The 72,089-nt window shown below is 31.6% G+C and overlaps 1 long non-coding RNA gene across 1 annotated transcript; it reads left to right on the top strand.

The window, feature by feature from the left end:
- Positions 1 to 16,300: 16,300 nt before the first annotated feature.
- LOC118683459 (uncharacterized) lies at positions 16,301 to 40,461 on the top strand. Its single transcript, XR_011396529.1, has 4 exons — positions 16,301 to 16,692; positions 25,598 to 26,159; positions 38,952 to 39,069; positions 40,399 to 40,461. It is a non-coding gene; the product is annotated as an uncharacterized lncRNA (long non-coding RNA).
- Positions 40,462 to 72,089: the final 31,628 nt, after the last annotated feature.

Below are 72,089 nucleotides of genomic sequence, written 5' to 3'. Positions count from 1 at the left end.
CACGGACCAATGATTCCACCAGCCCATAAAGCGCACCAAACAGTCAGGTTTTCTGGATGTAACGGTATTTCGACATACACTTGAGGATTAGCTTTACTCCAGATGCGTCAGTTTTATTTGTTGACGTAGCCATTCAACCAGAACCAGTCGGCGATAAAATGAACGTAGTGCGCGATACGTATTCCGCACAGAACCATTATTTTCGAAGTAAAATTGCACTATTTGCAAGCGTTGTTCAGGCGTGAGTCTCTTCATGATGAATTGCCAAACCAAACTGAGAAAAAATCATTTGACAGGTGGTAAATCGGTCGCCATCTTGAACAGTAATGCCAACTTAAAGTTCTATACCTCGAAAAAACACCCTTTATATATACAAGCTGTTCAAATATATATTCGTGTTAGTTTATACAAGTTGGTTGAAAAGTTGGCTGGTCTCACCAAGAAATAGCGCGAGAAACGCAATTTTTTCAAATTGGTACATCTGTCGTGAGAACACATGCAAAATTACAAGTCATTCTGTCAAATAATTATTTGTTTATAAGCTATTTGAAGTTGATGTGTCAGAGTACTTTTTTTTTAATATGAAAAAAATTTAAAATCGCGCATTGATTAGATTCATTGTTTTGAAAGTTTAAAAACAAAAGGAATTTATGAACAATTGTTAGAAGTGTATAAGGAGTCCTCATCTGGTGAATTTAAACGTGGTCGTACTAAGCTTGAAGACGATCCTCGCGAAGAACGACCCAAAAACAGCAAACACACCAGAAATCATTGAGCAAGTTCATAGTATTGCTTGTGAAGATCCAATTTTGACTAAGTGTGAAATTGCTACCATACACGTTAACAATTCAACAAAAACTGGATCGAAAACAAAATTTCTACATAAATTGGAACATTTTAATTAGAATAAAAACGATTTCTTGCGTCGTTTAATAACTATGGAAGACACTTGGATCTACTATCATGATCTTAAATTGAAACAAGAACGTTTACAGTGGACTGAAGTTTAGCTCCAGAACAAGTGAAGTCACAACTATCAGCAAAGAAGGTTATGGCATCAGTTTTTTAGAATGCAATAGAAATTTTGTTGATTGACTATCTGTAGAAAGGTAAAACAATCAACTCTGAATAATATTTCAGCTCTTTGGATCAGCTGGATAAAAGAATTCGAGAGAAAAGACCTAATTTGCAGCACAAAAAAAGGATTTCAAATCAAGACAATGCACCTGCTCACAAAACTCAACGAATTTAAGGACGTATTGCTTGAGTATACATCACTAGGTTTGGCTCCCAGCTTTAAGAGACCTGAAACAATTCCTTCGTGGAAAGCGTCTTTCGTTGAATGAAGAAGCTATTACAGCCGTAGACGGGTATTTGGCAGAGCTTCCGGTTAATCCTTATAGGGATGGCATAAAATTATCGGAGGATCAAACATTATTTTTTCATTTCGAGCGCAGAAACTTTTCAACCAACTTGTATGATTTTTGTAGAATTTATATTCTAAAATTTGTAATGAAGAGGCATTTGTGTCATTAATATAACGTTCTGAGTAGTAATTACACTAAATTTGGACTACTTTAGAGTAACAAAGTACGTTGATATCACGATATTAAAGCAATAGTTATAGGTATTGGGAAAACTTAATATATTGAATAAGCGCTTATTTGTTGCTTATATTAATTCAGCTTGTTCTCTCGCCCTAACCTCGTACCGATCTACAAGCAGGAAATTGAAAATTGTAGGCACAGCGTGAGTTTAAGTGAGTTGCAATATATCACGCAACTCATGCCTATAAAATCGTCTATAATTTGCTTTGGTCAATAGCGACTGTGTGTAAATAAATTGAATTGTTTCAAAGACCTTGGCTTGTTAAATTGCACAGCAGGATATCGAAATATTGAAAACAAGTAGGACACTGGAAATTATTTTGTATTATATATGTATGTGTTTTTATTATCGCACTGAAATGTTTGAAGCCATAAATCAAAATCAGCAACTTTAAACTTAGGAAAATTTCATTATACGAAAATGAAAATTTAATAAAATTGAGAAATCAAAAACAGAGCTTCTCTCATTAAAGTATGCCATAATTTCTAATTACGCTGCCACTTTACCGGACAAGCTGGTTATACCTGAAAACAATTCGATAATAGTTTTTCCCAGTGCTTTTCAAAAATTAAAATATAAAAAAAAATTACGAATATTTAAGCAGAAATATTTTGTTTACTTTTAGAGATTTAAGATTTATTTTATGTTAACTGCGACTCAAAGTAAAGTTCTTATGTCATACTATGTTCCATGATTTCTATATAAGCAGTATACGTGGAATTCATCCATGGTTCCGGCAGCTCTTATCTAGAATTTTCTGAGCTTATGTAGGTAGTTGAACAAACAAAGTCAATAACAGCAATTGTCCTAAGTAAGTATACAAATGCGTTTAGTCAAAGTTGATACAGCAAACTTTGAAAGTACACAAACTAAGTTTTAACGGCTATAGTATGGGTAAACATTTGTAAACAAATGTTCTATGTCATGTGCAAGCCAATTAACATATACATACATTTATACACATATGAGTGAGTTGTTGGCATTCCGGCAGCGAATGCAAAATGAGGACAATGTGAGATGCTAACACATTATAATATAATATTTAAGCAAAATATTATCATAAGTTATGCGTGCATATAAAAATATACATGTATGAGTGCACTTGTGTGGCTTAAAAAAAGTGTCGAAATAAGCATAGTTAAACTTTTAAAATTATTCAGTTATAATTTTTTAATCTAAATTATCTAAACTCATTCTTTGTAGCTGGTATTATCAACATGCTGGGCCTAGATGACACGATATGACTTAGGGTAGGGCACAATAGACCATAGGTCGCGGTGCATACCTCAAAACTAATATAATCTTGTATCTGGTCTAACTGCTGGCTACAAAACTTACTCTGAACCTGAAAGTGATTTAAAATAAACTAATTCCGAAAATGTATTAAAAACTTTTATCGCCCGCACTGCGTATACGTAACGAAAAATAAGTGTAATTTGTGTTCAATTTGTTCAATTAAACAATAGTGCAACACATAAGTAACAATGTATTTGCATTTACAGAACAACATGCACACGAACTTTCCATATTGAAATAAATATATGCTTTAAATATTTAAAACTGTCATTACGTAACAGAAATTTCAAGAAGATTATTAATGAGCATACTTGAAATTGTTTTATCAAAACTTTACGAAAGCACTTAGCGATATAATGTATATATAGACAAGATTCCAAGCTATTAGCTAAATAATCGCTAAATATAGAACGCAGAAAGTAATACTAAAGATTTCGAGACTGCTTTGATTAATTATGAGAATATAAAATTATTCGGAAATATCAAAGTTGGTTATGTAATAGAAAAAAATAAAACTTTTGATTGCCATTTACATTAGACTTACAATGAAGTTGATAACGGTTATAGCAAAAGCGAGAAAGTTTACAGTATGGTGGAAAAAATTAAAACAGCGCAGTATCAAACGGGTTTATCGATTTTGTTTAGAGGATGTATAAAGAAGAATTCGACTCTGCGATGAAAACTACAGCGAAGTATTAATAATTTGGTTAAATACAAAATTTCGCAGTGGTCAAGCTCAAAATAAGACTTTCAGGTTCAACGGGTTAGAAAATTGAATAACAAAATTGGGTAAATTAAAATGTAATATTTTTTGAGTTTTTTTCAACATGCATTCATAAAGTCTTGATATTGGCCTTTGCAACATTTCTTAATTAATTGTGATTGGTTGCAAAAGTTGTAGTTTAAGAAATATTTAAGGTAAAGCACAAACCAAAGGTCACGGGAGCTCATAGGGGTCAACGAAAGTATTTTTGACTAACGACCCTAAATAAACTTAATATCTTTCAGGCATTATATATTAACAAACATACATATACATATGTGGAATAAGCTATTGTTGAAAATAAGTAAGTCTATTATCCGTATTAAGATCCTGCTGGAGTTTGAATGCCAAAAGGGTCAACCAGCGGAGAAAAAATGTTGTTGTTACATTGCGGCCTGTTCACATCAGCGTCATGGCATATTAATCACCAGTACAAAGTAAGTTTCTCACCCTTATAAATGCTTTTCATATTTTTAATAACATACTCGTATGTGTATAAAAGTGGTATAAGTATGTATATATACACATACCATCTTTTCATATTTGTAGAGCTTCACTACTAAATTTCTAGCAAGCGACGCATTTGGCGACCACCCAAAATGTTTTAATTTGATTAATTACTAACACGTCCATGTATAATATGTAAATGTCAGGTGAAGGTTTCACAAACTAAGCACGCTTATGTGTATACATTTTTAAAATTATTCTTGTGGCTTAGTACAGAGAAGCGAGTATAAAATTTTAAATTAATTTAACCAAATTTATTTGAACCGAGGTCACATCATCACCACATAAAAATGGGTAAAGGGGGTGGCATACATAATGAATTTCTCGTTAATTGGTAAAAAATATATGGCTTTATGCGAAACATTTATTATATTTATACATATGTATTTGTGGCTTGGAATATGGTTTAGCTAATTATTTTTTCTTCCTGGAAAATATATCACTACAGAGACCAGAATTTACTTGAATTTTGAAAAACTGTTATGTTTGCTATGTTATTTTTCGTTTTCGATGAGTTTCGCTCAACTACATTTTTTTTTTTCAAAAATCAGCTACCCTGCTCTAATATGGGAAACTGAAATTAACTTCTAGTTGTATAAGTTTGCGTTTTATTATAATTATGCTTTTAATTTCAGCTAATTGTAATTAAAAAGCTGTAATATTCATATAAGGGTCAAACTATGAAATAATTTTTAAAATTATTATTATTTGTTTTTTGTTTGGCACTTATGTTTTAATTTTTTCTTTTTCATTTCTTTTATTTATTGTGAACTGCCGACCATAGCGTCGTTTACAGCTTTCATGTTTTTTTTCTTACTTCAACTATCTAGCAGTTCCATTTATCGTTGAATGCTTGCACTTAGGTTATCGATAAAGTGAATGAAACGTCCAAGGCCATATTCGAAATTTGACACGACTTTAAATGTTCAGAGCACCATTCGAAGCATATCAAATGATGGACGGATGCTTGGAAAAATGGCATGTGACTCAATTATGTTTGAGTAAATTTGCCACTGGACAGATAATATTTCTTGACAAAAAGCGTTGCCATGGTTAACTACCATATATTTTACAATATTGTGAGGCTGAATAATGCTATCTAAATGAGTGAGAACTTTAAAAAAACAGTTAAAAAATGTCTATTATAAAAAAAAATTGCTTTTATAAACAACAAAAAAGTTAGTGAGTGTGCATCCTAGATATCTTGAGCTACCGAAATCAAACATAAAAATCGACGGAAAACATTTTTCCATCAGTAATAATAATAGACGAGTGGACAGACTGTCCTGTTAATTGCAGGTGAGTACACTTGGCAAATACTGGCGTTATAATTTTTTTTTTGGCAAACTCACAGGTATCAACATAATTTCAATATGGAAAAGCTTAAAGTAACTGTCCTGTTTCTAAACATATAAAAATAATAAAAATATGTGCATAGTTAAAGTGCGACCATATTTTAATTAATTAATTTTATTGATAAAAAACTAAAAACATTAAATGCACAAGAACTATTAAAATAAAATTAATCATATATTGTAAATTATTAAACAAAAATGTTAAAATGAAGTTTAAATTAAACTGTTTAAAAGTCAGAAAACTCCAACGTCAGCAAACTAAAAAACCAAAAAAATGATGCAAAGCTTTGTGTTATTATGAATTATTATTTTATTACATGGAGAGTGGGCGTTGCAATTAAAACTAATTGTATTAAATAAAGCAAAAAATTATATAAAAAATTAAATACTTTGATACACTAACAAAAAAAATTAATTAAAATTAAATGTAATTTTGGCCAAATACACTTCCTAATGTATTAAAAAAAAAATCACTTTTTTTCGAATTATATGCTATAACTCGCACTTTCGTAGAAAGGAATGCGCTCACAAAGTGTCGAAACGTCGAACCACAAGTATGTAACTAATTTCTAATTTAGTTCACCAATGCGGAATGTGTCGCTAACAGCCGAAGCTATGAATTAGATAAAAGGGAAAATAATGTGGCAAATTTTGCAGTTATGTGAATTGCCTGTGGTTGCATGCCACAAGTATTTTAATGTACACATTTTTTTTATATCACAACTGTGCAATATATGGATATAATATATATGCAACGCTTATATATTTTGTATCAAATATTTGAAATTCCGGTCACAATTTATAATGTATAGAATATGTGTGCGAGAGCAGCTTTTTTAACAATATGAAAGAATTCATGGCAGAAAAGCATTTATAATTTTGTTCTCATTGTATATGCATTTATATTTATTTATTTATATTTAGAGAGTGAAAAATAAAAAAATGTATATTTAGGCATTGAAGTGACTTAAAAAGAAAATAATAATAAATCGAATAAAATTGTCAGCCAGCAAATTTTAGTGACCGTGGCTGAAATAGGAAAGCAAAAATGTAAATTTTTGTATAGCCGAATTGAGCAAATATGCATGCAAATCTTGTTATTGTTAAAATTACTATTTACCATAGATATATCTAAGTTAAGCATTTATAATATTTTTTCATGACTCTGACGTAGGAGCTAAAAATTTAATAAAACTTTTAATAAAATGCAGTCAAAAGAAAACATTCTTGATCATTTGTGTAATATTCTATAACATACTTGATCAAGAAGTGCTATTATTAGAGTTAATTGAAAAGTTATGGTATTATGTATTAATTAAAAGTCGCATATAATAATGGTAACGAAAGCCAAATACAACTTTTCTGTGAAGTTGGCAGAAGAAGGAACCCTTTTAAGAAAAAATATCAATAATGTGAAAAGAACAGAATGTATACCAAACACAGAAAATGAGTTTGATGCGAAGAAAACGCATTTATTACTGCGAAATAGTTATGCTAAAGTTCTGTATTTAAAATTAAAGGGTGAAATTAATGAAAACGGAAGAGTAAAATTATTGTTCGAACAAAAAAAAAAATATATTTTTTTTATACTTTAAATTGTACTTAACATTAAGATATTTTTATTTTAAAATTCTTAAGGGGTTTGTGGTAGCCGCATCAAAACAAACCCAATTTTCACAAAATATTAGCAAACTGAAATCTTTGAATCAAAGCTTTTAGTTAAGCTGAAAGTTATTAACATGAATTGAATTTAAACTATTGTATTTATTCATATAAAAACATCTTTATTAACTAACTGTGATAAACTTTGACGAGAATGCATTGTATGCAAATTGTACAAGTAGTTGTAGACAAATATAGAATTAAACTTTCACTTCAATTGAAAACAATTGCATTATTTATACAGTCAAAATGAAACAATTCTTGCTGGAAACTCAACATGTGCTTTATTTTCCAATTTTCAAAACAATATTCTATTTGTATTTTCTAAAATCAAATCAACTTCGAATAACATAAATTCAATCAAAACAAACATATAAAAAGAATAATTCCAAGCAATAAAACACATTATTCGGTATTTACACACACATTTTTGAACACTTAGCATATAACTAAAAACAATAAAGAATTAAGGGGTTACATGGGTTTCACGGCTCAAAAAATTTTTATTGTCTTATTTAATTCTATAATGTCTCTAGAATATTGTCCTAAATTCTAGTTTTGGCGATACAGCTTTGAAAATTTGGGCGCTCGGGATCACCTATATAGTCACTTAAAACTTTAAACGGGTTTTTCTCGAAACTTTTCAAAGTTGGTTGTCAAGATTTCTCGCGAACTACTTAACTGATCTTAATGAAATTTTACACAGGTCTTCTAGATATTCTTTACAAGATCTTGAATTCAATTACAGTTATCTGCTTTCAATTAGAGTTATTTGAAATAAAAAACGTCGAAAAATGTTCACCAAAATTTGTGTTTTTTTTTTAAGTTTGCTAAAAATACAATTTTTTCGCCGTCCAATACCTAGTTAATGGTCTCAGTTAAAGCACGTATTTTTTTCTTTTTACTTTTGAAGATCTAGTCAGAAATTCTGCGTCAACGCTGAAACACCTATTTTCCGAGGGACTGCCGGAAATGAGGTCGTAATGACCGAGTTTTGAATATTTTCGTCTGAAAATTTCGCAAAATCTTTGCCAAATATTTATCTTCGAAATAATAAAAATTTGGAATAAATTATTTTATTTTTTATATGAAAAACAAAAAAAGTTATTGAAAATAGGACGTGTTTTGCTCGACGAAACCCATGTAACCCCTTAAATCACTGGAATGCTCCGGTATCTATGCATTGTCCAATATATTATATTAATCTTTTTAAAGTGATAAAAATATTGCAAATACTTTTCTTCTGCAAAGCAAATTATATTCAAACATTTTAGGGGCAATAAACAAGAAAAAATATGGTAAACAAGCGGCTTGAGTACATAGTAATGTTAGTCAGAGTAGTTCATGAAACATGAGCGTTTGACTTTAATGCTAAATTTATATGGCTTAATAATTAATTAATATATTGTATTATTATTTTATGAACTATTGTAGTCGTCGTTAGGCAGCTCACATGCAGACAAGAATTCTATACAAGTACATGAAATTGGAAATCATGAAATTGATGAAATTGAAGTCTATGTGTCTTATGAATTTTGTCTAATGATTCTTCAATTCTAATTTAAAAACAAAAGCGCTGTTTAAGCGATTTAAATCGTGCATAAATTATTTTACTCTCCCTATATGGGTAAATAACAAGGTATGTTTTGATCTTTTGCAATATATTTGTATATTTCCTCAAAGCAAACAAATCTACATCTTTGAAATGGTGATATACTAATTTAAATTTCCAGCGGTACAAAACGGTCTTGATAAAGACATCAACATTTTAATAGCAATTTAAATTTAATATAATTTAGTGTGCCGACGAATGTTGCGTATACGCCCCGTGGCATATAGAATTGTAATTTAATATCTTGCTTTAGTATATGATTTTCGCATTATACTGTTTCAGTTTGATACATGATAAATGTAAGTACATAATTGCCTTCAGTTAGTAATGGCTTGTGTACTCGTAACTCATGGAGCTTAAATTTTTGTAATTTGGCTTAATTGAGTTTGAGATTTTCGCCTCCAGCTGACATTTAATAAAGTTTTCATTTTGATAATTAAACAACATTGGACATATTAATTATTCAGAATCTAGGTAGACGTAGGGTTGAGCAAGCATGCATTGTTGTTAATAGTGGTTTGTATTGTTACAACAATAAGATTTGTGGCAGACACTAAACAAAACTTTCGTGGGAGCCTATATTTACGCCTACACGTTTATTTCGTTATAGTTAGCAGGTTTGCATTCTTTGATTGCAAATAATACCAAACATGTGTTAAAATTTTTTACATTATTTGCTATTCCTCGAAAGCGTAAATGTTGCCGTGCTATTAGCTGTAGAAACATATGAGTTAAACACTTGCAAGAACAAGGAAAATCAAGAAAGAAACAATCCAATTTACTTTCTTCTCATTTCGCACATTTCCTAACGAGTTTCTAACTATTTTAATTTTTCCGCCAATATGCAATATCATGCAGTTTCAGTAATCATCGCTTCACTTTATAATTAGTCTAAGAAAAAAAGATTCAATGTGTAATCTGATAAAGGTTTGCGTCAATAGAGGTTGTATAAGGGGATTAAATGGAGAAAAAGTGTAGCAATAGCGAATCTGAAACATTGACTACCCTACAGTTTATAGCTACATAAGTACTTGCACATGTGACAATCACGTAGCTACTTGGTAATTTGAAGTGAAATTGTAATACGATTTTAATTGGAAAACATTAAGGACACATAAGTTTAAAATGCGATACAAAGGGGAACGCTTTTGCACAGCTGGTAAAGGCTGTTACTCATGAATGTTAATATAAATTAAAAGGAACTTGATACTTTATACAATTATATAGTATTGCATATCAAATTAACAATGTTATTGGAAATTCAGGACGTAAAATTACAGGTCTTGATACAGGCATCTTAAATTTTATAATAATTCAAATAGAAGCATACTTGCGTTGATAAGAGGCTTGCATAAAATATATGAGTAAAAAATATCTAACCAACTGGAAAATTTTGAAAATAAATTAATAAACAATTTTGAAGTCATATTGGACCAATTATGGAACTAACGATTACCCAAAAGAAAAACTTACAAAAATGGTAGTTTTCTCTTAATTTTTTTGTTATAATATTATTTCATACATTCACTGCTCTCTTAATGCAGAACCTTGTCGTCTTTTAAAGTGGCTTCCTTTTCAACTACGATTAATTTATCCAAGAGTTCTTAATTTATGTAATTTTCATTCTTTCAGCCTCAGTCCAAAAGTCCAATGTATACTATATTTTTAAAATAGGTGTTTTTAATTTAGTCGAGTTTAGTCAAATAAATAGTGCATTCTTTGTATGTTTTTCATTTCAGGCCCATTACGGATGCAATGCAACACATTAGAAAGCTAGTGAAACAGCTGTTGCCACTATTTCATACTGTGTGGTCGACTTTACAATTTTAAATATCCGACTTTATAAACATTTTGACATATAAGAATAACTTAAAAAGAAATATATTTTCAAATCTAATATAATAGCCGATCAATCTATGATATGTACAGCTAGAAAATTATTTCTGATTTTCACACTTAATATTGTATTCAGCTTTAGCTCTATATTCAATTCATTCGCACTTACCTTTGCTTAGTGTATTTCGTAAGTCAATAAAAGTTGCTTTCATTTTTGCTTTGCAAGCAAAACTTTTGCCTACGTGTTTGAAATTTCTATCGTAAATATTAGAAAATTGCCTAATCACACCAAACAATAATAAAGCAATCAATCGTAACACACAATAATTGTGCAATCAAATAATAACTTACACACATTGCTGACTGATATTTATCAATAATATAAAGAAGTTAACTCAATCACTTAAATACGCAATCACTCATATAACATATTAATCTGAAAAATAAGTGGTAGCTGGCGCAGCTGACTAAGCTCCTTTCTGCATAAATAGATCGTTAAGAGTAAAGATATTGTTATAAAAAAGTTGCATTTCACACACGCTTAACAAAATTATTGCACAACTCTTTATTATTTGCATTATTTTTATAGAAGTCAGTTGGAAATAAATTGGAGGTAAAAGATGTTGCGAGAGCATAAAAAATCATTAAATATGCAAAAATAATCACAAAGTTTCTCTAACAAACTGCACGCTTTTTTTCAGCATTTACTCGAAAGATTTATCATTTTCTCGTTAAGAAGCTGCTAGTGATCTAATCCAATATAAAGTGAGTCTAAGAAATTAGCATAATGGTAACATAACGTTATTGGATTGCTATAATACTAATTATTTGTGCCTAAGCAATTCAGCATATATTTTTGACTCTTTACTTGCGTAGCCGCTGCAACAAAACAACCACAATTATTTTAATGTACAAATTACTATATATTTATGAAGTAGATAGATACATACACGCTTAATTTGCACTTATCGATTTGCATATTACATAGAACATGTATAATACTGCAAGAAATGATAGGTAACATGAAATGTTGAGTTAGAAAGACCAAATTGAAAACAACTACAAAAAAGCTGGGCTTATGAATGTGTTGATCAAAAAAAAAAAAAAAAAATTTGGTATACTTGAGAACTTATTTTCAAGCAATTTTATAAATATAAAAATATGTATATATGGAGTAAAGTCAGCCGGACGTTTTAAAATCGTCAATATCAGTTATATGGAAGCGAAGGCAAGTTCTCACCCGATTTGATCGATTTGAGGCACACAGAAACGATGTTATTAAAAAAATACACTTTCTCAATTTAATTAAATAACTACCACGTTGTGCGATATATGTGTTATAAAATCAACTGAAAGTTGGAAAATATTTATATTAGGTATACCTATGGAGGCTAAAATAAGTATTGATCCGATTCAAACCATGTTTGACATTAGAGTATATTGTTATCAAAGAAACAGTGTCCCCTAATTCCTGAAATATATCTTTTAGACTGCCCGATATATTATTGTACTAAAAGTCAGCCATACGCACTGGAATCCACATATTCGGTATGTAGGGGCTTGAACAGTTATGATTCGATTTTGATGATTTTTAAACCTGTGATGGCATACACTATTGTTGCAAAGTTTTGTATAAATATATTCATTAGTGTTTGATTTCTGTAGTGGAAAGAGAAAGAATCTGGTGAAATTTAAAATTGTGTTATATGCGAAGTGGCTGTGGTTGTGTTCGACTTCACTCACTTTCTCATAGCAATATGTGAATGTCATAGTAATGCAACTGACCGAGTTTCCCCTGGCTTAAGGGGTTCATGCTGAGCGAATTTGGTTATTGTAGCTTAAGTGGCTTAGGAGATATGTACATGAAACTTATTAGAGGGCGGGGCCACGCCACATTCAAATCGTAGGTGTCCCTCCTTAATGTGATCCGTTGTACCAATACCAAGTTCTCTTTCTTCATTTACGGCTTAGTTATGGCACTTTATACGTTTTCGATAAATGACGTTTTGTGCAGACGAACACGTCCTCACTTTTTTTTTTTACAACGAAACACGTGTACCAAGTTCTTTATCCTAAATTTTACTCAAGTTATCGCTTGCACAGATGGACGGACAGGCAGTCACTCGGATTTCACCTTGCCCCATTATCCTGATCATTTATATATGTAAATATAACCCTATATCTAACTCGATTATTTTTAGGTGACACAAACAACCGTCGGGAGTACAAAACTACTATACTCTGTAGCAATATGTTGCAAGTGTATAAAAATATAAATAGGTAAGTAGCTTACAACAAAATTATATCAGCTTTCTATACAAAATTCGTATTATGATAATAAAAAAAGTATATTTTTTAAAATGTATTATAATCTTAAAATAAAACGCAAAACTATAATAATTTTTTGAAGTAAGAGCCGTGTGCAGAGATCCTCAAACTATTATTAGAATATACATATGCGACTATACAAGTTTAAAAGCAAGGTTCTGCTTTTGTGCTTTTAATTGTAAGTAATTAAAAAATTGCTTTCACTTTGCTTTCTGGAAACCTGCTTTAGCTAAGGCCTTGTTACTAATTATGGTTAATTAGCAACCCACATGCAAGGAAATTTAATAAAAGAAAAGAAGACAAATAAAAAAGTAGCGCAGAAATGTATTACCAAAAACTCAAAGAGTGAGTGTTTATCTGCGAAAAGTCAAAAGGGCAGTCAACAGTTATTAATCTGGCACAGTTTTTAATTGTGTGCTTTTAAATTTTCCTTATATTTTCATAGTGCTTTAAGTCTGCTTGTTTTGCACTTGCCTTTGCCCACCATTAACGTAATTTGCACACAAGTCTCCTACTGGTATCAGAGTTAGCGCCAGAAAATGCTAGCAATTTCCGCTTTAACACATTTTTTTATATTTTTTGTAAAAAATTGTGTCTGTAGACTTTCTGTTCAAGTTTAAAAATGCGAAAAATGTCCAGCTATATTTGTCTTGTGCAATCGTAAGTAGTGGAGAGCTTAATTTGATATGAAAAGTTGCTCAGGAACTTTAAGTTGAAAGTCATTTATGTCCAACACATTATTCAACTGGGGAAATGGACTCGCATAGATAGAAGCAACATGTAGTTGAATAACGCTCCGCTGGCTTGGCCATGGCTCATATATATGTATGTATATGTATTTCCATATATTTAAAGCATGCACACACATATATTTGTAAGTACTTATATATATCAAATATTATAACATTGTAAAAGCAGACTGTAGAGAAAACTTGCGTACATGTAGCTCAAGTTTTCAACAATACATTGGTTAACAGTGCTTTACTTCTTATTAAGTCGGGCGAATTTCTTTGAAACTATAGCGAGGATAATTTTCAAATAAAATAAATTTTGGATTTTCAGCAATCAAAAAAATCTTTAAAAACCCTGCTGCAATACAAATTTTATTCACCAGAATGACGTGTGAAAGATTTGTGATCGATATGTACTGATTAATCTGCATGGCTCACGCAATGAACAATGCGAATTGTGCGATGGAATTATAGGTCATAGCAATTTGCATCATTCTTACTTACTTCACATTCAATTAGGCCACATTTACATAATTTCGCTACTCTGTGCACTACTAGCTTTCCAATGCCACTGCACTAACAGATAAGTAAATAGAATAACAAAGGGGTCAATGTGAACTAGGTTGCAAGTTCATTTTTTTATTGCAACAGCAAGTTATTGTTATTTGATAACGGAATAATGTTACACAAGCAAACAAATACAAATGTATGATGATATGTGCATGTAAAAATATGAGAAGTAAAATTGTATCTATTCTTGTTTGTAAACCGAGTTTAATGAATAGTTATCACCAATCTACTCCTATATACCGATTATACGTTGATTACGTATACGCATTGTCGGAATGAACAAGAAATATGGAAAATACTTATTAATAATGCCTTTTCGTATATCAGGTGTTGTGGTACAAATTTCCTCTAATTCAAAAAATTTACGCAAAATTAAGTGTTGTTAGAGAAGAATTAGTTTACAAAAATTCTCCATTCAGCTTAGTATGATGACATTATGTAGTTGGTTTAAAATACAAAACCACGGATTATATTGTACTGAGTTTATTACTGTATCTTGACCAGAAGCTTCAAAAACAACTCCGACAAAGAAAAAATATTTTCTTAAAATTAATGTTTAAAATAACTATTCCTAAAAAAACCACAATTTCACTCATTAAGTGTCCCTGGCTACATGCTTCATCTGCAAAAACTTTTAAGCGCCGGTGATGAATAAAAAGTTCTGAACAACCAAATTTTGGATGAGAGTGTGTGACAAATTTGAGGGAAAATTAATAATGGCTTTTTAATTAATATTTAATATCTATGTAGTCATATTTTAGTTCTAGCTTTAGATTAATACATATACTATATACATAATATATATATATATAAATAATGTATGTATATATATATATACTTTCACACCATGTATAAGAGAAAATATTTTGAGCAAAGTAGTATATATGTTTTTCGAACTTTAAAGGAAAGTATAAACGCAAAGTTTCTGACTATACCATGCAAGCACCCTGTAGAATATCAGCAGTTGACTAACAGCTGATTCAAATAAGCTTTAAGTAGTGAAAAAAAAAAAAATTCACAACAGTGTGTATCTCATTCATTAAAAATTCTGAAAGTGTTGGGAAATGCGCATGCGCTCTTCAGTAAGGAGACTCAAGACTATATATAATATTATACATATATACGAACCTAACCCACTAGCTACAAAAAAAAAAAAAACGAAAATTATCAACAGGTGGTTGTTACACAGTGAGGTTTTTTGATGTTATCTAATGATGCCAGCAACATGTTTATAAACAATGTCTACCCGTTTATCTACTACATAAACTAGAACTAACATTTACCTTCTTTTTCGAAAAACATTTATTATGGGAAAGGAATATAATTTATTTGAGCATATTTATGAAGTGCATTTAAGCAAAAAAAAAAAAATTGTAGTTTTTCTGTATAATATGACATCAAATTCATATCAAACGGCACATGGTTTAAAGATTTTATATAATTTCTGAACAGCTCCATAGCATACAAAAAGATACTATTATCTAGAGCCAACACTTTGATAGATCTATGAGAATATTAAATGAATTAAACATTGTCTCAAACCAATATTACTTTTAAAATCAGTTTTTATTCACAACAGATAATAATATATACAATAAATAAGCAAATAACGAAATATATATTTAATTAATATTTCACCATTTGCGAATGAAGTCAATAAATAAGAAATTAATTACTGTAGAATAAATGAATTTAAAGAAACTCTTGTATCCTCACACTCAAACCGAGCCATTCTTTATTTTTTCCAGATTGAGTTATCTAAGTGAGATATTTTATAAAAAAAAAACTCGAAATAGAAATTAAAATTAGAAATAAAACAAACTGTACTCATCGCTCTCATTATACAACCAAAGTTCAGTATACTCTCTTTTAGACTCGTAAGACATGTAGACTTTCTCTTCGTAGTTGCCACTGAGGCGCTCTATGTCCTAAAGGACATCATGTGCGTCCCAAAAACACTCTTTAGCAATCGTAGTCGTCAGCTTAACTGTTTTTCACTGCATTATTTAGTTTCTTTCCGTTTGTCTCAATAAACGTATGCGCAAGGGCTAGTTAACGGTAAAATTTATATCACAAGAATTAAAAACTCAGCTATCCGACACGTTTTCAGGCGCGTGTTGCCTAACAATGTGAATAAAACGTTAAATTAAAAATTGTATATATTGAATTTTGTAAGCATAAAAGAAGATTGAGAAATTGTTGGAGTATATGTGCATGTGGATATATATTATGTGTAATTTTAATTTATTAATGATATTTTCAAAACAAAAACAAATATTCAACACAGTGCAAAAAAAAAGGTCAACTAGAAATAATCGAGTTTTATTTATTACAAATATAAATGTATGTGTCAGTTCAACACTAGTTTAGCAGCTGCAAATTGCTATGAACATTTATCGGCAGTAAATGCATTACTATCTTGAGGTAATAGCAGTTATCATAATAATAAAACTGATTTACGCTTTAAAAGCAGAGTAATAATATAATATGTGAATATATTGTGACTAATTTGAGAAACTCAGTTCAAAAGCAAATAAACATGCATTTTTCAATAAATAAATTTTGTCAAAAATTAATAGATGAATTAAAATATTTACTAAATATTTTTTTTTGATGAATATATAAAAATTTTAAATATTTATTAGAATTTTGAATATGTTTATATTTTCCTTAGACTAAACAAACTTTTTCCTATTGCTACTTTTTGGTATTGGTGCTCTTGGCTGCCTTCTCGCTGGCAGTTGGTCTTGTGTAATCAATTCACCCAAAATGCGGCGAGGATGCAAAACTTTTTGTTTAGAGATAAGCTAAACTTTTTACAACATTTTAACTATAGTGTGCTTGAATCTACATGTGTATATATGTATATAAGCCACCTAAAACCAATTATTATTTGCGAACTGGTCAGCATGGTATTAAGAAACAAGAATTTTAAGATGAGTCGTAGTTAAAAGAAATATGTTGCAAAATGGATTTTTATACGTATAGATGACCTAATATTGTCATGTAAGAAAATATAGCAAAATGTGTGCTCAAAATATTTTGTTTCACGTTATTTAGTTCATATATTATTTTGGGCTACCAGATTGACTAAATGCCATATACTTTTTGAGAAAAATTAGTCAATTTTCAAAGCAAAAATATATTTTGTATATGAAATGTTGTCACCAAATTCGACATATAACGCACATTTTACTTACTTAAATGCAATGTTCACCGCTATATAATCGTATATTTCTTTTTATATGAAAAGTAGTATGTCTTCTCATTGCGAATGCGAATTCCTTCCCATAGCACTCATAGATCTAAGTTTAAATTAAAAAGAAAAAACAAATCTGATAAAAAAGCACATTAAATTAAAAGATCAGCCTCAACGGCCCGTAAGACACTTTGCAACTTCTTACGAATTGTTTTCGTCGTTAAGCGAAAGTGAACTGATTATGGTGAGTAAAGAAGCTGCTTTCAGAAGAAGATCGTAAAAACAAAGAAATAGCTTATAAAACTAACGTTATATTAAAAGAAAAATAATAATTTTTTTGAAGCTTTTGGCATTATTTATTGTCGGTGGTAATTTTTGTGTGAAAGTTTACGAAACTGTTGAAAATTGTAAAATTAAATATTTATTTCTTTATATTCAAAAGTTGAGGCCTTGAACAGGTCGAAAATCAATTTTCCTGATGGAGCTCAGAGTCTAATAAATTTCATACATTTTTCATTTATAAAAGATAAAATTATCTAAGGTTCATTTTTTAATGTGTTTCATACAATATTAGACGCCATTTAATTATTTTGAGTGACTCTAGATTCTTTTACATTGGCTGTTTGTGTCTTTTGTTTTCACCTTTCTAATAAAATAAAAATAAAAGGAGGCGTAGTGAATTGTTCTCATAATTATTCATTCTTATATTTATAAGTGTATATGAATACAGCTATCAAAGCAAAACACCTTTTGTATTATCGATATGAGTACAATAAGCATTTGGCAGTTGTTTTGTTTTTGAAATCAGTATTAATCGGAAATATGAGACATAATTTTGTTTTCGAAAATATTGTTTTCATCGTAAGAACTTAATATATTTATTTTCTTCTAATTCATAGAACTTACCGTTATTGCAAGTATCAAACTCTTGCAGTTCAGAGTTCCTAACTTTTTCTCGAAAAATTAACTCGTATATACACAACATCATAACTTACATTTTGAACTTTCAGTTTAAAAATGAGTTTTATGTTAATTGTTGGCTTTTAGTTTTATGAGCGAATTTGAATAGCGTGAATAAAAACAGCATTTAAAATCATTTTCTAAAAAGCAATATTTTAACAAACACATGTGTATACTCAATACTCGTGTGTATTCTTTGTGAATATGCATGCGCTAATAGAGGCCAGCTGTCTAGTGAGCATATGCAAATTAGTTCTAATAAATTTAATTGCTTCCACGCCACACAAGGTCTTTCCCTACGCATGTACAGTGTGGCACGTTGGAATAGAGCAGGTAAACGAAAATAAATTCAGTAGCGAACAAGTAAGGAAGGACAAAGTTCGGGTGTCATCGAACATTTCTTACGCTTGCAAATTGCAAAGATCAAATCCAGGCAAGGTTTGGGTAATGCGTAGACCAATATCACATATTTTCGGCATTTTGCTAAGATATCTTACATATTGACCGATATATACGGTCAACCAGAAGTTTGAAAATTTTGTATTTGGTATCTGAGAGATAGGAATAGTATTGAACCGGTTTTATCTATTTTTGCCATTAACACAGAAAAAGAAGAGCTCTGAGTTTCATTAACTTAATTCACATGACATCAGTAATATATGGGGAATAAAGTCAACTGGATATTTTAAAATTCTGATAATAGCATTACATTGTTATACTTGTAAGTACACACACTTTTGATTTCATTAAGATTACTCATTGATCGATATTTGCGTTATAAAGTTAGCCAGAAGTTCGAAAAATTTTCTATTGGGTATATTCCCTGAGTCCCCGGGAGTTATTGATCCGATTCAAACCATTTGGCACGCGGGTATATTAATACCAGATAAATATTCTCTCTGAGTTTCCATAATATATATCGCAGATTGACCTATAATTTGTATACCGACAAGTGAAAGAATTAGATGGTTTTTAAAATTGTATCGTTTTCACACTGCGGAATAAAAATGTCAGAATAATGTTGTCTACCGAATTTGGTTGAAGCCCGTTGAGCAGGGCCCGCGATATGGGGTTTCACCTTATTTTAACCCTGGTTTCTATAAAGCCCCTTTCATACCAACTTGGATGTAAAACTTAAGATATCTGATTCTCCATTTTAACATTCTGTTGGTAGGGGTGCTTAAGCGATTTATTCTGAGTGAATTTATTACAGGTTATGACATGGTTTTGGAGATATATAAATGAAACCTCATAGAGGGCGAGGCCACGACTATTTTTGCAAGCTTTTTAGCCCACAGCTGCCCCTTCTGCTGCGATCCCTTGTCCTAAGTTACAGTTCTATATCTTAATTAAGTGCTTAGTAATGGACCTTTTTATGTTTTCGTTTAATGGCGATTTGTAGTCGTGGCAGCGGTCCGATTATACTCTTCTACGAACTAGTCCCTACTTTTTATGCCAAAGAACACGTGTACAAAGTTTCATTACGATAATTCAATTTTTACTCAACAACAATATATATGTTGAAAAATATTAATTAATAGAACGTGGATAAAATAGTACATTGCCTTTTAATTACATAATTAATCAATAAATTTATATCCGTTTAAAACATAAATAAATACTACTGGCACTTGTGGAAAGGTGTTCAATTTGCTTTCATAATTAAATAGCTGAATAATTACTTAACTACTAAGAAAACAGCTGGATATATGAATTGTGTCATTCTCAGTTGGTTGCATGAACAATTTAAAATTGTTTAAATAAACTTTTCAAGCGATAATGAGTTTTTTTTTCTTTTGAGTACAACCATGAAATTGTTTGATCGACAAAAACAGAGTGACATAAAAGTTATAATCTTGGTAATTTGTTTATAAAATTAAGTGGGAAAAATTAATTATGCTTAAACTTTAAACGTGGATAAATTTCAGAAGGACGTGAAAGCAGTTGAACTTTTTTTTCAGGATGGTAAACAAAAGCTTTGAACTTTTTTGTAAACATTTAGTTATTACTGAACGAAACCCTAAGAACTAAGTTAATTTTTCAGTTAATAAGGCTTTCGTTTTTTGGATAAGCTTGTAAGTGTTTAAAAACTAGTTTTTTATATTAGATAGCGTCAAAAGCTCAGTCATTTATAATTTATATATTTCCACATGTAAGATTAATAGCCGCCGGCAACAGCACAATAAAAGCTCCCATGTTAATACACACATACATTTGTATGAGCACATCTGCAACACTTCATTTCCTTGTTAAAAATACTTAGTGGAATTGCTTTTCCTTGAATAGATATGTATGCATATACAATAATTTACAAACACATGTGCAACGGTACATTTATATCATAATAGTTATATAAACACGTTGGCCATATTTTTAAGAACCTTCGCACACTATTGTCGCCATTACCGCCTGAGCTCTCATTGAAACGTGATGACAACTCATTGATTATGCAAATAGAAAATGTTAAATACATAAATACTATACATATACTATATAAATGACTATACTATATAAATTAATGAATGTGTATGCTTCTGTAGTTTTATATATATTTGAAAACTATTTTTACGCCTTAAATAGAGGGGTAGGGATAACTCAAGTGAAACGAAAAAATGCATGTGCGTTTTTCCCCAAACTATAATCACATTGCGAAATACTATGAATTTATTAAATGTGTCAAATTCAAGGATTTTTAATGACTTTTGAATTATAACACTAATCAATGGAATTTACTGGCGAAAAATTGATATACATTTTTACGGCAATTGTATTATTATATAAATGAGTTAACATATGCATGATGAAATACTCAAATTATACTTTTACAGCGTGGATTGAATTTATGTATGGTTTTTCTGTAAATTATATACATTTCAAACTTTTATTAAAGTATTCACTAAAGTAAACTGCTTCAGGATTTTTATAATAATCATAATATGTACGTTTTTGAGAAAAAAAATTGAATAAAAATACTTCCAAATTGAAAATAAAATTATTTGTTTATAAAACTGTACCTTCTGTTTATAAAAAAAAGTCAAATAAATTCAACGTATATTACATTGGAAAGCTGAGAAAAAATCATAAACAATAGGCTGACTATTTTTATAATGAAATAATTTTCTTCGTATACGCAAATGTTTAAAGGAACTTTTTCAAAATTGGTATTCTTATTTGAAAATTCATAACTCCATAATTTTTGATATTGAGTCGAAATAAAAAAAATTCCAATATTTTGCATCCAAGAGCAAAAAAATTTTTTTGCACGAAAAAAAAAAAATTTTAATTGAAATTTTGCATGGAATAAGCGCACAACCAAGTAACAAACCAGCGTTTGTTGCTTAGCATTTATTTTTATAAGCACAAATGTATGTCGGATTCCTTCACTTGACTTTCATCTACACTTAAATTACAAAATATGTGATGTTTACGTCAGAGACATTCATTTAGCGGTTAATTTGTTATCAATCTGATTGAGAGTAGCCACACATCGCTAATCAAGAGACAAGTGCCCACATTCTGAAAGGAAGTCGTGTGAAGTTTTTGAACTTAGAAATTTTGTAATCTTTTTTATTCTTTTTTCAATTAACTTTCTTATGGCATTTACGTACATATTTACAAATGTTAGTGCTTGTGCTAGTCAGTTTATAGGTTGGCATGGCGGTGCGTTAAAAGACATTGCTTTCTTTCATTTGTAATAGTTGTATATACGCACTGGTAGTGTTGGCAGCTAATGACATGTCAGAAAGGTCGCACATTGCTATCTCTATTAGTCAAACTCTATTACCAGTAAAGCCAGCTCTAAAACTTTTTTGTATGAAACCCGCGACAGTTGTTCGGTGACATGTTTAAACTTGTTTTGTTAGGGACGCCGAATGTGGAAGTCATTACCAATCAGACTTTTAAGCGGCAGTTGACATGAAAGAGGGCAGAAAACTTTACTCATGTATACGCAATTGCCAACAATTTAATTAAAATTCACACATGCTTTCTAAGGTCTCCATTTCACCACACACAAGCCTGTTCAAATATTCCCCACCAATTAAGTCATTTAAAAATACTATCAAACTTTGCTTGAAATAAACTGACATTAGAAAAGCAATTTCCGGAGTGAAGAGACGATAGTCCCCAAACAAATTTTAATTGAACCAAAGATGCAGTAACAAGAGACATGAGTACAAACTGCACACACACATTCAACAACTATACTAACAATATACTCAATGTAGATACGCTTTCTGTAAAAATGTTGTTGCGTGAAGATACACGAACGTTCATTTATACATATGTATCTGACTATGTATGGCTAATTACTAGATACTCGCTGTTTGAATCATAATATTCTGGTGCCGATCTGTTTCAGCAACACCACTAGTTAACCTTATATTTCACCACTTTATTGGTGTGTTATGAACACTTGGCTGACCACTAATTGGTGTTTCAATTGCAGCAGCATTCGCGAGAAAGCAGAAACACTCGAAGATATAGGCACACATGCGACTAATTAGTTTTATCACGCAACCGCACACATATGAAGGCATGCTTATTAGAGCGTACATTAATAGGCACATAATTGGTCGTAATAACGCGTCGAAGATTCGCTTCCAAAACGTCAAACATATCGCGCTTATCTCCGTACACAAGCGACTTCACATAACTCCACAAAAAATAGCCCAGCAGTGTTGAATCGCATAATTATTAAGACCACGCCAAAGGGCCCTGATGCGCGATAATACACTCACCAAAAGTTTATTTCAATAAATTGATTGTTTCATTAGCAGTATGGCTTGTAGCGCTGTCTTGTTTGAGCCAAAAGACGTCCACATCAACATACTTTAATTCAGACTCGAAGAAGTCATTAATCATGGCTCTATAGTGTTCCCCATAGACTGCACACTAAATGTGTTTCACTTCTCGGAATAGTTGGATTTCGTAAGTCCGTAAACCAAGATCCTTCTGTAAACTCTTCCATAAAGCGGACGAGCATAGCTCCATTTGTTGCGCGCGGATGGATTCATGCGGATCTTCTCTTCTGTGCTCCACAGCAGCAATAGCGTCTTCGGTGCGTATTGTACGGCTGCAATCAAGTAATAGCAGCAAGGAGATCAACTCGGAAAAAGTATTGCCTCACAAACAAAAACCACACGTTTGAAAAACCAACCGTTACTTATTATAACCTAACCTAACTTTAAAATAGAATAAAATTATTATATTAATTAAAATGACATGTACATGTAGAGACGTTTTCTTCGTGGAATTTAATATCCTACATGGATAGCTATAAAATTATCTCTGAAAGTAAATATATGCGTTGTGATCTCTCTTCGTATGAGGCACGTTTATAGCTTACAAGGTACATATATGAGCAGTCGTAAATGAAATTCGAACAAAAGTTAAAAAACTCTACATGCTATAAACTCTTTTTAAGCAACAATAATAAAAAAATATATATTAGAAATGCATGCCAAAAGTACAACATTATTTACTTTGCCAGTTTTATTAATTTAAATTTAACTATTCGAGTTTATCTTCATTTGAAGAATTCAAAGAAGTTGAAAGAAAAGTTCTATTATTTCGCTGAATGTTGATATTAATTTTTCTTTATTATAATTTGCTGATTTTCTTAAATCAGAAAAGTGCAGCTTTTGCTGCCTGTTAGTCAACAGATGCCTAGTTATAAATTTCTCGCAGTAGTTAAATCTTTTTCGTAAAAAATAACTCGAAAACGACCAACTAGACGAATAATATAATATAATTATAAAATTAGAATGTACGGATATAGATCCACGAATAGAAAATTAATGCTTAATCTCTCGATTCCAAATTTAATTAAAATGAGAAGTTTTCTTTAGAAAAACAAATGCAATAAACTACAGCTCAGCTGTCGTTAGAGCAAACACGTATAATGAAAAAAAGCTGACTAATTGGAATTGTTGAAATTATTACATTGAAATGACAGCTGAGCTGAACTGACGAAAACAATGAAGCAGCAGAAAATTAAATTAACACCCGTTATATGAAAGACTCGTAAAATGTCAATCATTTTACTCAACTGTACGTCAATAACAGTCACTAAAAATCACAATTAAATCCGCAGCTTGTTCAATTTGGTGAGGAATTTTCCACAAGAAGGAATAAGCCCAACCAACAATTTAATTATTTCAAGTGACACATTCTTGCGCCCTCTCTTTTCTCTACTCCCTCTTAACTGCCACCCAGGCGCTAATAATTCATAAGAATTTGGACGGAGGTATACAGCGGCAGTTACTTAGAATAAATTATTGAAATAGCCCAGTTTAAATCTTAATTTGATGTGAAGAACTTTACCAGTAGCCTTTTCAGCAAAGGAGCGTCGTTAGATAGATAGATGGATAGTTAAAGAATGCATGCGACCTGTGGTCTATTCTACGCTTGTCTGTCATCATAACACCTCATTAAAACACAGTTAAATAAAAAAAGGCTTGGTAAAGCTCTGGGTTAATGGTTGTGATGTGTTTTCTCAGGCTATTATTTATGCTCTTATGTATCTGCCCCTTGGTCGCAGAAATTTTACAGTAACCTTATCTGTGTAGAGACCACTTAGTCTCCAGTGATCTAAAATTTTACTAGGTGGAGAAAAAATTGTCATACAATAAATGCGTCTATGCCCAGAGAGTCATGCTATTGAAGTGTTATTACTTGATTATCACTGAGAATAACAATACCTTCCGCGTGATAGTTTTTTTTTAGAAAAACCTCTGCACATGTGCTAATGGTATAAACCTCAGCTTGAGAAATGCTTTTATATTGACAGGTTGGTGCGTGGATTCACTATGCTAGCCCTGATTGTCTGTATACCATTGCATGCTGTTTATACGAAGGCAATCCTCGAAAACGGAGTGCTCTCATTCGCTTCTGCTACCCAGTGAAATTTGAAACTTTTTACAAAATATATTATCTTCGTAAAGTCGTATCTAAGAAGGTATGCCATAGGTAGATTCTTCCCAACGACACTGTATTTTTAGCGCTAATTACACCTTTCTTTCCATGCCTGTTGGCACTAAAGCTAAGATAGACAACTTTTTGTCATTTTCGTGTTTCTAGTTTAGTTTATTTTTATTGATTCCACGATTTTATGCCTCTTAAAAGGAGATTAAATTCATTTACTGTTTTTTCTGTGCCTTTTCTTCACAGAAAACCAAAATTGGATAAAAAACACCGAAGGAAAATCTCATCATCATACTCTCGCAATTTGTCACCATTATCAATTCTAGTCATAACGCAGGCAGGATGGGAAACACACTTCCAACTAAACAATGAGTTCCAGCGATCCAACGCACTCCCACTAAATACCCCTAGGCAGATTTTGCATTACCCTCTAGCCAAATGCAAACAAAGCACCCACAAATACGAGGAATACAAGACCGACCGAAATATGCTGCACAAGCAGAGCGTCGCGCTCATGCTAAGTCCGACGGCGTTTGTTATTGTCGCGCTAACGACATTGTTCGTGGTACGCGCGACAACGGTGGTGTAGCCGGGAGTTTGCCAGGCCAAAGTGGACTAACAACAACACCTTAGAATGCATTGATGCGACCATGGACCATGTCGTGTACATTAGGGGTACTAGCGCCAGCTTAACCGGATCCCCTGGACAAAGATGGCACAACGGTGGGTTATGATGGAAATTACTCTACCGTGTTTTTCGGCATCAACGGACTCGTAGGCCAGCTGGAAAATACGTTCGTCATTTTGGGTGAGTAAAATAATGAAAATCGAATATGTGCCACATACAATATTTGCGGTTGTGTGTGTTTGCTGAATATATGGTATTTGTTTGTGCGCATTTGGATGACTGACTTCACAGGCACTTATATTTATATACACGTCTGTTTGTATATTTAACAAATGAGTGTAAACAGGGAGTATGTGAGATAACAAGTTTTGCAGTTGCAAATGCACTGCTTAAGAGCCAGCATTTATGGCAAAAATAGTGAAAATTAATTTCGCGCTCTGACGGTGTTAAAATTGTGAATTTTCGAAAAGGTTCATGATTCATCATAATTATAAGAGTCACTTTTATTTCTATGATATAAGGTCTTGCGGTCCAAAACCCATCGTGCAATAAAGCGTAGTAAAATAATTGCAACCCTGTGCTAGCTGTCATATTACGTATACAAATACTATCACTTCTCTTATATTATATTTCTGTTTCTGCAGTTAGGTATTCCCCTATTTTTTGCATATTTTGTTATAGGATTTTTGCATATCTTGCAATCTTGAAGAGGCAAGAGAATTCTCTTATTGTGTTATAAAATTCAAAGATAAATAGTTCTAAATGTAGGTAATGTTTACTTCAACTGCCTACAATTAGGCGCCTTCTTTATATAATACCATATGTTATCAAAGTCGCACACCTATTTTGATGGATACCAAATGTTTAGGTGTTTTTTGTCAATAGGAAAGTATAATTCAATCAACGTGTCAGTTCAGTTAAGCAACTTTTCCTAATGGCTGTGTTCTATTCGCCATTTCTCTGTTCGATATCTTTCCTTTAGTAAAATTATAGTCTAAATGAAGCTGTTATGGCCGAAAACATTGAACAAAAACCAGTAAATAAGCTAGAGTGATCGTAAGATTAAGTTGATCGCGGCAGCTAGCTGACACTGTAAAGGTATAACAGGAACGTGTTAGGGATATTGTTCATGAATATTTAGGTGCGAACGTATAGTGCAAATTATCTGCATTCCAGCGACATTTACAATTTTCGGCATGCAAGAGAACTCTTTACTATGTACAGAATACGAAAACGAAGCGTTTAGAGGTTGCATAGAAATTTGTGAAAATTATTGCCAATCAAACGTTTTCTCTTCCAACACTCATTCCATCTTTTAGCATTTGCCATTTGCACCCAACAAAACATCTTTTGGCATTTCAAAGAAACAACACAAAAAAGTATTATAAAGTGTTACAAAATTATCAACCTTTGATCTACTTTTAATTTCTTTCGTTCGCAATCAGTGTTGCTCGGCAACATAAGAGAATACAATGAATGTTGCAGTAAAATATGTGAAATAAAAAAGTACTAACGTAAAACGCAGGCGCAAAAGTGTAGCAAAAGTGTTTAGGCATGTGCAAGCGTGTGGACGTTGAGTGCTCTTGAAGTGTAGGACCTACAAGTACTCAGGTAAATGAGAATTTATAATACGGCATCAGCATGTAAGGCATACTTAAAAGTTCATATGTATAAATAAGATTGGGTACGTGAACGGGCTTTGTAAGCTTTGCTGCAGACGTTAAAAGCTTTGTTGCGCACCTACGTTATATTGGTGGCAAGTGGAAAGTCAAGGTCACTTACTTTTTTTCTTTATGCAATTTCCTTTCTTTTGCAAACCACTTAATTTTCCGGTGGCCATTGTGTTTTGCAATTGCATGTAGAGTAATATGATACATCGACTAGCCTGATACTTATCACATACTTACTTTCACGTTTGTACGATTACAGCTTGATAAGTCGGGGACTTTTTAATGCAATTTTTTACATGTCCTTTTTTAAATCAATTATTTGGCTCAGATGACTTTGAGGGTAATCGGGTGTAAGGTTAACTAGGCTCTATACCGCCAATATTTTAGATCTTTTTTGAACCACTAAGTTTCTCTTCTTGAATTTCTGGTCCCAAACCATTACTTTTACTCTACAGCACAATTCCAAGGCATAGGCGTAAATGTATGGTTATGTCTCCGGAAAGATATCAATATAGTTTCTATAAACGTTACGATGTACAGTATCAGCAAGTAATATCCGACTATCATTGAATTTTTCAGTTTCAATGAAAACGCTGTGCCAGGGTGATTTAACGAACATTATTTTGAACAACAAAAAGGAAAGTTCATTAGTTCATTACAAGTTCAGTGAACTGGTGGGAGTAAAGGAGAGCCGGAAGGGTCTGGGAAAACTCGAGAATGCCACCACAATTCGGGGAGAGTAACTGAGCGGCGCTGCGAAACTAGGAGAGGCAGTGAAAATCGGGAAGAACCAATGAGAACCGGGCATAGAACACAGTGAAAGCCGAGTCGAGTCACTGAGAACAAGGTAAAGTCATTGAGAGCTAAAGAGTTATAGGGAGCTTTGAAATAACCGGTGATAATTAGTGAGATCCACAAAGAACAGAGAAGAACCATTGAGAATCGGGTAAAGGTACATAGACCCAGTTGGAAGTCTGATGAAGTTCGATGAGAGCCAGAAATTGAACCTTAATGATAGGAATCTGACTTACAACAGCAGCCAACGTAGTAAAACCTGGGAATACTACGTTAAGAAGAATCCAATATTAACTTGAGCGTAAATTAAAAACCGTATCTGTTTTATTTATATTACACAGACTGTAGGCACCCACAATTCTATTCGGCTCTCACCTACTCATACGTATTTTGTATTGTCAAAATTATACAGCATTTTGGAGCGACACTTCCTGTCAGTTTGCTTTCACACTTGCATCCGTCCCTTTGTATTCTTGCCTTTTCTGCTGATGTGACAATTACACCGAGAGAATCACCTTGGAAATGTTGGTGATACACACATGTCGTACATATATAATACTTGCGCCTGTAGTCGGTTGGTATAAGTGTTGAAGGAGTTGCTTTAACTTAAATGACTAACAAGTTGGTTTTCATTGCATTTAACTAAATTTTCACAAATTTTCAAAATAAAGGGAAACCGAAGAGTTGTAAGAGAATGTTTTAATTTATGTAAATTTTTTCATATATTTACTTATACATATATAAATAATATATGAATATAGTATATACACATAAATTAATTTGTTTACATGCAACGGATGATCTGTGGGATTTGTTAGCCACAACTCTGACATGGCTTAGCTTGTTTTGCACTCTTGTAATTTTTATGTATCATAGATGCGATAGCTGCGTAAAGGCTTATAACAAAGCAAAAAGTTTAAATTCATGTCAAAACTTTGTTGACACGAGTCGGGTTGTGTGCATGTATTCGAGGACACAAATAAGCCCAAACACAAACCGTCAACGGAAAAGTATGCTTTAAAGTAAGCGTTTTATTCTCTCTAAGCACTCTCGAAAAAGGCTACGTATTGTTCAAACTCTGCGGGATTTGTTTGCAATGGTGCTGATGATTTGTCACTCAGATAGCATATGGCATGTCACTTTTTGTGGGTTCACTAGGAAAATTGAATTCACTATGAAAAACGAGCTCACATCAAGCATCAAATACAGTTTCGGAAACAATTCATTTCCCTGGCTGTTAATTATATAAAAATTACCAATAGAGTTTTAGTATTTACCTTTTTATTTAATGACAAATTCGTCAGTTTTCTATAAAAATTAATAAATCCTGTACCGAACTTGTCTCAAGAACTACCCGTGAGCTTAATCACCTGATCCTGAGAAAAATTATTTAATATCACTGTTTTGAGATAGAAGTTTGTATCTTTAGGTCTACTATTTAATACTTCGAAGTTGTCGACGTAGAGAGATAATTAAGGAAAGGAGGAACGTTTTTCGATATTGATCCAAGAGTGGTGGGTGCGAACCTTCATAGGTGCTGTTGGAGTATGTAGGAGTAAAGGGCACAATAGACCCTAGGTCTAGGTGCAAACCTCATAATATTATAATTCAAATGTACGAGTATTCACATATATTCGGTTCCTTTAGGTAATTTAAATCTACAAATGTACCTTCAAATGAATTTAACATTCAAAGTAACAATTTATGAAGTACTTCATCTCCAGCGTAAATCAGAATTTAATCCAATTATATTACCATTATACAATCCTTTTGATGGTTACCTGAATCGTAAAGCAATAGTATGCAGTTCCTTCTCTTCTCTTTTTCTTCTTCCTCCTACCCACAAAACGATTGAAACTATCAAAATAATAGCTGGCTTAGTTGGTGAGAAGGTTATTTAGTTGATAAGGGAGGAGCGATGTAAGCAAGTATATTTTCTATCATTTACGACTATAGATGTCTATAAGTATAGTAGTATTTGCTTGAATAAAATAGTGGAATATCCTCCCAAATGCACTTCACATTATTTCCTTAATATCGCAAACATACAAACCTACTTTTAAGTAGACGAAAATCGACAATCAACGGAAAATAAAAAATTTGTTCTGTTCTCAGATTGCTTCTGCACTTTTCGGACAATCAATTTAGCATTGAAACAGTTCGTAGCGTTTTGTAAGAGTTTTAAAGCGTAGCATTGTTCACATAAATTGTTGGGCCCATTCTTTTCATGCATTTTATAAGTAAATGGAAAGCCGCTTTTAAGCCTATGTAAAATCGTAAGCCAACAACTAAACCAAAAACAAAAGTGAGCTCTAATTCCTGGAGCAATTAGTAATGTACCTTCATGTAAGCACTTTGTAATGTGAGTACGAGAGCAAATACTAGGAAATTACATAAGCCTAAAAGTAAAATTCATCTACGAAATCAAGAAGAGACTGATGACTAGCAGAAACTACCGTTGTAGTGAACTGTGCTAGTGAAGTAGATTTAGTAAACTGCTATTCTAAACCACAAGTTCAATATTAGTAAGAATAAAAAGATAATTAAGAAAAGAAGAAAGAAGTTTCTCTACGAAAAAAAAATGTGGAAAACAGTTGGCCTCAAGGGCCATCCCTGCAACTTCCCGCTAATTTCATACGCTAACGTTCAAATTTCGCTTTTTTCACTGCTTTTGAGCTCTTCGAAATTTTTCGTTTTCGATATCTCGCAAGTAAATCAACCGATTTTGACCCGGTTTGCGGCAAACGATGTGTTTTTTCAAAGTTTAGAACTGATTAGTTTTTGGTGTCGATCGGTCAAGTTTGGAAGAAATTCGAAAAAAACGATTTTTCAAAATTTCTACTGGTCCGATTGGGTCCAAACTTACGCGAAACTCAAGTGCAATGAAATCCTTTAAAATGCCATTTAGTTTATTCAAATCGGTTGAGCCGTTTAAAAGTTATAAGAGGGTCACATACATCCACACACACACACATATATCCACACATACATACAGACATACGGACATCATCGTAGAAATGTTCGGGGAAGCTTCCTCGACCCTCAGAACGTCGAGATCTGTTGAGAATTCGATTTTTGCAAAATGGGGTGAAACCAATATCTTCCCGATTTTTAGAAAATTTTCCATTTTCTTAGCGGGAAGTTAAAAAAACGTTCTCAAGACTATTGATTGGTAAGCTGGTAAATCATGACAAGTTCGAAAGCAGCAGACCAAGGAGAATTTGGGAAAAAAATTCTGAGAAAGTCGGGAGTATTGGGAGGAAACCAGACCTCGATTGAAAACAGCTAAAATATGCTATATAAACGACTAATGTTTATACTATTCTAACGAACGCTTATCTGGACTAAAGTCTATATCTCTGAACCTTCTTGTACCAATATCGGTGACTGAAGTATGTATCTGAATGTTGATCCCTAAAAAATCTCAGCACTCTTCGATTTTGACCAAATGTGAAGTTGTGAAATGCGTGCAAAGTTGTAATGATTGCTGAAAAGTTAATTTGATTTTAAAGATCCCTACAAAGACCCTTCAATTTCGCAATTGAGGATATATATAATAAATAGAATTAAAAATAATGAAATTCAAACAGTTATTAGAACGAATTTTATAATTTAGGTTATAATGAATTCATGGTTGTTGTAGAGTTCAAGCAAAAAATAAGAGAGCAAGGAAAGGCAGAAAAAGGAATCAAGGCGATGTACAACTAGATAGATAAATATGTGTAGAGGTATGCACCGCGAAGATGTACAACTAACTTCAGCTTTCTGGAAATTAATCACTTACGATGGACAAGATCCTATGTGAGGAGGTCGCTACACGATCTGTTCTGGATTACAAAACTATTCTGCTGAATATGAAAAAAGAAGATGGTGAACTCGTCAAATCGCGAATAACTTACTACTCAGCATCACGACAGTAAGAAAAAATATTATTCCCACGTACAAATCAAAGTACTCGTAAAGTATAACTATATTTACTCAACTGCTAAGAGTACTTGCTAATTACTTAAGGACATTTGCACAGCTGCCAATGCCACTTGTATATACTTATACTACTATATATGCTTATACGGATTTGTGTCAATGGAGCTTATGGACAGCATTATTTGCACAATTATCGAGCTGACTTCGATATTTACAGAAGATCAGTAAATAATCGTGGATCGATAAATATAAAAAGTGTTGGCATTTTATTTTAAGTGCGGTGTTTGGCGAAATCGTTTTTAATTCTTAACAATTATTGCTGCTCCAGGAAAGTCGAAATCCAGTGTGTCGAAATTTCAATTTAGAACTTGAAATTTTATTTGAGTACTTTGATGTTTCCTACGGGGTACTTCACTACATCACCGATAGATAGACAAACACAAATATATACCATAAGTATATACGTAAATGCCTGAAATACAGCTCAACAACTCTTCCTGAGCATTCAAGCGAATCGAATGTTCTGTTGATATAACCGTCAAATCAGTACAAATGTCGACATTTCTATTTTCAAAACATCCCCGCATTTGGGCATATATGTATCATCACATCTGTGTAGTCCTAATCGGCTTCCCACAACGTGGCGCTATGCTATCTTTACACTTCCCAAAATACACACTTACATATGAACATCACTTCTGCGAATATGTGGTTTCCTCCACGATTGAGAACTCATCGAAGCATTGCATCGTTCGCCCAGCAATTGCCTGCTTGCAAAAGGGTGACACGCTTACTAAGCTATAAATCTTTGTAATACTACAAGTACTCTCCGTCGCTATCAAACTGGAATTGCTAAGTAACTTCGTACAACTCTGTAGAGCAGTTCCGCCACATCTGTTCGTACAATTATGCTTTTTCCTTTATTTTTTTGGCTAGTTGGGTGAGCATGTGATACTACTATTTCTGACCTTTAAAACAATTTTGAAATCATTTGACACAACTTATGTTCTCCAAAGCGAAAGTAATTGCCTGTTGAAAGGGTTTTATGTTCCTTTTTGACTGGCTCAAATTGTTCACAGAGTACTTCCGTTGTCTACTTATACAAGTATATGTGAAACAATTTTTTTTTTATATTTTTTGTATTTGTTTCTCGTTTTTTTTGCACAGTGATGGCCGTGAACTTGCATTCAACGTTACTAATTTCCATTTTTATTGTTGCCAACTTTATGTTATTTTTTTATTTTTTTGCGTGTATTTTATAAAACTAAGCTGGTAGGGAAGAAAAGCACTTAATATATTTTACAACGACGTTAAGATGAAATAAATTGAGATAACTTTGAACATGAGGAGCGGAAGAAGATTTTCACATAAGCAAACAGAAGATTGTGTAACGATATACAACCATTAGAACAACTTGATATAGATACAAGTCCGCTCATTAGATTGCTTATGAAGTACAACTATTGCTTAGCAAATTTTATTAGTTTACATTAACGAAACTATCCAGGCATATGCTCATGGTGAACTAATTACTTGCAAAGAGGTTATTAGAATGACATAGTATAACTTTTAAAAAGTCTGCGTGTTATCAAATTACAATATAGTGCTCTCATCTTAGTGCTCGAGCGCAAAAGAAAATTACTGTGGTTTTTTTTTGCTAATTGCTTTTCTACAATTTTAGTTCACAAAATCAAAATATTTTTTGAAAAAAACCAAACCACTGTGCAAATACCTTACTTACTATGTATGTACTTAGTGTTAATAACATTATATGCTACAACGATTTGTTATTTGCCGTACTAAAACTTTTTCTTCAATAAAATTATTACCATAGGACAACCACTATGTGGTTGTGTTTAGAATTTGTTAACGTGTGCAACTGTATTTATTATTATTGTTTTCTTTTTGACCGTAATTGTATAAAACCTCTTTCGATTAGATAACTTTTCGTTGAAACTACGAGATTTCTTAAAGTTCATCAACAAACTTTTCGCAATGAAAATATTTATTTGAATTATATATTCGAGCAGCAGCAGTTGTCATGCATTTCATTCTCAGTTCATATATTTTCAAATAAATATAAATAACTTTATATTTGAATATACAAACGACAGCCAAATGCGTTGAACTCTGAAAGTTATTAGCAAGTGTTAACGAAATAAGTTTGCACAACTTTCTTATTGTTTATTGACATTCGCATATAACTCATAAATGCAAAGATATTTTTTTGTATTTAATCATATTTGTATTTAACCACGAATTCGCAGTTTATGAGCTTGCGCTTTCAATATACCGCATATGCCGGCAATCATTGAAAAAACAGTAAAAGCTCAAACTCAAAAGTATTACATGATAGTTCGTGTATAGAGATGAGTGCACGCATTTTAAATGAAAGCCAAATAGCATGTTAAATAGTAATAAAAGAAGAATTTTGAAACGAGAAAGAAGTGAAGTACTTCTGTAAAATGTATTAGAGCAGCCAAAGTAGGCCATAGGAAGCTTTTCGATAGTAGAAGTACGCTCTTAAGTTTTGAGAAAAATATTGGTTAAAGCCTTAAGATAGCTCAAACTTTTCCAGTTGACGAGTTTAGCAAAAAAAAATTTAAGTTGTTGTTGTTGCGTCCTTTTAGCACACAGTGAAATGAAGAATGAAGAAATGAAAATGAAGAACATAAGTAAAAATATACTGGAGTTAAAGTTAAAATATTAGCAGGTATCGTATCATGTTAATATGCAAAAAAAGCTCCTACTCCCTATTTTCTAATAAGTTTTTATGTCACGTTCTGCTTAGCATAAATTTAAACGTGTAAATATAACTGCCTTTTTGTATTGTAATTATTTATTTTCAAGCTCTAGAGATTAAATAAAAATTAAACTGAAATTTTATTTAATTAATTACATGGCAGAAAGTGTTGACTTGCGCTCTTCAAGTGCACAGCAAATAACTGTAAGAGATTTACGCGTGACTATTTTCAGTATTGTTGCCTGTAAATTGTCTTTTATTTGAATAACCACACGACGCTTCGCAATTAGCGTTATTTGCACTCAGCCGCGCACCTTTTTACAGGTTTACGCTACCACCTACAAGTATGTCTCCATTGGTCGAGTATACTGCTTCAATGATGGTATTAATTTGTTTTGTATTTGGTTTTATTTGTCGAATTTAACACGCAGACGGGTGCATTGATTGTAAACATTCTAGAAAATAAGGTTAATTAAATACCGAAGAGAACTCTTAGAGAGAACCAAAAATGAATAGAAGAATATACAATCATTGGCATGGAATTGAGAAAAACATAGTGCGGTAATTAATCCGCTAAGTAAAATAATATCTTTTGAAGTTCATAAAACATCAAAAGCCGATTAAGCGCATATAATGATTGTCTTATAAATGGAGCTACAATCGAAGTGTACATAAATTCATTATTTACAGTTCGATTTCTTTAGATATGAAAAACTGACTTTGAAAGAACGAAATATTTATAGCAAGCAGCATTAAGCATTGTCGGTTTCGATTCGGAAGTGAGGTTATAGTAAGTGAAATATGGTATGTTCTCGGAATGGTTTGAAGTTCTAAATATTGCAGAACATAACTTTAAAGATTATTTTAACATATTCCGCAATTATGTACTTCAAATCGCAGCGGAACAAGGTTTGAAAATCAAAATAGAAATAAAATCATGAAAAATATATATGTCTTTTTTTTCATCAGAGATAGTATACATAGGTAATATTATGAACCAAATTTCCGCCTAGTCGACAATAACATATGTACATTATTTTCCAATAACTGTAAAATATTTATGGCTCTCCTCGTAAGCTTTCTCCGAACCCGCAAATAAAGTATTTCAATATATGAGTAAAGTTCGTATTATTAAAGTTTGCTGGCTTTTAAGAACAACCACATAAATTCACCCATAAAATTCCGAATAAAGTCAAAAATAAGTTGAGTAAAGCTAGCGAACAATCGTCAGCATTTCGGATTCGAAAACACCATGACAATATCAAATTCAATGAATTGGAAAGCGAAATTCTGCGAAAGCCATAAAAGCGTGCATAAGGTTCGCTTGCTTGAATTGACGCTTTCAACACCAGCCGAGTAAAGCAGAAATGGAAATGCAACGCCACTTGCATCAATATTGGCTACGAGTTGTTAAGTATGGGAGGAGGAGGCATCATGTAAAAATACTTATATGTTTTCACGTTATTATTGCTGAATTGCTAGAGAACAAAGGCATTGTGAAACAATACATTTTGCAGTAAGCAATTACAAGCGGACAGTCAAGTTGACTGTCAAGGTAACTGTAAATAAATTGCGGTTGAAAACGTTTTGGGGAATACTTTTAATAAGTGTAAATAAATTGATGTATTGAAATGACTATGGAGCAAATACGACTACTTTCGAAATGAACTGCAGCTGATTTAAAAAAAAAGCTGAGCTTAATAGTGCTCTGTATACCCTATATATAAGTTATGGCTTATGCTATAGATTATTCGTCAAGAGAACTAAGTACTTGAATATGGATGGATAATGAAGACTTTCCAAACTAACTTGGAATAATAAGCGATGAGGTCCTTGAACTCTATATGATTAGTCGATGTGTAGAGGCTGGGCACGTGAGCCTAAAAGCACTTTTGAAATTGAGTTTCGAAAGACATACGGCTCGACCTAATAAACATTCCTCATTTTAATTTTCACTCTACTAACTTAACCTATATCTTCCATATACGATCACGCGACGTTTTTAGGGGGTTACATGGGTTCCGTCGGTCAAAACGTTTTTTAAATAGTTATATTTAAACAAAAAAAAAAATTCTTCGCTTCTCGACCTTGTAAATTATATTTTGGAGACCTGTGCAAAATTTCATAAAACACAGTTTCGAGAAAAACGCGTTTAAAGTTTAAAGTGACTATCTATATAGATCTCGAGCGCGCAACTTTTCAAAGCTGTATCTCCAAAACTATTACTGGTATCAACTTGAGAATTTAGGACAATATTCTAGAAATGTTATAGAATTAAATAAGACAATAAAATTTTTTATTTTTTTTTAGAAGCCGTGAAACCCATATAGGGGTTACTTAAGTGATCCGCCAAGCTCCAAATAAATATGTTGAGAAATGTATTAGTGAAATTGATTGTATCAATTAATTATAGACATATATGCTTTGAACTCTGATTTGAGTTGTACTATATTTATGTGTAATTTGGCCCTTCATAAGCTCATTACTTCAAAACCCTATACCTTTTTAAACAAAATAATTACTTTAGATACTTTTATAGATTAATTGCCGCTTAAAAATCATACGTCCATGACAAAATACTTACTTAAAATAATCATTGTAATGTTATTAAAAATTAATTGACTCTCATTACAAATATATACACACATCTATTGTATTTAAAAAGTATGAGAGCCAATAGCAGCGAAGAACTTTGATCTCCGAAGCATGTCAGCTTAAATTAACACTTTACAAATTGTGTGTCCCTTTATTGAATTAAAGTGGATTACATCAGATTTGTTTGATTTCTGCGTCAATTGCACAACACTTAATGAAAGGGCGTGCAAAAGACTGACAATAAAAGTGGCAAGCGATTAACTAGAACAACAGCTTACAACTTATATATACTTGTATATACATCTCGGTGTTTACGCAATCTTTACAAACACATCAAGCAAAGAGTAAGAGCTTCCAGGAATTTATAACGAACTGTTATGTACAATGCGTATAAGTAATTTTTTTATATTCGTATACATGGATTACATAATTAATTATATGACGAATTTAGCGGCAAATGTGTTTCATAGAAATTTTGAGAAAAAAAATTTTCTCAGCTTTTAAAGTTTTCACCTAAAGCTTGGAAAAAAATAATAATATTGATGTGCCAAATTTAGTCAAAATAATGCATTGATTCCCAACATTAGTTACAGGGAATCATCTCTCGAATCGAAGAATCTCCATCAAACCACTCTTAAATACTACCTCAGACTGATACTACATTATACTAAAGTATGCAAAGTTACACTTCATCCTTTCTTGAAAATTCATTCTGGAAGTAAGGTTAAACAAGTATCACTTTCGGATTAAAAAAAAGCAGTAATAACATAAAGTCATAAGATCTTTACTAGATAATGTTACTGTAATGCTAGAGTTAAAATTTCAAGTGGCTACGTGCGATAACCTTCCAGTATCATCGACGCCAACTATAGTGCTTTTGTAGGGACCAACTTTTTCTCTATTCTAATAGTTGAACAATGTTTTTTTGACCCTAAAGTATACTATAAATTAATTTTGCGAAAATCCTAGACTGAATTTAAACCTTAAGCACCATATACTGATACGAATTGTTAGTCAAGTGTAAAACCCGCTTGACAAGTGTGTTTTCAAACCATGGAATATCCAACATAAAATACTCCCTCATATACTGATTTATACGCTGAAGGATATATTCGTCTGGAATAATATTTTTAGTTGCCTTAAATATCTAGTTCTATGTTTTTTGTTTTATTCTCAAATAAATTATATATTTTTATAGAGTTCATGCTCTGCTATTAAAGTACATTGTAATTTCAATATTTTCAGGTCCCCTTTGCTGCTTCATCATACGGTATTCCACTAAGCTGTTCTTCGTCTTGTAGATGTGCATGCTGGCACGCCTATGGAAGAGCGCACCGGACTGCAAACCATCAGCGGAATCAAGGTAAGCAAAAGAGTATTATGCCACAAAAAGTGAATCATTGACAGCTGAGCTTGTGAGTAGCAAGCTTTAATTACACATACACATTCGAACACACACAAACATAATTCAGATTACGAAGTTACGCAAAAAGATTCTTAACTCGTTTAATCATTCCATCTTTCATTCATTTAAGCGCTCGCATCGAAATTTTCACGATAGGCTGACATCCAGGTGAAACGTGCCTATGCATCGCATTAAGTTGCATAACTACTGCTGTATATTCGTACAGCATGTAAATATATATAAAATCACTCATCGGTAGATAATTATTGCGCGATTCCGTTAAACTCTGTCATTCCCACGTTATTTGTGCGTAAAAATCCGCGAAAATGTTGCGCGCTCATGCACGCAACGGTAAATTTAATTATAGAATTGTTGGAATCGTTCTTCTTACGTTCAGTTTATCGGCTGTGCTTGAACGGAGCGAAAAAATTGTCCATCTCTTAATATTATTTAATTGTGTCAGTGAAGATTCTTTTACGAACTGAAACATTATTATAATAAATTCAAGGAAAATTTTTTAGTAGCAGAAATTGTATAGATCAGCTTTTAATAGTAAAATCCTGAAAGCTTCTGGATGTATTCAATCTTAAATATTTTTGAGACATGCACTTTAAAGTTACTGATAAAGTTTGTGAATGTAAAAGGCATTCAAATTAAAATCAGATTGTGCAAAGAGAAAAACACAAATGAACTGAAGAAAAAGCAGCAGCGAAAGAAGCAGAAAGCAGAAACAAACGCATATCTAGTAAAAAAAAATAAAAGAAGAAGCAATAAAATCCACAAACGATTAGAGAAATGGAAAGTGAAAAGCACTGTTGAAAAGGCAATAGTTAACGGAATAAAAAAAGTAGAAAAAATATCAAATGTGAATTAATGAAAATAACGACGAACAAGACCAGAATAAAAGCAAAATAAATACTTAATAATTAAACAATAAAAACTTTTAGAAAAAACCTTTTTAAGATGTTTTTAAACACGTGACCGTTTACAAATTTGCATTTAGCTGACTCACTGTAGTTAACGGCACTTTGGAAGGACTTTAATATATCTCATAACCAACTACAATAACTCCAGTCCATATTTATCTTAATTTGAAGTAGTCCCCTAATAAATGCTTTACGGTCTCCAGACCAGCTTTTAATGAATTCCGACTACACCAATAATTGGCTGGAGCCCAGCACAATTAATCTATTTAGTGCTCTTTATTTTTCTCTAAGTCTTGTAGTTCTCAAAATTTGTTTAGGTATTCCTATTGATTAAATCTTTTCTTTTCTTTATCTTTTACAGGAAGTTCTAGCAGTGATACGAATTGTTTTGGTAGCGTTTGACAAATGTTAGCTACCAGTACATGTAAGTGCCGTATAATTTCAACACAAATATATATTTTTACAGAACACTTTAAGGAAAAATTTTTTGCCAAACAGTTTACAATTAGATAATAACTGAAAGTTTGGCCAATAGGAGTTCACATGCATGGAATGAGTCGGTGTAGGAAGATAAAATTTTCTTCCCTAGAACATTAAATACTTACAAGGCAATGTTCAAAGTAAATTCACCTACCATGACATCACTATTTTTATCGTGTCTAGTGTACTTTTAAATATGCCCAGGGTTGTTAATCTAATCTTAATCAGAATTATCATTTTATTTTTCTTACATTTTCATACAATTTTGTATTAGTTGCACCTTAATATATAGAACAGTAGTATATATACAATAACTAACATATTTATGTTAGGATATTCGAATACTCAATTTATATTAATACGCACATCTTTACTATAGACATAAGCTATTTTTATAACACATTTGTACCAATTTTAATAATAAGATGAAATAAACCAGATGATGATACAATTGAAAAATAACTGAAACTAGAGAACGTGTGAACAACAAAGAACTGTAAAGAAATGAGATATTAAATTACAGAAAGAGAAAAATCTAGGTACCCAAATACCTACAAACATATATGTTACATTTCAGCAATGGCTGGTTGTAGCAAAAGATTTGCAAAGACACACAAACACGGACAACTACTTGGAACTTTATGTAAATACATACGGCAGAACTCTCAATAACTGCTCATAACAGATTTGAAAATTTTCCGAAATTTTGTTTGACTTTTACAAGCGCTATATTACTGCTTACCGAGCTAAAATTTCACTTAGGAGAACGTATATGCAATGAAATCAATCAATAAATCACATAGGTAGCGCATGTGGCTAGCAGTACGACATGGCGTTTGAGTGACGGGTGTTTGTGTGTGTGGGGGAATTTCGTAAAACTATGTTTCACATTTTTGACATCCCTTGCATATTTGCCTGGACTCAAAAGAGACCATATATTGATTTTAATTAAAACAGTTGAAAATCATCAAAATGTTACCGGAAAGAGACAAAGGAATTGAGGTGAATAAAATTGAAGGCTCAAATTTCTCTGCCACAGAAAAGTTCTTCATTTGATTCACAGTCGGCAATGAAAATTTTGCTGCGAATACTTAAGCTTGATCAAAAAGGAAATAATATACGTATAGCTGAAACCTTAGAGTTTATCTACGAACCTTTGGCATTTGGCACGAGTATAATGTTATATAACACTGTAGATACATTTGTGCTTTTCTAATTTAAGTCGATGTTTCTATATAATATATTTTATATAACTACCGATAATTTCTTTTATTACCGTTGGTTAAGCTCCCATTATTTCTACATGCGAAGGTAAAGAAATTCTTAATTTGAGATATTCTAACAAAAATCTCAGCGTTCTTTTCAACTTTAATGCAGCACGTGCTTAGTAAGTGTCGCAAAATATTATTTTCGAAGCTTTTCATAAGCTTCTTTGCTTCACTAAAGCATATCTATTGGACAAGTGTCATCAATGTGCACCCAACACGCCATATAGGCCACAAAAACCGTTTTATCGAACAGCTAAGCAACAGAACCTGCATTTATTTGACAGTTGTGCTACAATATGAGAGAGGTTTACAGATTTTTATTTATTTTAGGTTTCAATTAAGCATTTTTAAAATAAGAACTTTTTCGGATTATTTCAATCTAAACTGATCCACAAGGTTGAACTTTAGTTAAATCTATGAAATTGTTCTCAAAATTCTATAAATTCTTGACTATAATGAAACAGAAGCAAAAATCTTTGGAAAAAATTTTTTGTAGAAAATATTATATCTAGCTGTAGTATACTCGTATAACATATTTTTCTACAGGGTTCATTTATAAGGTTGCATACTAAAACTATCGTGTCGGTACATATGTATGCTTGCAAATATTTATACTACACAACGAAAACATGAATATTTCGTAAACAAACATGATGTGTGGTATGTATGTGGGTGCATATTCGGTATATATGTTATTTATGTGTCTTCCGTTCGGTCTGTTGCGTATTTGTCATACTTTTATGCAGTTTACGTAGCGTAGGAGTATGTGAAGGCAAGCTTTTGGAAAAATATCAATACTGTTTCTAAATAGATATATGTGTTTATATATATAGACATGTGCAAGGAAAAAACTCAAATAGGTTGAATTCTAGCAATTGTTAAATTTAGATGTGTGTGTTGTATATGAAGATGGAATTTTTGTACGTGTAAACTGCTCACAGCTCAAATAAACTTATGTGATTTACTAAGTCTGAAGTATTTAGTTTGCTTTTGTAAACAAATATTTAGTTCATGTTAATAAATATTTTTTGAAATTGAATTTCTACTTCATAAGTAGAAACAATACTTTTTTTTTAAAAACATATTGGAGTTTCCCCAAACTAGAAAAAATTATTAATATTTTCTCCCTTATATAAGAAATTCTATAAAATTAAAAAACTAAGTTTTGCTGCTTACAGAACTGTGAAACTTAAGTAAAAATACACTGGACTTGTGAAAACACACAAATATGCGAATGACGTTTATGAAAAGTAGAAGATTAATATTTTAGTGAAGTACTATGCTAAGGTAATAGAGAATTAACTTTGCTGTTAGCTCAAAAAAATACTAACTTTAGGTGTTCCTAAAATTTAATGGGCTCAGTGAGTTTTCTCTCGGACACAGTCACATCATTACTCGCGAACACGAAAAACTTAAAACTATAGAAGTTTTGCTGGACTTGACTAAATGTAGAAAAAGGTTTTGCACTTGGCTAAATGTAAACAAAAGGTTCATTGACCTCTTAAATGTAAACAAACGGGGTCATTGACCTTGGCAAAATGTAAACAATAAGGTCATTGACCTCATAATGTAAAGAAAGGGGTCATTGACCCCGTAAAATGTAAACAAAAGGGTCACTGACCCTAAACGTAAACAACGATTGTTGACTTCGCTAAATGTAAACAAATGGTTGTGGACTTCGTTAAATCGATTCATTGACCTTGGCAAAATGTAAGAAATAAGGTCATTGACCTCATAATGTAAACAAAAGGGTCACTGACCCTAAATGTAAACAATGGTTATGGACTTCGCTAGATTGAATATAGGTTGTGGACTTGGCTAAATGTAAACAAAGGGTTCATTGACCTCATGAAATATAAAAAAGAGGTCATTGACCTTGGAAAAACGTAAACAATAAGGTCATTGACCTCATAGTGTAAACAAAGGGGTCATTGACCTCATAAAATGTAAACAAAGGGGCATGTACCCCATAAAATGTAAACAAAAGATTAGAGAATTGGTTAAATGTAAACAAAAAGATACCCCGTGAAGGGTATTAGTGCTTCGGTGCAGCTGAAATTAACATTTTTCTAGTTTAATATAAAGTTTTGCTATATCTGAATGTATTTTCTCTACTTTGATCTTTGCAAGTTGCAAGAGTTAAAAATGTTCGGTTACACCCGAACTTAGCTCTTTTTAACTTGTTTTTGTTGGTTTTTTTTTATTTAGAGCCTTTAACTGTTCAAGCTGATAATGCTATCAGTAGTTAGTAAAACCGGTGGCTAAATAGATTTTCAAATTTATTTTATTTATTTTACATTTATCTCGTTATATTCGATGGCCTTTTGTTCTGCCAATACAGTATTTAACCACCATATTATGAAGTTGCAAATTAAATACGCAATTATAAACCATATATTTTAATTAATGCATTTTGGCATAAATTGGCCATGAGCGGTTCATTGGGAAATATATTTACCATTCGGTGAATAGCGGTTATTGATAAAATGCTGATGCAGCCACAAATATAGTAAGTGAAATTTGTCGTATCAAATTGCTTAAAAATAAATATTATATGACTATTAAGTGGTGGGAAAATATTATATTATATTAAATATTCCTGTCACTTGCACTGGCTAACTTTCAAATTGATTATATAGGGGTTATATACTGTATAAAGGGCTTCCAAAATGCATATCAGAATAATTTTATAATTATAGCATTCATTTGCTCAGCGCACAGCATTCTTTAAGCTCGCCACTATTTAAGTTGAGGTAAGATGGCAGACAAAGCAATCCCACCGACAGCAAATACCTTGATGAGACGCAATTTATAATTTTCGTTTAAATGTTTGTCAAAAGTCTCCTGAAACCTAAAATTGGTATATTCTCTAATCATTTTTTGTTGCTAGTTATTTTTCGCAAAGTTATTTTTCATGTTTCGGTTTAATTTTAAATCTTTTTCACACACACATATGTATTCTACCTTTATTAATTTTTAAATATTTTAACTTCAGCTTCACTTAAGTAAATTTTCCTTTTTTTTACCAAACTGTTTTTCTTCACTTTAGTTTTGTATTCTTGAGGTAAATTTAATTAAAACACAATATTATTTAGATATTTATTGTTTATCAGATTATCACTTTACTTACAGTTTCGTATTTCATTATTTTATTTCGTACCCAACACCTCTTTTCAATAATTCTTTTCTCATAATAACAATTTTCTCTTACACTACAAAGAATGCACTAATTTTTACTCGGCCCCACATTTTGTTTCCGTGCTATTGACATGAATAACGATAGCCTTCGCTGTTTATTAAATCATGCATGCTAAAAGTGTGTTCTGTTGATTTTTGCCTGCTGAGGTGAGCAAGTGAGAACATTGAGACGTGTAAATTTGAACTCGTGCTCCTGCCAGAGAATGAAGTGACCACAATAAAAATAATATATTGTGTTAAAAATATACAATTAGTATAAACTGCAAATAGTTTCTTTGAATAAGAGTAACTCATACGTACATATGTATGTACTTGTATGTACATATGTTTATATGTCCTGTTAATTTCGCACCAAAAAGAATAGAAATTGATGATTGCATGATTTTAGGTAAAACCTGCTATCATCAGATTCTACAAATACTATTCAACGGCATATCCAAGAGGCGCACACGCAACTACTGTAACAAGTGGATATAACAGTGAAAAAATCCACCGATTTCAAGGGCTTTGATGTCAGTTGAAAGATAAAATGATCAGGATGGAAGCACTCACTTTCAAAACACATGCAGGCGTGGAAGTTTTTCGATTAATACATAATGCAAAAAACGCGAATTATAACTAAATATAATATAAAGTACTTGTATGACTGCTATACAACAGTGAACATATATAGAGCGTATTACAAGAGCAAAGTAATACGAAAGTCTTTTCATCTGGCTTTAAAAAAGTAAAATTACGAACTATTTCCACAAATTTGAAAAATCTCGTTGTCTTTCAAAATATTTGCTTTATTAGTGGTTTGTTAATATTAATTAATAGATTAGCATATTGCTGCAAGCATTTTCTTTGGTTACCGGCTGAGTGCACAAAATCGTTATTATTTTAACGAAGTAATACCTGTAAATGTGTCAGTTGCATATACTTCCGGTTATCCTGCATCTGTCGATAAAACATTTTTTCATTTCATTTGCGCCTTTGGGGTTGGCAACAGAAAAATTAATTTTTTCGCAGTGACTACCTAATAGTCAATTTTGCGCGCCTAGTAGAAATAGTTCATTTTTACCATAGCGAAGGAGCCTCCGCGTATCTGGAGTGACCAGATAAAATGTTTACGTAACTTTCGAAAAATGCTGTTGCGGTTTTGTTTTTATTTGAAACTTACTTCTAGAGATATAGTTTTTTTCCGGAATTCAAAATTTAATATTTATAATAAAATAATATTATTATATACTTATAAATGTAGAAATCCTCACCAATAATATAAACTAAATATATTTTAAATGAAAAAATTTCTCCGTCGGTATCAATACTTTTTTTTTACCTTACTTACTTATTTAGTACTGCCTATTTAATCCATTTGCTACGGTTATTTTACATATAAATATATGTATGTTCAATATTTAACAATTGTTTTTTTTTTGTTGTAAATATTATTGTATATATGTATTTATTTTCTTATAATGGAATTTTAATTGTGACTAACTTTTCTATTTTAAAGTCTGTGCCACACGATCGTTAGCTGTTGCATTTTAAGTATTAAGCCTCAACATACGTCCATGTTAAGGTTAACGCTGGTAAATTTTTGTTGCATTTCTTCGCTTGTTTGTCTGAGTTACAGCCTAAATAAGTTTTTTGTCAATAAAGAAATATCGCACTTTTTATTTTCAATTTATATTCTATAGTATTAAGAATGCCCAGAATAGTTACTGACTAATGACAACCGATATAAATCAACATGTTGCTGTTGCGCAGAACCATGATCGAGCTCAGACTCCCCGCTTCGCTAATACTACTTCTTGGTGCTCATAGGTGGGGTGGAGTGGATTGATAAATAAAGAGATTTTTGTAAAAAATTAACACCGAAGAAATGCTTTGTAAACTCTTGCACGCTCTAACTGAGAGCACCAAAAAAAAAAAAAATTAAGTAAAAATTCTTTTTTATACAAATTTCCTCATTAGAAATATTATTACTCAATTGGCTATTTCTAACATCTGAATTCTCAACTTACTTAGGAACATTTTGTACAAATATTACTTGAAAGCAGAGCATATAAATATTTAGCTGCATAAGTATGTATATGTATTTTTGTGAAGTGAGCTTACTGCAAACTTCCTTGCATTATTCACACATTATTCGAAAATTTTGTGCTGATGGCGCACTTCACAGAAAATCTGTAAATAATCTATAGCTTATCTGCTAGCAGTGGAACGAATAAAAGTATAAATAACGTGACATTCTCATTCAAGTATAGCGTTTGTCGAAAGCGCTTACAACTATTGTGCTCGACTGCACACAATCGTTCAGCTTGGAGTGGTCAGAATACTTGATACAAATATGTTGGATTTTTATGTATAGATAGATACCGACAAAACAGAGGAAATTTAGATAAAACATGGTTTATCCCGCTCATCGTCGCCTTGGAAAAAACTAAGACATCAAAAATCTATAGGATTTGTATGAATTTTTCAATTTATCAATTATGTCACCAATATATGTAGCTTTGCACTACTAACTAGGGGAGTAGGGAAAATTTATAATTAATTTCAGTCTATTCCATTAATTTTTTTAATATACGAAGGCTCATAAGGGGTCAGGGGCAGTCAGAGGCAGTCAGAGGCACGAATAAATTAGAATTAATTATTATTAAATAATGTTATTTTACAAAAGTAGTAATATGGCATTACAAGCTTCTTGTATTATAGATTGTTTTGACTTGAAGTCACGAAAATTAAAAAAAAAAAATTTTAATTTCCAAAGTGTTGACCCAGTTCCAAAAAAGGTATTTGCGGTGACAATCATAAGTCATTGGAGATTCATCTTAAATCAATCGAAAAAAAAATTTGTTTTATAAATAAATAATCCTGGGCCTGCCGAAGCTTTTTTTTTTTTAATTAACAAAATGGCGGCCGCAGGAATTTTTTTTCTAGATTTTTAGGAAAAAATCAACAGTTGATTGGTATTATTTGCTGTCATTGTTCTGAATTGTGAAAATAAAAATTCCATTGATTGATTTTCAAGTGTTGATATGAGTCATTGTAACAAAATAACATTTTGATCTTTTCTTGCTAGTTTCTGCTGGTTTTCGGTTTCTTTAACTGAGTAACCGTCAGTTTTCTTCCCCTAAAAGTAGTTTTCTTCCCCAGTTAAGATACAAAGCTATAATTGACACGCTTCACAGCTGTTGATTTTCTTCTGCGACAATTGATTTTTAAAACGGAAGGATGTTTGCAGAATAGCTTTCATGTTCGCGAGTCAGCCAAAGAAGTATCCGGCGCAAAGAAAGGAACCACAAGCACAAAGCGAGTAATAAGACAAACTCTTGCAGCAATACTAGCCAATGCTGAGTACCAAAAAATGCAATTATAACGGTCATAATTGTATTTGAATGCATACGTCTCATAGACTTCATTACACCACAAAACACATAGCCACATAAACTTAAAAATATGCCACCCTCAAACGTTAAGGACGACTCAAGAAGTCATCGTGTGCATTCATGTGAATCGATTGTCCCACTGTCAAACCGTCCCTCAGATGTCGACATTTATGTTATTGACGTAACACTCTGCAGGCACGAATGTATGATCGTAATCACTTTACTTTAAACGCTGAACATATAGCCGACGGCAAGCGACAATCAGCATATGTCAAATATTAAAACACACACGTTATTTAGACAACAGCACGACTTCACGACAGCAGGCTTGCAGTTGTTGCTATAGCTAAATTAAAACCATTTCCAATTTTGCCGACGACAATGAGCAGCTGTAGTGTTGCCACTAATATGTGAAATGTAAAATTATACAAAGCTATAAGAAATCTACCAACAGAAGCATAACATAGCACTGATAAATCATTTGTAATAACAATTGATAATCTAAAACAAATTAACCGACTTTTACTACTTTTATGCAACAAAAAATTTCACTTTGAACAAAATATTTAAATTTCTTAGAAGTGAAAGGTTTCAGTACGGTAACAACGAAATTGTGTATATCAGCTGTTTGGTATGTAGCTGCTGTCTTCAAAATGTTCAAGAAGCTGGCTTCAAGACGACATTTGTCGAAAAGAAAATTTCGCTGTCCTGCAGTCGTCTTTGTGTTCAAAGCATTAGCTGTCAACAATGTAACACTTTCTTACTATAAACACACTCACACACGGAGTATCACGCTTTGTTATCTCAGCGATTGGGAGCTCATCGGAGCAGCGCATGGCTTACTCAGCAACTGTTTGCTGTCGAAGCAGTGACACGCTTAACGCGCTGTAAGTCTTTGTAATGCCACTATTGTTGGAGCTTTGAAATTTTTTGCCATTATAAATTTAGCTACTACACAGCTGATACCCACATATATTCTGAGAAATAAATTGCCCCTTTTTTGTATTATTATTGCGAGTTGTGTGTTAACTTGGACTGTTGTTAATATAGCTTGATTCGAAGTTTAAACCAATTTTAAAATATATTGTCTTCAATATTAGTCACAACTTAAGTTTACCAAAGCGAAAGTAATTGTCAGTTAAGAAAAGTGTTTTTGCCTAATTTACTCTGTCTTACACTATAGTCGAGTCTTCATAAAAACTTTTTATTTATTTATTTTTCGTTTTTATTGTGAGGATAAGCTGTAAGTTATTTGTAATAATATTTGTGAGTACTGAAACAGTATTTACTTTGAATATTTATTTGAAGTGTTATATATTTTATAAATTATATTCTAATATTATATAAGGCAGGTCAAGGTAAAATATATGTATATTGTCAGCTTACTAATGACGGAAATTCACACTCGGGTTCTGAATAAAACTCTCACTAACAAAAAAGAAGTCAGTCTGGATATATTCCCTTTAACTAAACTTCAAAATTAAATGCTTTGAAGAGAGTTTCAGAACCCGGCAAGTATTTATACGAAGTGCGGCCATATTCTTTGATTTACCCAATTCCATAATCTTGCATAATCTACCCATAAACCTCAGTCAGCATCTTCCCTTCGGGAGTACTTTTAAATAACAGAGTCTCTTGGAAGCATATTTACTGTTTAAACTTTCCTGAAAGCATTTTTCTTGCGGCATCTGTACTCGTTTTAAAGATAACGCATTCATCGTAACTAAAACGTCTATGTAGAAGGATTCACTTTTATACTTTTCTTCTAAAGAGTTTTCTGACGAATGTGATGGTAGTTATGAAATTACCTTACGTGCTTATGTAAAGAAATATTACAGTAAATAACTAAATATTTTTCAACCTTGTTAAATAAAAGTTTCTTTATACAATTTCACAGCGAGAGCACTTGAATTTATGATCTTCCAGTTAGCAGTTGTGAGTGAAAACGAATTTTAATGGCTTCTGAGAACTTCATACCAATGATAGCGCATTTAACGCATCATCATGCCATCATTCAGAAAGGTGAGCTGACTCTTAGACTTATGTTTATATATAGTAATACAGAAATTTTTCTTAAAATATTGAATTTTTTTTCTTATCTGTGTAACAATAAAAATGTATATGGAAAATGTCTGAGACAAGTTACTGGTTACTATAGTTTCTCTATATTACCATTTGATTTTGCAGTTCTTAATTCTTGCTACTTCATACGCTTCACTTCTAAAGCTGATTTGCAAATTCACAAGCCTATGGAAAAGGTGCGCATCCCACGAATCGGCAGAATCAAAGTAAGCACACGATTATTACCAAATAAAGGTCACTGTTTGAGCTCATATATATACACACGTAAATTGGATTATCGAGTCAAATAAATATAAACGAAAATTATGCATGAAGTTCCTCAACTCATTCAGTCTTTCAATCCATTACCGCCACTCAGCGAAATATCAGCGATAGGCAGTCATTCTGCCGGAACGTGCCCACGCACAATATTATGTAATGTAAATACGAATTTATACCATAATATAAAATATTATAAAATCATTCAACGGCAGATAATTTCTGTGAAATATTTTGTAAATAAAGCTATAAAAGTCAAACGCGTGTTTAATTGCTATTTAAATGAAAGCTGGCGGAAAATGTTACCTTTGGGTGGAATTAATGTTAAGTAGGATACTTAGAAAAAAAGTAAAGCAATAATAACATACTATATGCCTAAAAAAATGTGGAAAAATTTGAAAATTTATTTGTGTCAAAGTGCACATACATTTTGATTTAAAAAAAAAAACATACATACTAATTTGTGCCCATAATATTCATACAAGACACGTTTTCAGCACTCCCATGGGTGTTAATAAAAAAATACTTCATTAGCCTAAAGCGAATGACCGAATTCCAACACAATTCCCGGAAAACCTCTGAATTAATTACATTCACTGGATATTGTGTGTACATTATATGCTTGAAGTAATGTTGTTAGTTTTTATATACTCGTACATAGATAAAAGCAGCCATGGGGGTAGGTTAGCTGGTAAAAGGCCGCGCCTATTGCGCACGAGTAAAGAAAGACAAACAATAAATTGTAGGCGAAGGCTTGTTAGTAGCAGACAACACCCACAAAAAAGGTCGAAAATCAAGCTGGCTTTAACTAGCAAATGTTGCTGAAATCAGAAAGTCTGAGTTCTTTTTACCCTAGTGGAAAATTGTAGCTGTTTCTCCCCTGCCCTTTGTTCAACTTTGCCCAAAAACACTCCTGGATTAAACATTTCACTAAATCACGCTTATCAAAAATACATAGGAATTATTTATATTAAATATTCGAAGCCAGATTGGGTCTTGATATTTCTTAATATACCACGTTTTATTCGGGTTTCACCTGCTGCAAGTATTAACCACATTTGCGGGCGAGTATACTAAAATAATTAGACCACGAAGGCGTCAATAAAAGGGAAACTAAAATAGAACTTTTTATAAATAGGGAAAAAATTAAAATAAAATATTTATTATAAAATCAATTCTACTTCATTTGCACCCTTCCTGTTAGAAATCAAATAAATTAAAAATTTTGTAAAAAAAAGTTAAAAACTTGGATTTGCAATCCAATGCCTAAATACCCAGTATTTGTAAAAGTATTATATATCCTTTATTTCTAATGTTTGATTTTGTAGAGCTTAATAGCTTAAAGGAAACTAATTTATTGATAGACTTAAACAGTACTTGAATACTCATGCACACGTAATAATGTATAGGAATATCGAAGTAAATATATACACAGTATTCCAACTGGTGTTTCATTGTGACTTTTATTATGTGCAACCGCATCATTCATCATTCACCCAATATCCAGAGGGCAACCAACCCAACCGCTCGCGTGGCTAAAAGAACAACAATTTTAATAGCACTGTGTACACTGACAAAACCACAATGCTACCAACTAACAGAAACAATTTACACAGATAAGAAAAAAAAATTTCAAACAAGATAAAAAGTATAAAAGAAATTATTTACGAAAATGTTTAAAATAAATGTAAAGAAATAAAAATTCGCATGCTGCTATGTAAACGTAAATAAACAATGAAAGGAAACTAGCGCCCGAACGATAGTTTTATCTAGCTAGCAAGCAGAGTCCTTGAAGTTTATACTGATTTACATATATTTAAAACGCAAAGCAACAAAAGCATCGAAAAGAACAACAATAGTAAAAATCAAAGTAGTAAAAATTATGAACAATAGAGCGTAGTAGTAAAAACAAAAGAAAATATGTGAAAGCAATAGAATATAAAGAAGGAGAGTAGGTAGAATATAGGAGATTTCATCCTGCTGGCAATAGCTGATAAGCAACAAATGCGGAAGCAGTAAGTAAAAGCTAAAATGCTCGCTCATGCACACTTATGTTATATATTATATAAAATATCGTTAATGCTGACGGTTGCACATGAACGTTAGAACTAACGCTCTTTATAATATTTCAAGGAATCTGTCTGTAGGGAACAACTTGAGTGCTGGGCTGTAACTGCAGGCCGTATAATATCGACATACATTTGAAGTTAAAGACCAAAACACACATAAACAAATGTATTGAAATAAATCCAATCTGGAATGTGGTAAATTTTTTTTAGTATAATAAATAAACGAACGTGCTTAAAAAAGGTATTTAATTAATTTTTAATAGCCACTATTGATAGTTACATAGCTTAAAGTGGAATTCAAGTAATTAATATAGGGTATTTTTATAAGCGGTATAAGCAATAACAATATTTACAGAGCGAGAAATGTTTATAATTGTGGCTTATAAAATTTATATACAACTGGAATTTCAACACCTTTAAGTTAGTTACATAAATTAAGTTTATGTACGTTTTAAAACAGCTTGGCCTTGAAGATTTAATTATATCATATTTCTGCAGTTAAAATCTCTTCCAACTGCTATTTCTTTCAAAGTGCTAAGCGGTCGTCACAGTGACCCACATTACTGCACATTGTGCGCTCTAGCTTGAAATTTTTCTTTAGCCTAATGCTTACGCCAGACATTCCGCTATTTAAACGAGCAGTCGTTTTTTTTTATTTTCACCTGAGTTTTCTTTCAGCCCACTTCTTTAGCTGCATATTTGCCTTTCCGCTTTTGGCTTGTTTTCAATATTGTACTATTCATGCGCCACTGTAAATCATTTGCTATGGTGGGTCACTAGGCGTATACGTAAATAAGTAAGTGTGGAAATGATAAAACAGAAACACGGTGCGTAATTATAATATGCTGTTCGCATAATGGAGAATAAATGAATGTTAGAAAAAATAAAACTTAAGAATTAAATAAACGAAGTGTCATAAAACAGCGTGAGGATTAATAAGAAAGACAATTAGCCTACTTACAGGAAACATTACTGGAACGCTGGCGCAGCGATGTTAATGTGAAAGATTTGGGTGTGTGGCATAAAATATCTGTTTGGTTAAGCATTCAAAATGCTTAGAATATTTTTATAGCTATTAACAGTATCATAACGTATTAAGTAGGGTATAAATAAAAAAATGCCGAAGTTAATAACATTCAAGCAGTAAATGCGGTATTTTTTGCAAGTTTAATTTTTACGATTGCAATTTACTACTTGCTATTAATAAAATAGCTGAAAAAATATGTACCTAACCTTCAGGGTACTTTTGAAAACTGGTAATGGTATACTTCGTATTGAAGAAAAGCTTCCGCTGAATTCTTGTGGCGGAACTAACATTGACTGTGTGATTTTGGACTAAAAATAATTACAAATATGCAAAATACTGAGATGCATTACCCGAAAATATCTAAACATGTACAAAGCTTCCTCATTTTTTGAATACTTACGTTCTAGTATAATTTTAATAAAATTATATTTCACTGCGAAAAATTGCATAAATATACCAACACTTTGTTGCCCGCTAACTTCACAATATTTTATTGGAATACAGTGATTAATGAGAAGCTTTTTTTTTTTAAAAGGATATACTTGTAGTACGTACTTAATGTAGTACAAAACAGCAGCATTTTATGAAATAATTTCAATCGCGGATAAATGTTGCACATACTCAACTAATTCCACATTTTGCCTTAAGTTACTGTGGTAACCAATATCTTAGTTGAAATATGTTAATATGCAATTAATACTATACTGTAAGCTAATTAAATTTTAAATTTCCGTGCATCTGTCCGGCAGCCAAAGCGTATAAATTAAAATGCATTAGATTAACTGAACGTCATGCATAACCATTAGGGTGGAGCGAAATTTTTTTTTTTGCAGCCTGAGGGTAAAATTTATAGATTATAAAAAAAAAAAATTTTTGGAATAAAAATTCTTTTTAACATCTAAAAGGCGGCTTTTAAAGTAAATTTTCGAGTTCAAATTTTTATTTCGTAAAAAATGTTTGATAAGTGTTCTAGAAGCTGTGGAGAGTCCTCTTTCTGGCCAATTAAAAGTTATCAACTTAAAAAAAATGTTTGTAGTTATTACTGAAATTGAAGAAACAAGTCTTAAACGACAATAAATGTAAAGAGTTTGAACCAAAAATAATTTTTTCTTGTGAGTGAGTGAGACGCCTCTAGATGTTAAAAACAATTTTTATTTTGTCCAAAAATTTTCTTTTTTTATAATCTACAGATTTCACCCTCAGGCCAAGCAAAAAAAAAATGGTTTTCGCTCCACCCTAATAACCATCATGCATAAAATTCAAGGTTACGTATACGACATGTCAAACGTGCTAATACAGAGTGCAGTTAATTCATATTATATTGCTTCAGCCATGATTTGTTGGTGCTTTGCAAAAAATGGTGTATGCTAATTTTGTGTAGTAAATCAACTTTTGCAATTGAAATATGACCGGCAAACATGTCAAATGGTAGTAGAAATGGGAAAGTCCAATTTGATGCAGGGAATTTAGTGCATTTTGTTTTATGTCAGCTGATGCTTTGTTTTAATTGAGTACAGTGTCAGCATTAAGCTCATTAAAACTTTAGTTATGTTTAGTTTGTGCACAACCCTTAATCCCAAGCTTATTACCCACACACTTGTTGCCTCAAGCTGAGATATTTCAATGAATACTTTTGTTTTGTTTATCACTCTCATCTCTTTTACCTTTTATTAGATATGCTATAGTAAAACTTTTTTTAAATGCTGCTGCGTTGCTTGGCTGTAAAAATGTGCTAATTTCGTAGTATTGTAGATATAAGAATTCCATGCTTGACATGTTTCCTTTGAGGTCTGCAACATACAACGCATACTGATTGTTACTTCGTAGAAAACAGTCTGGTCGGACATACTGATGCTGTGCATACGTATCATTTGCTAACCGTTTGTAAGGTGAAATGTGTTTATAAATAATTTTAACTATTGCTTATCTGCAGCCAGGTGTGTTGAAAGACGGCCACTCTATCTACCTACCTACCATATCTGCAGCTGTTGAAGCTGTTTATCTTTTTGTGTAGGTTTACATTTAGAATTCATTGATGTTCATAAACTCAGTTTATGCCTTGTTTTTCAAGGTATTAAATACACCAAATTCAAATTCTCTTCCTCCTCAAAACATAATTTCATTACACAGAGGCTTTTTGTTATAATATCTAATTTTTATTATAATTTCTGAATAATTATAGAAATTTGGTGTATTTTATTATTTTTGTTCCTACTGCAAATATACGAGTCTAATTATTGGCACAACCTCTAAAATATGTTATTTAGTTTCTCTGCCACAACTAGCTATTTAATGCAATTTTAAATATAACATATTTTAGTATACTTAACTACTTAGGAGGTATTCTTCATTTCCTGTTCTTTTTTATTTATATAAAATTCACTTTTGATTTGCTCTTCTGGTCACATTATTGTTACTGTGGCCAGCAAATTTTAATAAGCCTTATTTCTCGTCTTCATTTCTTCGAGAAAATTTATTTCCTTTTACACTTTAATACACACCTTTTAGAAGAAAAACTAAATAACTAAGAAAAAGTGATCCTCACGACTAACACGATTTAACTAAAATTGATTCAGTAAGATGATATAGGCGTTAACTGAAGCTGGGATATGTATATGCTATATAGTGTGACTTAACTAATCTTTAAGACGGAAATTAGAGCGCAGCCACGTGAAAGCTTGGCAAGCCAAGGTTCTGAATTGGAGTATGTAGTAACAGCTTCAAAGGCCCTGAAATCGCGGATAAAAATATATATGTATTTGTAAAACTTCAAATTATGCCAATATTTCTATTGCTATAAATCACAAGGTATTCTTGACTATTCTTGCCAGTTTATTTAACAATTCAATAATGCATCAACTGCCGTATTTATTTGAACAACAGTGTGTATATGTAATATTTGTTACATGATAATTTCGTAAAATTACTTCCTTCATATACTAAAAAATTATAAATAAAAGTTAACCTATATAATTTTATATTACTTTTATTTAAACTTTGATTTATAATATTTGACACTGCGTAAGTAATACTATGTAGTTTATCAGCTTTTACATGATTTAAGAACCGCACAATTGAACATTTTCATAAAGTTTAATAAACTTTTTATCTGCCTCAAATTCTAAATAAATATGTTGAACTATGCATATACATATATATTTCCGACATTAACGACATTTCCTCGGCCTTTTGTAATATACATAAACGTAGTTGAAATCTCAAAGTGATTCAATAAATGCTGAAGATCATAGAGGCTATAAACGTAAATAGACATCCGCTTTAGTAAATAAGTTGCAAGTTTGACTTTGAGCTACCGCTATAATATTCTTGAATAGTGTATGTATATAGGTATATATTGAAGTATATATATATATATGTACACACGACCTTAGCTTCTCTTTGCAGCGATTTTCGTAAACATTTTTCAGAGTAAAGACTAGACCAAACTAAAGCAACAGTAACATAATTTGTAATGATGAAAAAACTCTCTTAGAGATTGCTTCATACTTAATTCAAATATTAGCATTTGCTTTTAATGCTGTGATTGCGCTTAAGCACTTAAACCTTTTAAGAATCGTCTACTAAATTGCTTAACAAAGGCCTACGCACCTTAAAAAACACAAAAACAAAAAAACACATAGGTTAGTATAGATGCTGCTGCTGTTAAACTAAAAAGAGCTTTAATAAAGAACTGAACCAAGTAAACAGCAAACCAAATTGTTTATATAAGGTAGAGTGTCAACCAAGTAAAGGATTATGGTCACAAGCTCTTTCACGTGCCAAGAGCACTTAATCTAAATTGGAAAAGTGTCAGAAGCTTATATGCTCCACATTGGAATGTTTGAAAGTGCCACAGAGTTAAAAGCAAACACATCGATAGAATCCTTCAGGTTCAGAATATTTGGCAGATGGTAAGTTGTGTGACCCAGAAGGTTGTTTACATATTTACTTTCACCTGAAATCAGGATTAATTTTCAATTTATAATTTCGTGCCTATGTAAAGAAAGCAAAAATTGCTAGCGTGTAATTTTAAAAGCAGCAAATGAAAAGTTGGACTTAGATTTAGTCGAAAATTTTTTCTTTTTACTTTTGGGGATAATAAATAGTAACAACACGACGCCGCAATTAGTATAAACAAATATATATTTTTAGTATTGCCACATCGATTGTAATATTGTAAATACTCCTTATGGCTTCCTTTCGAATTATTTTTATTACATATATTAGTTTTCCTTTATTTTCTTAGATTAGCATTTCTCCTTTCATTCGTATTGCGAAATAATTTACCTGCGTTTTTTAAATTTCGCTCGAACGCAGCAACCCATTTACATATTCTTTAAATAATAGCCAATGAGTCTTAAGATCTTTAGGATTTACTTTCAGAAACAATTTCATTGATTGCCATCTAACTCATATTTTTAGCAATAAGCGATTAGGCCAATTTGATTCCAGTAAATTTTTTGGTTATATATTAGTTATACAACATTGCCAAAAATTATGAAGAAATTATCTTACTGGTCGCGTGTTAAATGATCACTGATCTACAATTAGTAAAGTTGAAGCCCCCTCTTGCATACTTGAACTTTGTAAGTATGCAAACTTTTTTGGCGCCAGTGTTGCCCTACACCCACATATGCTTAAATTTTTATGTCAGCGTAAGTTACATAATATAAATATGAAAGTACATGCTTGCTGGAGTGTTTATATTTTACATATAATATATAAAAAAGTACATACCGTAATAGTTATGTGTGCAAAAATGTTCAAATCATATTATTGCAGTCTACTTGTAGTTGCCTCTGACAACAGATGTCTGGTTAATTTTCCGTTAATTGATTCCCCCACTTGCAATTTACATACTACTATGTTATATACGAGTACTTGTATGTGTGTAATATATACATATATATGTAAATATAAAATAAATTTTTTAACCCGAGAGTAAACATATACTCCTCCACTTTACTAAAATAATGTAACAGAAATCTTGCCAAATTTTTTTTTTCATTGAATAAGATAACGACCTTTACAGTGAGAAAACTTAGCAAGAGCATCTAAGAGCGCCGGTACATATTTTATTTTGCAGCCAGACCCCTTTTTAACAACGTTTTGAAAATATGAAATATATATGATATTGTTCAGATAACCTGAGTTTGAAAATAAATTTAGTCGAAAGTGCCCTGATAAGTTTACTAAACTATCCCAGTAGTTTCAGTACAATTAATTAAAAGTAAAACTTTATTTTCCACTTAAGATATTATTATCTGCAAAGGTTAGTGCTTTCCTTTACTTCAGATTTATTCCTTGTGAATTTTGAACAGGCATATGTTACTCATATTATATATACGTACATACAAGTATATACATTTTTTATCTTTAAGGGGCCCAAAAATTTTGTTTCTTCCAAAATATTTGCTATTTCTTACTATTTAATTTATCTTTGCGTAGTGCCATTAACTTGTTGCCATCAAGTGCCGCTTAACTTCAATGCTTCAATGAATTGTTCTAAGGTATTATTACTCTTAAATTTACTACTGTAAGTGCATTCTGTTAATTAACTTCTTTTACCAAATTTCTTAGCCACTACGTGACCATCGACTGTTAACATAAGATGAATTAAAAGCGTTCATATAAAAATTTACGATTTGGGTTAGCCAATTAAGTGAATGCGTGAACATTAAGATGACCACTTATTTTGAAATCCAAACATCTAACTTGATAATTCATTGTAGCAAGCAATACATTGAGAGCAAGCCTAAGGCTGAGCGGAATGCTCAATTAACTTGATGAATTAATTATTTTAGTGCTTGCAGAATTTTATTCCACGAGCCGATATATAAGAAGTGATATTTGATTCATTGACTAATGCATAAATATTTTCTGTAATGATGCATAGTACATTTAACTACAAATAACATATTACAAACATATAAAAACCCAAATAACTGGGTTTCGTTTCGAATTCGTGAATTATAACGGTATTCACGATTGAGTTTTAATTAAGTATAATGAACGTATGTAAGTTCTCATTTGGCATATCTACTGATATGCTAACATACATATGCAAACTAATATTAAGAGCAGATTGCATGCGATATGCGTTGCCGTGGTAGATAAATAGCAGGTGTACTGAAAAAAAATTGTGAGAACTGCTAGGCGCTTTACATACATACACCCACATACACATATTTGTAGCGTGCCACTGTAAAAAATATATAAATTTTGAATTGTAATCTCTCTGAAAATATTATTTGCATCTGATGATGTCTTTCTAGTTACAAAGCTGCATTTATAAAATAAACTTTTGCAAATATAATTTCCAAAGCCAAAAATAATGTATTAAAAAATTTTAAATTTCACTCCTGTAATTATTTTCTGACATTCATTAAATTGAAAATTAAATCAATTTTCAATTTTTTTCCGTTTTACATATGGAAAATTACCTCAGAGATGTGCACCTTTAACAGGTGTACAAAATAAAATTAGTGGAACAACCAAAAAGGTCAAGTGACTTAAACCAAATTCACATGAAAACTTCAAGAAACAGCGAAAAATTGAGAAAAAAGCACGACGAGCTAAAGCATTGAGTAACCACCGGCTGGAAAATGGTTGGGCATATATTTGCAATCAATATCAATTATTGTCTATAACAGCAAAAAGGCAGCGGGCATAAAATTCGCATTTCTACTCATACGGCTGCACAGAATACGTAGCACCCAAATAGAAGTACAAAAAAGAAGTAAAAGTACCCACCGCAGCCATGTTAAAGCGCTCTTTTCAATACAGTAGTTTCGTATACACCATTTGCGAACAATGCTTAGTAATTAAGTGGATTACGTCAACATTGTATTGAAAGGTTACTATTTATGATCAAAGAGGATTAATTTTACTCAGCTACGTGATTATTCCTTGGACTGGTTGATTCACTGTAGGTTAGGGAAGGGTCGTATGTTTTAGATGGCTGCAGTTATACTTTGGGTATTCACTTCGACTGATTGAATTATCAATTCGCCTAATCTTATAAAGTTTGGTAAGAACTTATTCTCTTTAAACATATTAAATAGCGGTTCTTTAAAATTATCCTTACATTTTTTAAAACATTAGTGTAGATTATTAATTTTTAAGTCGAATCAATTTATTTCGTTTTCCAACAGCCAAACAGTTATTAGAACCTAAAGAATATTTTTACAACCGTCATCTTTGTTCCAGTAGAACCAAAGTAATTATCTAGTGTTTATCAAGATCATACTAGCCAAATTAAAAAGCCCCTGTGATTGTCATGTTTTTGAAATACGCTGCTTTAATAGAAATCGAAAAATAAATACTAGAGTAGAAGATCTCGTAGGCAAAGCTGCTAAATATTTTGTGAATCTTAGTTCACAACCTATAAAAGCATTTATTAAGAATTTATTCATTAATTATCAACATTGTTTGCCATTTGTAAAATTCATCTACAATATTCCACTGCTTGGTTTAAAAATTTCTCCAATGTATTGTAACTCTCAACCCTTTCATTTTACTTTCCTATATCTCATTCACTACAAACAACCAGGCGAATATTTTTATAACTTCTCAGCTGTCATAAATTACAGCTTTAAAGGATTTAATTTGAGACTGCCAAAATTTAAGAGCATTAGAGCTTTACGATATACGCTTAGACATACTTTGCATTTAAAGTAAAAATCAAATGATACGAGCATAACAAACAGTGTAACATAAGCTCATAAAATTCGCCGTTAACTAGACGGTAATATATTCAAAAAGGTTATTAAATTTAATTCGTTGTTGGGGGAAAAACTTCATATAATTTATTGGGCAGAGTTTTTTTGTAGGCTACTTTAAAAACTTTTCAAGATGCGAATTTTTATAATTTTGCATGCCAAAGTTATTGCATCTAGCTCATGGCAAGTGAAAATGAATGGCATATGTGCAAGAAAATAAAGAAATATGTTCAAAATTTCCAGTTGTCATAATAAAACAATGACGTCATCAAAAATGACTATGAGATTTTCATATCGAAGGTCCATCTCCACAAAACACAATTTCTACACAAAACCACAAAAATCAATATTCAACATAGCTACCTGATTTTCAAACTTACTTCATTTTCCTTTTTGCGAGGTAACACACATCTCTTCTGAAGGTGGAGTGCGCCCTTGATAACCATTTGACCGCTATGAATCTGATGAGTGTGAAATTGCACACCGACTGTACAGCACTGCGTTAGGTAACCCAAAGTTTTCACTCGTCCTGTTGGATTTAAACATATTTTTAACCTACATATATCGTCAAAAGCGCACTGGCAGACTCAGCATTATTTGTTTTGATTTATTGAGGACATTTGTCATGTTTGTGATGTGCTTGTTAATGAAATTGCATTTTCAATACAATTTTAGAATCATCGCTTTGGTCTGATTAGTTATTATGATGACTGCGCTTCAGTTTGAAATGACTTTTTCGTAGCTGGATTATGATTAATAGTAGGTTCGCACTTTTAGTTAACAACAGCAGCGTTGTAGTTAGTTGATTAGGTAATTATGTTGCAAATACGTTTTTGTGGCTTTCAGCTTCCTTTTTGTGAACGCAAAAAACCAATACAAATGTAGAATGGCTTTTCTGCAGAGATAATTATGTTTGCAAATGCAAATGTTAGCGAAGGGTTGAATGTGATGTTAACAAAGGTTAAGTTGCACGTGTATCATGCATGCCAGTTGACTAATCAATTAAATCTAGAAGTTACAGCCAATAAAATTTATTTTTATAATACATGTATGCATTTTATATTTCAAGCATTCTATTAATCGTGATTTCCAAAACTTTTTTCTCAAACTGTATGTCACCACCATCACTTAGTCTAACACACACTAAGATTTAAATTATGCACGAATGAGCAATGAATGCTACCTGAAGAATATATAATGCTGAGTGCAAAAAGTTGCTCATTCTGAATATTGCAATTCCCTTAGCACGAACCTTCATCACAATTTCTTCGTGATTTCACTTAAAATATTACTAAATAATTTTGCAGACGGCTATGAATTGCAGACAGTTGAAAGAGGCATTTATTGAAGAAATGAAGATAATAAAAACAAATCAAAATTTATTATTGTATATTAAGCAGAGATTTTTTCGACAAAATATGTCAACTAGAAACCCCTTAAAGTAATGTGGACCACTAGTATGAGTTTTCATTAAAAGAGTTACACATAAATCTTTTTAATTATTTACTTCACCAATAAGTGCCTAAATTGACTTTTGATTATACCAAAATTACTTAGAAATTTATTAATAAGTTATAAGCGTTCAAGTGAAGTAAAGCGCAGAACCAGAACCAAGCTAAAATTATTTCATTAATCTTAAATTAGAAGCACTTCTCAGCGCGGACAAAGCAAACTGCACCCCGCGGATATGCACCAGCATGTCCAAATTAAAAAAAATATTATTAGTAAGACACATACTCCGGTGGCTTAAAATACACTTAAATATTTGTAGAAAATGATTATTTTAAATATATTTGGCTATATATGCTATTGGGCTATTAATTAATAATCTTATTAGTAGATACGGATAAACGTTTATAAGGAAGTATAGTGATGTTAGCTAACTGAACAAACATTTATTTTAAAACAATTCAATTGCACACCCAATTGAATTAAATAAAATCGATATTGCACTATTTTGGTGAACGAATTATGCTTCTAAATAAATATTTGAAATTTGTTGTATGTTATGTTTCGCAGGTAAAATAAATTTTGAACAATCCCGTATAAGCCAAACATGTTTATAGCTATAAATTGAACAGTAAAGTAAATCAATATTTGAACAATCTTAAATCGCCTGAGAATACATATTTATCTGCGTGCAAATATGTTAGTATTCCTTTATGTTGAGCAAATGCAATCAATATGTCTACAAATATATATACAAGAGGATAGAACTGCACACCGGAAAATCTAATTTTAAATGGAATTAAATTCTACTTATAAATAAACAATTATATATGTATATGCTTTGCATGTGCGTCAATAGAAATAATTACTTAGTTGTTTGGGTCTTCTCATTTAGTCAGAGAGTAGCGAATTCGGCAATTTACGAAAATGAACTTTTAAATTGCCAAATTAAAAATTATTATTATATGTATAATAAAATTATATACAAAGTAACCAAAAAACACACTACTGGTATATACATTTAAACAAAAGAAGTTCTAAGTCTTTAGTAAGCAAGATACGTAGATAACATATATAACTGTCATTTAATCAGCCAGTATCAATGGCAATCGAGAAAACATGAAAAAAACTAGTTGCTTACAGAAACATATATAATACAGATTTAGAGAAATACATCAAATGATTTACAAACATCAATATTGTTAATATAAGAGTAAGCAATAAATCATGAAGCATTTTTTTCTAACCAAATATTTAATTTTTGTATTATTCACAGAATACATTTGAAGGCATTACTACATTGGCTGGCTAAGTCTTGGCTAACAAAATGCACACATTCGCGTATTATATTTAATGCGTATATGTATGTAACAAAAAAAAATAAAATAATAACTAGACCAAGTTACAGTAAAATTAACTATTTATAATTATACGGAACATGTAATACTTAAGACGACTTAATATTTATACTTAATAAATTAAAATTGACAAACTCAAAGTTGTGTGAAAAGTATTTACTGTAAAGTCAAAATTTACTCAAATTAGGTAAGTAACCTTGTTTTGGTTTCAGAAATTTTGAATCTTCGTTTAAGTCAATAAAAAATTTCCCCAAAATTAATATACGATAATAACAATATCTATGTTGCTTACTGGAAATATTTAAACCTGGAATAAATTTAGTACATGGAACTACTTTAACAATCTCATGTTACAGTGTGAAAATGGGTGAAATCGAACTAAAACCACACCTACTACCCATATAGCACAAAGGTAAATTCCGTATGACTTGAACTTGCCAGTATAAAAGTCAAGCATCAATGAATATATCGAGACAAAACTTTGCAAAAATAGTGCCTTTGAAGTATACCAACTCAAGTGTCAAAATTTTCAAAATCGTACTATAACTGTTCAAGCGCCCTGTTACCCAATATGGGAGCCGCAGTGCCTGGTGCTAATTTTTTACCGGAAATAATGATCAATCTTTGAGATATATAATTGAAATTCGGAGAGAGACACTTTCCGATAATATTATGCATGCACCATATATCAAAAATGGATTTAATCAGTTCAATACTTCTCTTAGCCCCCATATACTTTATTGAAATATTGTCGAATTTCCGGTTTACTTCATACCGCATATGGCGGGCAATATGGGAGCTATCTTAATAAAATTAAGTAAATATTTTTTGCTTATAATGATCCATTTTTGTGCTTAAAATGAGTGAAATTGGGTGAAAACTTGCCTTAGCGCCCTTTTAAGTAATCACAGTACTTTCAAACATATGGTTGATTTGACTCCATATATGTTGGTGATGGTATTTGAGGTACCTTAATGAAACTCAGGGAACATTTTATTATGTTAATAGTATTTTGTTATGCCAAAAATAAATAAAATCGGCCCAATACTACCCCTATCTCTCTGATATACCTAATTTAAGATTTTCAAGCTTCTGGTTGGCCTTATACCGTATATATTGCTCAATATGTAAGATATCGTAGCAAAATTAACTGAACGTATATTATTGGATCTACTATAGTTTAATGTCAAAAATATGTCAAATTAAATCTACGATATTGTTGTGGTACCAGATTGAAGTATTTATAGGAAAAGTATGCACTTGATATACGGTTTTTTTTAATCAATCATTGATTCTCTTTATTCTCTATAATCAACCTCGAGTTATGTACATATAAATTATTATAAACACATACTCATAAATAATTGTAAACATTAAGTACTTAACACAACCTGATATCTATTGTAGAATTCCTGAAATGCCGAAAATAAATTAAATACCACACGTTCTGAATAATTAATTTGACAATTCAAATATAATTTCGCGCGATTTAATATTTGCAATCGTTTGTATGAAATTTAGTAATGGAATGCAAATATAAGTCAATTATTTATATTGAAAAATGTTGTCAATTATTAAATTTTTAGTGACTGTGAAAAGAATGTACAATAATCGACAATAACTGGCGTGCATAACTTCCGGGAATTTTGTTATGGGAAAATAGTAATCAGTTTTAATAATATTGCGCATATTCTCTAAACGTTCAATGTCTGTGTCATTCGAGAGCTCATAAAAACCACACTCAATTTTCAAAAGAGAAAACAAAACACACACACACGCTAATTGTTAAGAAAATTCAAATATTTTGTATCTAATGTGAACTACAATCGATAAAATTAAGTTCTGAATATAACATCATTCAAATGGAACGTTTAATTTTGGATTCTAAAGCTTTAAGAGAATCTGGTTTATTGTTTAAGACCAATGACTTCTAGAATTAGTATAATGGTGTTAAATCACAACGTCTTGAAAACTATTAAATGTCACAATTCCTTGAAATTATCGAATCTAAAAACTTTTCTTGCAATAATTCGGTCGTTGCATGTGCTGTGTGTCTTGTTGGAACCAGATGTTATCAAGACCAACTTCTTCCAGTTGCGGCCATAAAAATCTTTGTGGTACATAACTTTAAGGGGTTAGGGGTAGTCAGATCATATTAAATCATGTTATTTTACAAAAGTAGTATTATGGCATTATTATACAATGTTTTGACTTGAAGTCATGAAAATTTCAAAACAAAAAAATAAAAAAATAAATTTCCAAAGGTATAGCTTTCGTATTGACCCAGTTCCAAAAAAAGGTCTATGCGGTGACAATCATAGGTCCTTGGAGATTCATCTTGAATCAATCGGATTAAAAATTAGTTTTATAAATAGATAATCCTGGGCCTGATCGAAGCTTTTTTTCTAAAAATTAACAAATTGCGGCCTCTAGAGTTTTGGGACAAAATCTTGGTCCAAAAAAAATATCCTTCGATCAGGCCTAAGTTTATTATGTATCATAAAAGTTGTATAAATTTCATTAGAATCTACTGAGCGGTTTTCGAGTTACAGTTGTCACCAGTTCAAAAAACATAGTTTTGGGAAAAACACATTCAAAGTTTCATACTAGATTAACTACCTGCTCCCGAGCGCTTGAAGTGCCCGAGCGCTCTTAGTTATTTGTCGAATAACTCAAAAAGTAATTATCGGATCAACTTGAAATTTGCATTGAATATTTTCAAGGTATTACACTTAACGAAAATGCAAAAATAGATTTTTTGAAAATTCTGACTACCCCTAACCCCTTAACAGCATTGATCAAAGCAAATGGCATAAAACACATCAAATAAATATTTCACCGAAGCTGTGTAAAAAAGAAATGCCTTTCCTCAATTTAAAATTCTACAACTGTCATAAATAATACCGAATAGAAAATATACAGAATATATAAAAATATATCTATTAGTTTAACAACAAAAAATTGTATGCGTATGAAAAAACTAACCTGAAAATAACCGGAATATCAAATAAAATGCCCGCAGGCATCGTCCGCCATGAAAAGTTTAGCAATAAAGGTGACAACACGAGGCTTCCAGGAAAATGCAACTCAAGTGTACGCACATGCGTACATACGTATATAAAGAAATGATATTTGCATACAAAGAGCAATATACGATCAAAATTTTTCATCCATATTAAAGTGCAACCCGACGGCACAACTCAATAACGTGGTGTTGCCACCATTTTGCACTTTCATTGCAGCAGTTGGGTAAACACAAGATAACAAGTATGCTTGCGCTTTATCATACTGCAAGTGAAAAGTTCACACTTCCGTTGGACAATCTGCTGAATTTCGAATTTGATTCACTCGTGCGTGCGGTAGCCGTATGTATGTATCACAGTGTAGTAATGCATTTGTAATATTAAGTGAATTCTGAATTAAAGGTACTGACGGAGGGTTCTGAATGTGTTCAGTTTGTTGCAAGAACACTATGCTGGAAGGGTTTGTGTTTTATATATTTTTACATTTTTTTCGAGCAAAGTCGTTTCACCATTTTATGAATTAAAAGCTTACAATTTACGATAGAAACTAAACTAGAATTTTACCGCAAATCATGAAACCGTAATAATGAAAGCGCTCTTATTAAAATAAAAATTCCTCTAAGCGAGAATTTCCACGAAGCACCAATTTTAAATGTGACACACCTTTAATACAATAAACATAAAAATCATTAGCATAAAGGATATGCTTTTTAATTTTCCTTGCATTCACGTAACTGAGGACAAAATATAAATCTGTATGTAATTAAAGTACAAATAAGAGCCCAAGTGACCCTCCCTGTATTTCGGCACAATAAAAGAATTAACATTTCTTATAATAGATAAAGGTAATTAAAAGAAATAATAAAGAAGTAATACAAAACAGCCTAAACTTTTGAAATGCTGTATAAAATAAGAGTAAATACTTATTATGTTAATTAAAGTTAAATTCTGGATTTATTTTATCTTCGGTCAAAACTGAGCTATTTCTAAAAGTTTTGAACATGGAATCCATATACACACCTATATGTACATACCTCTTCGTCCTCTTATGGTAAATTACAATTTTGCCAAGAACCTGAATTAGTTCAGTCAAAGCAGCTATTTAGTGTACACACAGGTATGTTGGGCAGAATTTCAGTATACCGTAACACAATGCAATGAAAGGTGAGTTTTCGATATATTTTGAAGTTGGTGGTTTCTTATGAACACAATGGACACACATATAAAAGCTTGTTGAAGTTATATTTAATCTTATATGAGGAAATACATGTCTATGTGGCTCTTTTTATGTATGTGTTGCAGGCAGGAAATTAACTCAGAGCCCTTTGATAGCGCGCCTTTGAATTAATATTTAGAAAATTCCTACAAATGCTGTGAAAGTGAAGCATTGATATCATATTTTATGCATTTTTAAATAAAATATATTTGAAGACTTATCGATTCCTATTATTGATATCTACTAAATATATATTTTTCTTCTTTAACTGCATTTTTATTGAATATACTATATCTATATATATTTTCTTTAACTGCAGTTGGAGCGTAGAGCCAAAATTGGTTACAGTAATCCAGTTTTATCACGAAAATGGGTGATTTGCCTAGCCTTCCTGGCTCGTTGGTAGAGCTGCCACCTTGGCGTACGAGCCGGGATATTAAATATAGACCCTTATAACTTGAGCCGCTTGTTGCAAGACTGACGCCCGCTGTAGCCGTCACTAGCATGTGAACAGACGTTACGGCCTCGCTCGCAGAAGGAGAGTGTTATGTGGATTGTTTTAGCTTCGGTACTCACCATCGACTTTACGAACTGGGGAGACCCTGCTAAGCTACCGCCGGTATCGCTCTGAAGATCATTGTACTTGCTGAGCCTCCTCATCGCGACAATATAACTATCATCGAGGGAGAGGGACTATATATATTTATATAATTGACTTAATTTTGTTTGATATCAAATAGTAATTTTTAATTAATTATAACTTTAAATACACAAAAACTATACTTGTAGTTTATCAAAAAATATTCTTAGTAATAACTAAACGCAAAAAGATCGGTAAAAAAGAATGAAATACAACTTTATTTCGAGTATTTTCGCTAATTTGGTTTTAGTTCACTTAGCTAAATTGCAAAGTATTTTTAACTGCATTCAACCGAAGTCACTTCACTTGTTGGACTGATTCACTTTTAATACGAAGTATTTCACTTTGATAGCAGATCTATTGTCATTTCAAATAAATTTTCTCCATCATGCCTTAATCACGAATATCGAATTGAAATCAGTTTTTATTTATGATTAGTTTATAAAGTCCGTGGAATAAAGGAAAAGCGACTTGAACAAAAATATAAAGTATATTTTTCTTTGCAACTCTGTAGATGATTACTTCCTCTGAGGCAAAACTTTACTACTCACACAAAATATAGCAGAGAAATACTACATATTTGCAAAAATCTATCTTTTTATTGAGTAGTCAAAGCATAATAACGGAAAAGTCAGTGCGTTTAAAGTAAGTCAAGTGAAATTGATATGAAAGTATAATTGTATATATTTATAAACACTGTGCTGTATAATACTTGTATAGTAGTTGTTCAATATTGAAGATGGTGTGACATGATGCAGTGGCATGAGAAGCGAGTACAGATAAGAATTAAAATATGGCAATTCGTCGAACAGTAATATCTATATACTAATATTATAAATGCGAAAGTCCGTTTGTTTGTTAAGCTTTCACGCAAAAACTACTTAACAGATCATCATGAAATTTTGTACATATACTCTTAGAGGTGTCAGAATGAACATAGGATACTTTTTATTACAAAATTTATAAATTTTTTACGGATTATTAAAAAAATTATTTTGGAAGATTATATATGTTTGGAAAATAAATTTGAAAATTTTGAAATTGAAAAAAAAAGTTTGGCAGAAATGATTGTTTTTAAAAAAAATTAAAAATGAAAGAAAACATAAATGTATAAAAAACGTAAATCAGAGAAATAACACAAAATTATTAGTTACTCTTATTAAATATAAAAATGCCTCGAAAGCGGAAATCGGCGCTGTCAAGAAACTCTACGCCGGTGCGTAAGGCTAAAGTTACACGAAATAAAGAATGTGAAGTTCAAGCAGAGCTGAGAAGGCAACAGCAAGCAGATCGACAACGTGTTTTGAGAGCAGCTGAAACTTCTCATCAGGCACGAGTACGTTCGAAAAGACAAGCTTAGCAGCAGGAAGCTAGAAGAGCAACGGAAACGCAAGAACAATTGCAGGCAAGAAGAATTAATGATGCAGAAGTAAGAACCACGCGTCGTCGTAATTTCATAACTAAGAATTGGAATATATATAAAACATATTCTTTATATGGATCCATATCTACTATAACGATATCAGTTATTTATTTGATGGACTCGATGCGAGCGAAGCCGCGGGTAAAAGCTAGTATATTACTAAAGCAATATATATTTTTGAAATTTTTGATGCAAAAATTTGTCAAACTTAATTGACACCGGCATGCTCCAATCCGGAACATAATATAGATACTTTTTTATAACATTTTTTATACTCGTCAAATAAAGTAATTTTGGTAGAGCTTCATTCAAATTAAAAAAGAGAATTTTAATAAATTCGGCAACATTTATTGAAATGGAAAGGCAAAATAATAATGAATACAAGTTTTTCGCTATGCTCGGCGAAAAGCAGTCAATAAAAGAAACATATAGAATGCCACTTTATTAGCATGTCGCCATAAAAAAACTGTAACATTTTTCTCACGCTTCGATAAATCTGATTTTCACTTCCGTCATATATATTAATTTGAACACGCATATAAATTATCAAAAACAAAGCAATGTAAGCATTTAATAAAGAAAATTCTAATTGATTGATATTTAAAACTCAATATTTAATAGCGCACAAATATCCATACACAATATTATATAAAAATACCAATTTTTTTAGTACACTTGACTTGATTAAGTCACAAAATAATTTATTGTCACAGCAAGTGGCAAGTGGCGTATAACGAATAGCACTAAATGACATTCCGCTTATGGTCCCGTTTTCGGCCTAGTCATTATTTAATCTGCAGCATTTAGCCAGAATGGTTTTCATGGAGCTGTCATCAGCTTCTACAACCATCAATCAAAATATTGGCAAAAATTTAGTAAAAGAAAAAAAAAAACATTAAATTATGGAAAATGCTGCTGTGAGCCACACACATACTAACAAACATGTATTTTCACGCTTAAACATTCTTGTCATTGAAAATATATGCGCAACGTCAGCTGCCAATGCTTATCACCACTCAATGTTTCAACTTTTGGAGTTTTTGTAACATTTGATACTTTTCGTATGCAGCTTCGAAAAAAAAGTTTTGTATACAAATTTGCTTTAACTTCGCTGTATCTTTTTCGAAGAACATGCGAGTGCTACTTTTATGTTAACGTATATGTATGTGTAAAAGTTTTAACGCTTAATTTGAGTATTTTATTTATGCTTATGATTGATATATGTGATTATGAATAAAAATTAAAAAATTCTTAAAAGTTAAGGCACATTATTTTTTGACCCCAAGCGATTCATAGTGCTGCGAGGCCCCTCTTAATTTGCGGGTCTACAAATAATATAAGTGAAACAAAACACTAATATAATAACAGTGCTTCGGAATTGTATAAAACAACAATTCAATGAAGTATAAACTTATAACTACGAAAATACTAATATTTACATATTTAGTTATTATAAGCAATTT

The sequence above is a fragment of the Bactrocera oleae genome, chromosome 5, assembly GCF_042242935.1.
Source record: "Bactrocera oleae isolate idBacOlea1 chromosome 5, idBacOlea1, whole genome shotgun sequence".
Lineage (NCBI taxonomy): Eukaryota > Metazoa > Arthropoda > Insecta > Diptera > Tephritidae > Bactrocera > Bactrocera oleae.
Note: the sequence above shows the minus strand (reverse complement) of the source record. Positions and strands in the feature narration are given on the sequence as shown.